The sequence below is a fragment of the Grammomys surdaster genome, unplaced genomic scaffold, assembly GCF_004785775.1.
Source record: "Grammomys surdaster isolate TR1022 unplaced genomic scaffold, NIH_TR_1.0 205, whole genome shotgun sequence".
Taxonomy (NCBI): domain Eukaryota; kingdom Metazoa; phylum Chordata; class Mammalia; order Rodentia; family Muridae; genus Grammomys; species Grammomys surdaster.
The window spans coordinates 219,195-291,283 of record NW_021604650.1 but is presented as its reverse complement, the minus strand read 5'-3'; the positions used below and the strand labels follow the sequence as shown (position 1 = coordinate 291,283).

Sequence of the window (72,089 nt, the reverse complement as noted above, 5' to 3'; positions counted from 1 at the left end):
GTTCATAACAGCCTTATTTACAATAGCTAGAAGCTGGAAAGAACCCAGATGTCCTTCAACTGAGAAATGGATACAAAAAATGTGGTACATTTACACAATGGAGTATTATTCAGCTATTAAAAACAATGAATTTGAGAAATTCTTAGGTAAATGGATGGAACTAGAAAATATCATCCAGAGTGAGGTAAGCCAATCACAAAAGAACACACATGGTATTCATTCATTGATTATTGGATATTAGCCCAGAATCTTGAAATACCCAAGATTCAACTCACAGACCACATGAAGCTCAGGAAGAAGGAGGACCAAGTGGGGGTGCTTCAGTCCTTCTTAGAAGGAGTAACAACATACTCAAGGGAGCACATATGGAGACAAAGTGAGGGACAGAAACCGAAGGAGGGGCTGTCTGGAGACCATTCCACCTGGGTATCTATACCATGTGCAGTCCCTGTTCTTAAAAAGCTGAGTCATAATTCATTTTCAAACTCAACCACATTTTCTGTATCCATTTTTCTGTTGTGAGACATCTGGGCTGTTTCCAGCTTCTAGCTATCACAAATAAGGCCAGTATAAACATAGTAGAACATGTGCCCCTGTGGCCTGGTGGGGCATCTTTTGGGTATATTCCCAAGAGTGATATTGCTGGGTCTTCAGATAGATTTATTTCCAGTTTTTTGAGGAACTTCCAGATTGATTTCCAGAGTAGTTGTACCAGTTTGCAATCCCACCAGCTATGGAGGAATGTTCCTCTTTCACCACATCCTTGCCAACAAGTGCTGTCACCTGAGGCTTTGATCTTAGTCGTTCTGATTGGTGTAAGGTGGGATTTCAGGGTCATTTTGATTTGCATTTCTCTGATCACTAAGGACTTTGAACATTTCTTTCAGTGTTTCTCAGCCATTTGAGATTCCTCTGTTGTGAAATCTCTGGTTAGGTCTATACCTCATTTTTTTGATTGGCTTCTTTGTTTTTTGGTGGTTAACATCTTGAATTCTTTACATATTTTAGATATTGGCCCTCTATCAGATATGGGGTTAGTGAAGATTCTTTCCAATCTGTAGGTTGCTGATTTGTCTTATTGGCTATGCCTTTTGCCTTACAAAAGCTTTCCAGTTTCATGAAGTTCCATTTATCAATCTTGCTCTTAGAATGTGAGCCATTAGAATTCTGTTTAGGAAATTTCCCCCTGTGCCAATGAGTTCAAGGTTTTTTCCCACTTTCTCTTCTATTATATTTGGTGTATTATATTATATTCAGGTTTTATGTTGAGGTTCTTGATCCACTTGGACTTGAGCTTTGTGCAAGGTGACAAATATGAATCTATTTTCATTTCTCTACAAATCGATAGCCAGTTAGTCTAGCAATGTTCATTGAAGATGCTTTCTATTTTTCCATTGTATAAGTTTGGCTTTGTCAGAGATTAAGTTCCCAGAAGCATGTGGTTTTATTTCTTAGTCTTCAACTTTATTCCATTGATCTATGTGTCTGTCTCTGTACCAATACCATGCACTTTTTATCACTATTGCTCTGTAGTAAAACTTGAGGTTAGGGATGGTGATTCACCCAGCCATTCTTTTATTGTTAAGTATTGTTTTCACTCTTCTGGTTTGTTTGGGCTTTTCAGACGAATTTGGGAATTGCTCTTTCCATGTCTTTGAAGAATTGTGGTAGGGTTTTGATGGGAATTGCAATGAATCTGTAGATTGCCTTTGTAGGATGGCCATTTTTACTATGTTAATCCTGCCAATCCATGAGCATGGGAGATCACTCCATTTTCTGAAAACTTCTTCAATTTCTTTCTTGAGAGACTTGAAGTTGTTGTTGTACAGATCTTTTGCTTGTTTAGTTAGAGTTACCCCAAGATATTTTATATTTGTGGCTATTGTGAAGAGAGTTGTTTACTTAATTTCTTTCTCAGCCTGTTTATCATTTGTATAAGGGAAGCCTACTGATTTCTTTGAGTTAATTTTATATCTGGCCACTTTGCTGAGGTTGTTTATCAGCTGTAGCAGTTCTCTGGTAGAGTTTTTGGGGTCACTTATGTATACCATCATATTATCTGCAAATAGTGATATCTTTATTTCTTTGTCAATTTGCATTCCCTTGATCTCTTTTTGTTGTGTGATTGTTCTAGCTAGCACTTTGAGTACTATATTGAATATATATGGGGAGAGTGGGCCTTGTCCCCGATGTTAGTGAGATTCCTTCAAGTAAATCTCTATTTAATTTGATATAGACAGTTGATTTGCTGTATATTGCTTTTATTATGTTTAGGTATGAGCCTTGAATTCCTGATCTCTCCAATACTTTTAACATGAAGGGGTGTTATATTTTGTCAAATGCATTTTCTGCCTCGAAGGAGATGATCATGTGATTTTTTTTGAGTTCGTTTATATAGTGGATTATGCAATTGAATTTTCATATATTGAACCAACCTTCCATTTCTGAGATGAGACCAATTTGATTGTGGTGAATGATGGTTGTGATGTGTTCTTGAATTTGGTTTAAAAGACTTATTGAGTATTTTTGCATTGATATTTGTAAGTGAGATTGGTCTGAGGTTCTTTTTTTTTTTTTGGTTGGGTCCCTGTGTGGTTTAGGTATCAGATTAATTGTGGCTTCATAGAATGAATTAGGTAGTATTCTTTCTGTTTCTATTTCTTGGAATAGTGTGAGGAATATTGGTATCAGGTGTTCTTTGAAGGTCTGGTAGAATTCTTCTCTAAATCCATCCGACACTTGGCCTTTTTGGTTGGCAGGTTTTTTAATGACTTCTTCTATTTTGTTATGTGATATGAACCTGTTTAGATAGTTTATTTGCTCTTTATTTAAATTTGGTTTTTGGTATCTGTCTAGAAAGCCATTCATTTCATCTAGATTTTCCAGTTTTGTTGAGTACAGGCTTTTATAGTTGGATCTGATAATTTTTTGAATTTCCTCTGTTTCCGTTGTTATATTTCTTCTCTTTTCTGATTTTGTTAATTTTTATACTGTCTCTTGCCCTTTAGTTAGTTTGTCTAGGGGTTTATCTATCTTGCTGATTCACTCAAAGAACCAGCTTTTTGTTTTGTTTGACTATTTCCTTCTGTCTACTCCTCTTGGGTGTGTTTGCTTCTTTTTGTTTTAGAGCTCTCAGGTGTGCTGTTAAGTTGCTAGTATAAGACCTCTCCAGTGTGCTTAGAACTATGAATTTTCCTCTTAGCACTGTTTTCATTGTGTCCCATAAGTTTGGGTACAATATTTTGACATTTTCATTACACTGAGGGAAGTCTTTAATTTCTTTCTGTTCTTCCCTGACAAAGTTATCATTGAGTAGAGAGTTGTTCAGTTTCCATGTATTTGTGAGCTTTCTGTTGTTTTTGCTGTTATTGACGACCAGCCTTATGCCATGGTGATATGATAGAATGCATGGAATTATTTCAATCTTCTTGTATCAGTTGATGGTTGTATTGTGACCAATTATATGATTAATTTTGGAGAAAGTATCATGAGGCGCTGAGAAGAAGGTGTATTCTGTTTTAGGGTGAAATGTTCTGTAGGTATCTGTTGAATTCATTTGGTTCATAACCTCTATTAGTTTCAATGTGTCTCTGTTTAGTTTCTGTTTCAGTGACCTGTCCTTTGGTGAGAGTAGGGTGTTGAAGTTTCCCACTATTATTGTCTGGGTTCAATGTTTGTTTTGAGTTTTAGTAAAGTTTCTTTTATGAATGTGGGTGCCCTTACATTTGGGGCATAGATGCTCAAAATTGAGACTTTCTTTTGGTCGATTTTCCCTTTGATGAGTATGAAGTTTCCTTCCTCATCATGCTTGATAACTTTTGATTGAAAGTCTATTTTATTGAATATGAGGATGGCAACTCAAGCCTGTTTCCTGGGAAGAACTTTTGCCTTCCTTTTACTCAAGATAGTGTTTGTCTTTGTCATTGAGATGTGTTTCTCGTATGCAGCAAAATGCTGAATCTTGTTTGCTTATCCAGTCTATTAGCTTATGTCTTCTCATGGGTGAGTTGAGTCCATTAATATTGAGAGATATTAAAGAAAGGTGACTTTTGTTTCCTGATATGTTTGTTTTTGTAAGTTTCTTTATGTGTTTGTGGTCCTCTCCTTTTGGCATTGTTGGGAGATGCTTGATATCTTGTCTTTCCTTTGGTTTAGGTACCTTCCTTGTGTTGGAGTTTTCCTTCTAGGATCCTCTGAAGGGCTGGATTGGTAGATAGATACTGTTTGAATTTGTTTTTGTCCTGAATATTTTGTTTTCTCCATCTATGTTGACTGAGACTTTTGCTGGACTGCCATTTGTGTTTTGTTTGAGTGTGCATGACCTTTGACCAGGCTCTTCTGGCTTTAATAATCTCTGTTGAAAAGTCTGGTGTAATTCTGATAGGTCCTTTGTAGCTTTTAATATTCTTTCTTTGTTATGTGGTTTTGTGTTTTAATTATTATGTGACCAGAGGATTTTCTATTGTGGTCATATTTATTTGGTGTTCTATAGGCTTCTTGTACCTTTATGATCATCTCTTTCTTTTAGGTTGGGAAAGTTTTCTTCTATGATTTTGTTGAAGACATTTTTAGGTCCATTGAGCTGGGAATCTTCGTTCTCCTCTATTCCAGTTATTCTTAGATTTGGTCATTTCATTGTGTCTTGAGTTTCCTGGATGCTTTGGGTTAGGAATATTTTATGTTTTGAAATTTTTTCAACAGTTTTGTCTCTTCTAAAGTATCTTCTATACCTGAGAATTTCTCTTCTATCTCTTGCCTTCTGTTGGTGATACTTACATCTGTAATTCCTGAACTGTTTCCTAGGTTTTCTATTTTCAGATTTGCCTCCGTTTGTGTTTTCTTTATTGTTTCTTCTTCCCACTTTTATGTCTTGGACTGTTTTATCCAATTCCTTCATCTGTTTGTGTTTTCTTGTATTTATTTAAGGGATTTGTTTCCTCTTTAAGGGCTTCTACTTGTTTACCTGTGTTTTCTGGTTTTCTTTCAGTGAGTTATTTATATCCTCCTTAAAGGACTCTATTACCTTCATGAGATAAGATTTTAGGTCAGCTTCCTGATTTTCAGGTGTGTTGGTGTGTTCAGGGCTTCCTGTGGTGAAAGAACTGGGCTCTGATGATGCCCACATATATTGGCTTGTGTTTCTTATGGCCTTGTGGTTGTATCTCACCATCTGGTTGTCCCTAGTGTTTGCTGGTCTGGGTGACTCTGTCTTTAGTCTGTCTCTTTTGTATCTGGATTGCTTTAGGTCTCCTGTTAGACCTGTGGCCCTGGGTGTAGCAGACCACCTGTCGGGGCTTCCAACTGGGAGCTCTTCAGTGGAACAGAGAAGCTGATGATCTGTTGTCCTGGCTACAGGCCTTTGGACTGTTGGGTCTTCAGAAGAGCATCCTGTGTGAAGATTTTCTCCAGAGAAGTGTGTCTACTGACTGTGGTTTCTGTTTCCCTGTGTGCAGCATAATCCAAGGGAGGCTTTCAGTCTGTTGGGTCAGTTGCCTTGCATGCTATAGAGCCCCTAGAGGTCTTCACTCTGGTGTGTACCACCATGCTTGGACCTAAGCTTTTGTTTAATTCCTTTTCAAAAGATGGAAACTTAGGTGGTGGGATTTTGTTCAGAGGTCACTCATTCCTTAATTACATTTCATATCTCTAACAAAGTTGTCTCATTTAACACAGAATTTAGCTTCATTCCACTTCCTGGTGTCACTTTAATACTTGAACCAAAAGTTTTGTATTTTTCCTTTCTAAGCTTGTTATGTTTGATCAAAACATTCTTTGTAAAGGTGAACCACTGGTCAGAGTCTATGCTAGTCTGTTTTGAGGTTTCCTTTGTCAATGCAATTAATCTGATTTCTTCTCTTTAGCCTCTTCTTCATTTAGACTCTTCAAATAAGGAGAAAAGCAGTCACATTCTTCACCAAAATATCGAAAGAACAGTCTCTAGGAAACATTCTAAAATTCTTCTCTTCTGAAACATCTTGTACCAACTCTCCACAGTTCAAATTGCCCTCAGCACAACTGTTTTCCAAATTTCTGCTAGGATGACCCATTAAACCACACTTATTGATTCAACTTCTCTAATCCAAAGTCCCAAAGTCCATATTTCTCTGAATAAAAATGTGCCTATCACAGCAATACTCCACAGTCCCAAAGTTCATATTTCTCCAAACAAAAACATGATCACGCCTATAAAAGCAATGTTCCACTCCTTATGCCAAGTTCTTAGTTAAGATTTTAATTGCTGTGAAGAGACACTATGGCCAAGGCAACTGTTATAAAGATAAAAATTAATTTGGGCTGTCTTACAGTTTCAGTGGTTGAGTCTATTATCATCATGGTAGGAAGTTTGGCATCATGCAGGCAGACTTGATGCTGGAGGAGCTAAGATTTCTACATCTTGATCAAACTGGAATGAGACTACTGTGTTTCACACTAAGAATAACTTGAGCATATATATTATGTTTCAAAGCCTACATATACAGAGACACATTTTCTCCAACAAGGCCATACCTACTCTAAGAAAGCCACACCTCCTAATTGTGTCACTCACTATGGTCGAAGCATATATACATGAAATGGTATCAAATGCATACATTTTGGAGGTCAAATCTATTCAATTTACCACAGGCTGTTTTCTGGATTAGGTGTTATTTTTCACTGTTTTTGCAATAATTTCATGGGAATTCTGCTTTGTTTTAGGCACTTATTTATTTTCAATTTGATTTTTCTCATACAATATATCCTAAATATACTGTTCCCTACCCCTTTCTCCCACTTCTCTTATCCCCTAGATCCAAGATTAGACAAACTTTAATGTCAAGCCTGGACAATATAACCCAGTAGGAGGAAAGATCATTTGGAGTCCAACAAAACCCCTAAGCTAAACAACCACAGTTTAGGGCCTAGCATAGATCCATGCAGGCTCTGTGGTTGCTACTTCAGTCTCTGTGAGTCCCCATGAGCCCTGATAAGGTCATTCTGTGAGCTGTGTTTTTCTGGTATTCTTGACCCCTTTGGTTTCCACAATCCTTTCTCATTCTATTATGTGAAGTTCTAAGGCTTCTGTCTAATGTTTGGGTGTGGGTCCCTTTATCTGCTTCCATCTGCTGCTGGAGGAAGCCTTTCTGGTAACAGTTAGACTCTGCACCCATCTTTGAGTGAAAAATATCATTAGGAATCATTTCTTGACTATTTTCTTTGTTTGTTTGGTCATGTTTGGTTCTAACCCAAGTCTCTGAGCCATCCAGCTTCTAGATCCTGCTCATTTATTTTTGAGTATATGACATTTTATGGGGTTAGTCAAATGTGGCTCTGTCTGGAGGTGGTGATTTAGTGTTGGGGTAACAGATCTCAGATTGTTCACTTTTTTATGTTCTTTTTGTGCCTGCACTGTTGTATTTTGTGGAATTCCATCCATAACTCTGAGGACTAATATGTTTTATGTATCCACACTAAGGGTTCTTTGTTTCCTTTATTATTTATTTATATTTTTAAAATTATTTGTTTACATCCCAAATGTTGCCCCTCTCCTAGTCCTTCTTTCCAGAGTTCTTCACCCTATCCCCTTTGTTTCTAAGAGGTTGTCTCCCCTCCAGTAATCCCCCTTCCCTGGGGCATCAAGTCTCTATAAGATTAGGTGAATCCACTCACACTGAAAACAGAGGCAGTCCTCTGCTACATATGTGTTGGGGGCCTCAGACCAGCCCATTTATGCTCTTTGGTTGGTAGCTTAGTTTCTGGGAACTCCCAGGGATCTAGGTTAGTTGATACTGTTGGTCTTCCTATTGGGTTGCTGTCCCCTTCAGCTCCTTCAATCCTTCCTTTAACTCTTCCAAAGGAGATCCTAGCATCAGTCCAATGGTTGGCTGTAAGTATCTGCATCTGTATCAGCCAGCTGCTAGTAGTGTCTCTCAGAGGGCAGTCATGCTAGGCTCCTGTCTGCAAGAACAACATGGCACTAGCAATAGTGTCAGGGAGTCCCCAGAGACTAAGCCACCAACCAAAAAGCATACATGTGCTGATCTGTAATGCCTGGCACATATGCAACATAGGACTACCTTGTCTGGCCTCAGTGGGAAAGGATGCACCTAACCCTATAGAAACTCTCAAGGTAATATTAGCGGACTGTCCAATGCTATCTTTTTTTCTAGAATGCTTAAATATATTGGTAAGTGCATAATTAGGTATTAACACAAGAAGTTAAGACAGCTACTTTTGTTAATCATTTAGCAAAAAAAAAAAACCTAATGTGTTGAGTATACAAGAGGATTTATATAGGTGTTTGGAACAATGGATTGATGCTCTATATCCTATTCAAATTATTGGAAGGAGGTTCAGGGTTTAAGAGTTAGGAGCCATCTTGAGTGTCATACCAAATACCCTTGGAGTCATGTTACTTCTAAAATTTACAATGATAGTCATTATAATTAGAAAACAGTTTAAAGACACCTGTAAGGTATTTGGCATAATTCTAACAGTTCTCTGGATACTTTAACTTTGCATAGTGAGATTATGAATTTAAGGAACGCTGTTCTACTGAGCTTTGATGCTACAGATAATGCTGATAAAATTATTCATGGCTTGAGGTCAGTATTTCCATTTTGGTCAAACCTCAAGAATGGTATATACAGCTTGACCATGCCAGCCCTTTTTGTCCTGGGAATACTTTTATTCTTGCCCATCATGTTAAAGCTTGTCTCTAACTACATCAACAGGTTGGCAGTCAAAGTACATGACTTGAAACTGAAAATGGACCCCCAGATAGAATTATTAATTTAACAGGCTGGCAAGCTGAGGATGGGTAAGATTCTGCACAGAGCCTTGCCAACCTAAGACAGAAGTGCATTGCTTTTGATAATGCATATTCCGTGATGGGTAAGGAAGGCATTCTTGTCTGAACAACCTAAGACAGGCTCAATTTGCTTTATGCAATAAAAATGAAGGAGATGTGGAGAGCTTTTTGGGTTGCCTGGCAGGAATCTGACATGGGCCAAGGACAAGGAAATGGGCTGCTTAGAAGGAATATGACATTGGCCAAGGACAAGGAAATGGACTGCAGGCAGGAATCTGACATTAGGCTAGAACAAAGAAGTAATTTCAGGCAAGAACCTAAATCTTAAGCTAGAACAAAGAAATAATTACAGACAGGAATCTAAATCATAAGCTAGAACAAAGAAACAGGCTTCAGGCATGAAAATGACTTTGGGCAGGGAAGTTTGCAAAGATATTTTGGTCATCTTGATAATCCCTTAGAAATTGTGATCATGGGAGTGATCATGGGACTCTGTTTATTGGTCTCCTTGTTCCCTTTGACTATCTGGGTTTATTGTCTTGCTTGTTCCTTGACTATTCGCATCTATTGCTTTGCTAGTCCCTCAACCTAGAACTGACCTTAATCCTTGCATGTAATTTAAACAGCATAAAAGCAAAAACGCAGGAGGAGGGATGGGATAGGGGTTTAGTGGGGAGTGAATGGGGAAAAAGGATAACATCTGAAATGTAAATAAATAAAATATCAAATAAAAATATATAAAAATCCCTCACTCTCTAGGTCTCTGCTTGCTAAACTGAATTACTGAGGCCATCCAAGCCTTTCGGCTGGCCTGCAGAACAGCTATAGCCCACCCATCTCTCCTTAGCCCTGTGAAATGAAAACACTAGAGACTTATATTATACCAGCCAGATTTATAATGGCAAAACTCCAACCCCAAAATGCTCATGCAAAGAACATAAAACTTATTTGATATAAATACAAGTGGCACACCTAGATTGGGCAAATATATCTTATGCTACTCTATTGCCCATCTATGAAATCCTTAGCTACTTCTATCTCCTTCATGCCATGTGAGGCTGCTTGGTGTTCAACCTCTTCTTTTTCCTCCATCTTCTTCTCCCTCTATCCTCCATCTCCACTTATCCTTTCTTCTTCTCCTCCTTCTCTGAATCTTTCAGCTCTGCCTTTTCCTTCTACTACCCAATCACAGGCTCTAGCCTTATCTGACCAATTAATATTTCAACTGACATCACCTGACTACATGCTATCCTCCTAGTCGGGGCACCCCTTTTGAGGGAGCAGAATATACAAACAGCAATCTACAACATAGAATGATTATCAAATTCCTCATTACATGCATCAGGGTCATTTTCTAAAGGAGGCTCTAGTAAAGGATTTGAGAAAATTGTCACCGGGATCATTATTGACAGCGCTAGTTTTTACTTTTCATTTTGCCTGAACAGGTAGAATCTTCTTCTTCTTCTCCTCCTCCTCCTCCTCCTCCTCCTCCTCCTCCTCCTCCTTCTTCTTCTTCTTTTTTGCCTGTCAACAGTCTTAAGGTTTGTCTTCATGCAAGGAATTAGGCATGTCTTTCTAACGATTAATATCCAACTTATTGCCTTAAGAATTTTAATGACAGTCTAAATTAATGCCCAAGTTACCCAAAATTGAGTGTGTACCTATCCCCCTTGTTTATATTGCTTTTAATATTCTTTTAGAATCTCTCCAATACTATTGGAATAAAAGTTCCAAAGTTCCTTTTCTGGGAACCAGGGATTATAATCATGAACAACTTGAAAGTAATCTAATACATGTGATTTTAATAGTGATGCTCCACTTTTCTTTGAGAAAAATACACAAACTCAATATAAGGAAAAGCTTCCCTGTTCTCTGTCCCATAATTCTCATTTATCTCTGAAGTAAGGATCTCTACTCTCCTATCTCATAGTCACTTCATATTCCTGATTAATGATGCCAAATGTTTACCTTTCTAGAGGCAGTGTGACCACTGGAGAATGGAGCAGATAAATGAGGCTGACTAAAGTTTCATGCAATAGCTAAGCGTATTTAGAGTATCAATTTACATTGTAAGGGTTAAGAGGAGTTGCAGGAGTAAAATGTACAATAACAATGGCAAACCACATGTGACAGATGAGCTACACAGAAGAGAAAGATCGTACTTGGCAGGACCATATTTTTCCATAAATGCATGTTAATAAATGATAATAGCAAGTTGTAATGTATAAAGTGAAGCAAATCACTCCTAATCACTATACCTGTGAGAGGCATGAAACCATTCCATGAACTATTATGTGTTTTTGAAGAAATTGAAATTAAAAGAGCTTTGTCTTGGTGTCTTGGAGTTTTCTTATAGGCACACACAAATCTCACATGAATTAATTCTTGGGTGTTGTTCTGACAACCTGGTAAAGAGAACTTAGGTGCATCTTTTGTGTGGAGATTTGATAGGAGGTCCATATAAAACCATCATTTAGAAACACAAATGTGTCTCAGAATAATTAAGAGAATATTTTTAGGTTGTGCTGTAGTATTTTTCATCAAAAAGTTCTCCAGAGTTTTCTGATAATCATACTTTTAAGAAATAAATAATTTTTCTACCCTTTGTATTTATCATTTATATAGGCACACTTAAACCAACAACCCCCATCACCAAAAGTCATAGTTTAAGACTTAGTCCTCAGGTCATAAACAGACACTGTGGCTACTGTCTTATCATATTTTTCTCTAAGGTTACTCAAGGTGAATAAATAGATACCATATAGTAATGCAAGTTTCTTCAGAGTCTCATGATAAACCAAGTCCCCTGCCAGTATTTCATCATCTTGAAGATAAACATAATCTTGGCCAAGTCTTTACACTACTGTATTTCCTGTTGACAGTTTAAGTCCTACCACATACAAGTACGTAAGTCAAAGGTTCTAGGCTACTATAGAATTGTAAACCCTCAGAAACTATTTTTGATGAGTGACTTCTGTAATAAAGTTTGCTACGTTTCAAGTAATTTTTATGGTACCAGTGAATAAGTATAATATAGACATTGTTCACTGTAGTTAGATGTCATTATACTAAATTCATATAAATGTGACAGTTGCTTTTAAACTGGTCAGTGAGAAGAAGGTTGATGAGGTTTTCCAAAAGGCTAAATGAGTGAGAGAAGCCTTGATGAAATTGTTAAAGAAACTATAGTCATTTCAGAAAAGACTAAATGGAGCAAAGAAATGGTACATGTCCATCTAATGTATACTTTTGTGACCTAGGTTTTACAGTTTTCTCTCACCCTTTGAGTATTCTGCTACCAGATGAGGACCAAGTATTCAAAACATAAGCTGGTAGGATACCTAGGATCAAAGTTTATCAAACTGATTGCTGTGTTACTAGCACCATGATCTAATACACAGGACTATGTTGTGTGCTTTTCTCTGCTGGCATAGTAGTGTGAAAATTTAGTTATTTTGAGTAAGATAAGTGGAGTTTACATGTAGAAAAAAATCTATCTAAGTATTAGTGGCCAGAGGGGATTCTGTGCTGAATAGAAAATATTTCCATTAATGATTTGTTATTCCTTGCACTTAGACACAGACTAATTTCCACATATTTTTGGGTAGACACAATGTCTAATTTTGGTTTCTGACAGTAGGCATGTCTGATAGGGTTACTATTGCTGTGATGAACCACCATGAGCAAAGAAACTTGGGGATGACAGAGTTTATTTGGCTTACATATTCTGAATTACAGTCAATTGAGGGAACCAAAGATGAGAACTCAAAACTAGATGTAAATCTGGATGCAGAAGCTGATGCAGAGGCCATGAGTGAGTACTGCTTACTGGCTTGATCCCTGAGGCTTGCTTAGCCTGCTTTCTATTAGAACCCAGGACCATCAGCCCAGTTGTATTCTCATTCACAATGGGTTAAGCCATTCCCCTATGAATCGCTATTAACAAAATGTCATACAGATTTGCCAGCCTGTATCCTGATATTATGGTCTTATGGTGGCATTTCACAATTGAGATTTCCTCCTTTCTGATGACTTTCACTAATGTTAAGTTGACATAAAACTAGCCAGGGTACTAGACCACTTGAAAATCCTTTTTGCTCTTAGTCACACTTTCTGTTTGGAATCACATAACTCTACCTCTGCCCCAGGTGATGCTGCCATTAGATGAACATGTGTGTTTCATTGGTACTTAACTCTACTAACTCTTTCCTGTTCCCAAGTGATGAACAATCAATCTTGAGAGTCTTCAAGTACTGACAGGAATCATCTTCACTTGGACTTGAGAGTTTCAGAAAGCCTACTGATGGAAGGGTAACAGAATTTATTAAACGTGGCATTTGACTTCAAAATTACACAAAAAAGAAGTGAGAAGAATTATGCAAAAAAGTATTACACACTATAGACAGTGTATTTAGAAACTTACTGCATGTTTCTTTAGGTGATCATATAACAGTAAAGGTTTTACTTTATACAGTAAATTAGAATTGCAAAAGGTGCTTTTGTTCACATATGATTAAGCTAATGACACTTTCTGAAAGTAAAATATATGTTGTGGTTGAGGTATTTATTAAGAAGTTATTGTCTGTGTTATACTTAGTATTGCTTAGACGAAACACAATGGCCAAAAGCAATGTCACATTTCCATGTAAAAGTTCATCTTCAAAGGATGTGAGAGCAGGAACTCAAGCAGGCCAAGAACCTGGAGACAGGTGTTGGTGATTAATTCATGTAGAGGTACTGCTTATTGGCTTGCTCACCCATAGCTTGTTCAATCTGCTCCCACCCTTTTCTTTATGTTTTTTGATTCCTTGTGAATTTCAGATCATGCACCCCAATTTCACTCATTTCCATCATCTGTTCATATTTTCTCTCAGCACTAGCAACCTGCTCCTTGGAAGAATGCAAAACAAACAAAAAACAAAAACAGAGCAGTCAATCTTACCATGGAAGCAGTTGTGTGTTACAGTATTACAGAGTAGACCCTTTTGCCCAAATAGCTTTACTTGCAAATGTTCATTGCAATGATTCTTTGCAAGAGTCTGGTTTGAGGCCTCTGGTTTATGGTATGCTATCAATACTGGATCCTCACCAAGTCTCCTCTCAGATTTTTTTGTTGCCTTGTGTCAAGGAGATTCTGCAGCTTTGGATCTGCAGGACTACCCTCTTCATGTACTCCAGCAGTTTATAGGTGGCATGGATGTTGAAGTGGGTAAATTCAGAGCTCTGTATCTGGACCTGGGTGGTAGCTGAGTTGGTCAGCCTGATAGCTCTCCTGTGGCCATGCCATCAGGACCAGCTCTACTATACTGCACAGGGGAGGTATGGAGCTTGCTCTTTGGAGTGCTGCAGCTAACAAAAGGGCAAGGCTAGTTAATATCTTTCCTGCCCAAGGGCCAGTTCACCTGCCAGCCACAAGTGGCATGTAATGAGTCAGTGGGGAAGCATCTCTTCAGTGTTGTCACTGCTGCACATTTGAAGTCGAGAGGAACCAGCTCTCCCATGCTCACATCCTATCGGTGGCTTACTTGTACCCCTGCCACCAGGGCCAGCTTTGTTGTGCTAGCCAGTAAGAAACTTGCACACCCATGTTTCTTTCAGCACTATGTACAATTGCCACTGTGTAACAGCCTTAGTACCCATCCACAGTTGAATGTGCAAAGAAGATGTGGTGACTTATTCAAAAAGTTTTTAATTCAGGTGTAAAGTCAACTGAAATTTTGCCACTTTCAAAGAAATAAAGATAGAACTGGTGATTGTGATGTTGATTTGTTTTTCTGTTGTTGCAGGGTATTTAGGAAAAGTCTTTAGAGTTGGATTTTTGAGCAATGCTAGAATTGGGAAGGCTGTGGAGACTCTCAGAGATGGATTTTATAAAGTCTTCTTTTTTTTAAAAAAATTTATTTATTTATTTATTTACAGCCCAAACAGTGCTCCCTTTCCTGGTCTCTCCCTGAGTCCCTCCTCCACCCCTCCCCTTCTTCACTGAGAGGGCAGGATACCACTTTGGGTATTCTCCAATCCTGATACATCAATTCTCAGCCAAATTAGGTTCATCTTCTGCTACTGAGAGATAGAAAGATCTCTCATCCTCATGGATTGGTAGGATTAACAGTTAAAATGGCCATATTACCAAAAGCAATCTACAGATTCAATGCAATCCCCTTGTCTTAGTCAGAATTTCTATTCTTGAACAAAACATCATGACTAAAAAACAAATTGGGGAGGAAAGAGTTTATTCAGCTTACACTTCCACATTGCTGTTCATCACCAAATGAAGTTAGGACAGGAACTCACACAGGGTAGGAACTTGGAGGAAGGAGTTGATTCTGAAGCCATGGAGGAATGCTGCTTACTGGCTTGCTTAGCTTGCTTTTTTGTAGAACCCAGGACTACCAGCCCAGGCATGGCACCATCTACAATTGCCATACAGCTGGATCTCATAGAGGCATTTCCTCAATGATAACTCCTTTCTTTCTGATAACTACAGCTTGCATCAAGTTGACAAACAAAACAAGCCAGTGCTGGACTAACTGGATGTCTATGTGTAAAAGAATGAAAATAGATACATATTAATCATCCGGCACAAAACTCAAGTCCAAGTGAATCAAGGACCTCCATATAAAACCAGATATACTAAATGTCATAGAAGAAAAAGTGGGAAATACCCTTGAATGCATTAGTACTACATTGGTATAGCATTAGTACAGAAGACACTTTCCTGAAGAGAACACCAATAAATGAGACCTCACAAAAATGAAAAGCTTCTGTAAGGTAATAGATTCTATCAATAGGACAAATCTTTTTGATAAACAACTTCAGCAAAGTGGCTGAATATAAAATTAACAAAGCCAAATCAGTAGCCTTAATATACTCAAAGAATAAACTGGCTGAGAAAAAATTAGGTAAACAACACATTTCACAATAGTCACAAACAATATAAAATATCTTGGTGTGACTCTGACCAAACAAGTGAAAGATCTGTACAACAAGAACTTCAAGTCTCTGAAGAAAGACATCAAAGAAGATCTCAGAAGTAGGAAAGATCCCCCATGCTACTGGACTGGAAGGATAAATATAGTAAAAATGGCCATCTTGCCAAAAGCAATCTACAGATTCAATGCAATCCTCATCAAAACTCCAACTCAATTCTTCATAGAGATAGAAAGAGTAATTCTCAAATTCATTTGGAATAACAAAAAACCAAGGATAGTGAAAACTGTTCTCAACAATAAAAGAACTTCTGGGGGAATCACATCCCTGACCTCAAACTGTACTACAGAGAAATATTGATTAAAATGGCATGGTATTGGTACAGTGTAAGGCAGGTAGATCAGTGGAATAGAATTGAAGACCCAGAAATGAACCCACACACCTATGGCCACTTGATCTTTGACAAAGGAGCTAAAATCATCCAGTGGAAAAGAGACAGCATTTTCAACAAATGGTGCTGGTTCAACTGAAGGTCAACATGTAGAAGAATGCAAATTGATCCATTCTTGTTTCCTTATACAATGCTCAAGTCCAAGTGGATCAAGGATCTCCACATAAAACCAGGTACACTGAAACTAATAGAAGAGAAAGTGGGGAAGAGCCTCGAACACATGGGCACAGGGGAAAAATTCTTAAACAGACCACCAATGTCTTATGCTCTAAGATAAAAAATTAATAAATAGGACCTCATAAAATTGCAAGGCTTGAGTAAGGCAAAAGACACTGTCAATAGGACAAAATGGCAACCAACAGATTGGGAAAAGATCTTTACCAGTCCTACATATGATAGAGGGCTAATGTCCAATATATACAAAAAACGCTGACAAGGATGTGGAGAAAGAGGAACACTCCTCATCCATTGTTGGTGGGATTGCAACCTGGTACAACCACTCTGGAAATCATTCTGGTGTTCCCTCAGAAAATTAGACATAGTACTACCAGAAGACACAGCTATACCATTTTTTGGCATATATCCAGAAGATGCTTCAACATGTAATAAGGACATATGCTCCACTATGTTCATAGCAGCCTTATTTATAATAGCCAGAAGCTGGAAACAACCCAGATATCACTCAACAGAGGAATGGATACACGGAATGTGGTACATTTACACAATGCAGTACTCCTCGTCTATTAAAAACAATGACTTCATGAAATTCGCAGGCAAATCAATGGAATTTGAAAATATCCTGAATGAGGTAACTCACAAAAGAACACACATGGTATGTACTCACTGATATGTGGATATTAGCCCCAAAATTTGTAATATCCAAGATTCAATTCACAGACTATATGAAACCCAAAAAGAAGGAAGACCAAAGTGTGGATGCTTCAGTGCTTCTTAGAAGGGAGAACAAATTGGCTTTTTCCTAAACCAAGGCCGCCCTTGATATGGCCATTAACATTGGGGAGCCTTCCTTTATGACAATATTACACCCCAAACTGACAAATGGTTGGAAACTTGAACATGTACAAGAGACTAGGATGGCTGTGAGTTAGCCCAATGACGGGATTATTTTAGGTCCACTTCCCAGGGGCCCACCCAATGCAGCCGAAAAGGAGTGCGTGGTGCTGGGAGTGGGTGCAGCCTACATGGCCTAAGACAGGGCTCTCACCCTCCTTTCACCCACCTCGGGGTCCCTTGACGTTGCCCATCGTCGACAGCCTAAAGCCTTCGACCATCAATGTGACTCGTCTCACATCAGTGTTTTGGGGTTGTGAACTTGTCTAAGACCCCCCATAATTAGACATCCAAATTCAAAATTCACATAGTTGGGATTGATCACAAGACGCCTTCTCTAACTAAACAGAGAAGGGGAAGATGCCAGAAGCCAGGACCCTCGTCCTTACCCTCACCCCCTACCTTTCCCCACCTGCACAATGTCCCCCGAAGCTTGGCAACTGCAAGATCCTGCTTAGCAACTGCAGATAGACTCAAAGCAGAGTACCATATCTTCTGAAGAATAGCAGGGAGACCATAACTCAAGCAGTGTACCATATCTTCTGAAGAACAGCAGGTAGATCATAATTCAAGGCAGTGTACCGTATAGACCATGACATGTTTCAAGGCACAGGCCAAGAAGATTCTGTACTTTTCCACCACCTGGCCCCTCTTACCCCCTCCCCTTGTAAAACATGCTATAAAAAAGCATTTCATGGTCAAAAAAAAAAAAGAAATAATAAAAAAAAAGAAGGGAGAACAAAATGCTCATAGGAGGAAATATGGAGACAAAGTGTGGAGCAGAGACTGAAGGGAAAATAAAAAGATAACAACATTTCTGCCAATTCACATCATCTTCAAAACATTCATTTCATTCTGTCTTTGTATTTTCTTTATTTTGGGACAGGAATACTGTTGTTCATTATGTTCCTTTATTTTCATATTCATATTACACAGAATACAGTAAAATTCCTCCATATAGCTGAGAGAAAATACTTTAATATAGACACTACAAAAAACACCTTACAATGTGCATGCCTGTGAGTTATTCTTTGCAGTAGTAACCAGAAAAGTGTTCCTTTTAGTATTCCCATGTACAGTTAGCTTTAAATATCTTAAAAGAAAATTATGTTTTATAAGAAGACAACAAGGACTTTTCTCCCAATACACATCATCTTAAAGACCCATTCAATAAGTTCTGTTTTTGGAATTGCTTCATTCTGGTACATCAATACTGTTTCTTATTACTTTTCTGTATTGTCATATACACATTAGACAGAACAAAGAAAAATTTCTCCTTATAGCTGAAAGAAAAGTACTTTAAGTTACACACTACACAAAACACAGTACAATGTGCACGCCTGTTTGTTATTCACTGTGCTAGTAACCAGATGATTGCTTCTTTTAGTATTCCCATTTACTGTTAGATTAAAACACTTAGATAGAAAATGTGTGTTTTTATGAAGAAAATAGGAAAGTTTCTCCCAATAAACATGTTCAAAATGTAAAAAAATATGTTCATAATAGCAAATATCTGGATGAGTTAGTAAAATATAAAACACCAAAGTAAAAATAAAAAAGACACTAAAAAATAAGATATAATATAAATGACCTGTCCCTGTGTGAAAAACTTTCTATGACAAAATCTATTGCTTTGAACTTATAATGACTGTTGTGGAATGAAAGATAGATAATACAATTGTTTTGAATATATTTGTCTTTTTATTTTTTACTTATTCAGTTTAGATCCAAATCACAGCCTCCCTCTTGGTCACCTCCATACAATCCTCACATTTCCCTTCCCTTTCTAGTTTAGTGAGTGGGGACTCCTTGGGTATCTCCCCTATGCTGGCACTTCAAGACTCTGGGAGGCTAGGTGTTTCTTCCCCCACTGAGGCCAGACAAGGAAGCCCAGCAAGAAGATCAAATCCCACATACAGTCAACAGCTTTTGGAATAGTTCTCTTTCTAGTTGTTCAGGACCCACACAAAGACCAAGCTGCATATCTCCTACATATGAACAGGGAGGCCTAGGTTTCACCTGTGTTTCTTCTTTGGTTGGAGGTTCAGTCTTTTAGAGTCCCAGGAGTGCAGGTAAGTTGATGTTGATGTCCTTCCTGTGGACTTCTCATCCCATTCAGGATCCACAATCTGTCTCCTATTCTTCCACAAGAGTCCAAAAGCTCCATCTACTGTTTTACTGGGGGTGTCTGTATCTGTCTGAGTCAGCTGCAGGGTGGAACCTCACAAAGGACAACTTGTTCCAGTCTCCAAGCATAACACAGTATCACTAATAGTTTTAGGGATTGGTGCTTGCTCATGGGCTGGGTCTCATGTTGGTCCAGTTATTGTTGGCCATTCATCCAGTCTCTGTTCCCTTCCCCTTGTCTACATTTCTTGTAGACAGGATAAATTTGGGGTTGAAAGTTTTGTTAGTGAGTTGGTATCTCTCACTCTGCTTGGATTCCTCTCTGGCTTCAAGAGCTAGCCTCTTCAGGTTCCATATCCCCAATGTAGTGAGTCCCAGCTAAGGTGGCACCCTCATTGATTCTTGAGTGCCTTCCTATGCCAGTTCTCTGTCTCCTCCTGGAGATTCCCCCACTTCCTCATCCCCTTCAGTTACAGAGTTCAATACATTTTCATGACCGTTTAGCTATCTCTCCTGTCCTTCCCAACACCTGATGCTGAATCCACCATTACCCTCCCTTACCATACCCTCTAAGTTCCCTTTCTCCATCTGCTTCTTATGACTATGTTATTCCACATTCTAAGTGAGATTCAAGCTTCCTCAGCTGAGTCTTCCTTCTTGTTTAGCTTCTTCATGTCTGTACAGTGTAACATGGTACCTGTATTTTATGGCTAATATCCATTTATAAGTGAGTACATACCATGCATATATTTGCAGACTAGGTTACCTCACTCAAGATGATATTCTCAAGTTTAATCCATTTGACTCAAAAATTTATGTCATCTTTGTTTTTAATAGCTGAATAATATTCCATTGTGTAGATGTACCATTTTTTTATCCATTCTTCAGTTGAGGGACATCTAGGTTGTTTCCAGTTTTTGGCTCTTATGAATCAAGCTGCTATGAATATAGTTGAGCAAGTGTCTTTGTGGGATATTGGAGCATCTTTTTATTATATGCCCATGAGTGGTATACCTGGGACATAAATAACTCCCTCAAAGAAATACAGGAGAACACAGGTAAACAGGTAGAAGCCCTTAAAGAGAAAACACAAAAATCCCTTAAATAATTACAAGATAACACAACCAAACAGGTGAAGGAATTGAACAAAACCATCCAGGACATAAAAATAGAAGTAGAAATTGATCCATTCTTATCTCCCTGTGCAAAGTTCAAGTCCAAGTGGATCAAGGACCTCCATATAAAACCAGATACACTGAATCTAGCAGAAGAGAAAGTGTGGAAGAGCCTTGAATATATGGGCACAGGGAAAAATTTACTAAACATAAAACCAATGGCTTGTGTTCTAATATCAAGAATTGACAAATGGGACCTCATAAAAAGCTTTGGTAAGGCAAAGCACACTGTTAATAGAACAAAATGGCAACCAACATATTGGGAAAAGATCTTTACCAATACTACATATGATACAGAACTAATACCCAATATATACAAAGAACTCAAGAAGTTAGACTCCAGAAAACCAAATGACCCTATTTAAAAATGGCCAACAGAGCTAAACAGAATTCTCAACTGAGGAAACTCAAATGCCCTAGAAGCACCTAAAGAGATGTTCAACACCCTTAGTCATCAGGAAATTGCAAATCAAAATGACTGAGATTCCACCTCATACCAGTCAGAATGGCAAAGATCAAAGACTCAGGTGACAGCAGATGCTGGTGAAGATGTGGAGAAAGAGGAACATTCCTCTAGTGCTGGTGAGATTGCAACATGGTACAACCACACTGGAGGAAATCATTCTGGTGGTTCCTTAGAAAATTAGACATAGTATTACCTGAGGACTCAGCCATACCACTCCTTGGCATATACCCAGAAGATGCTCCAACATGTAATAAGGACAAATGCTTCACTATGTTCATGGCGGCCATATTTTTAATAGCCAAAAGCTGGAAACAACCCAGATGTCACTCAACAGAGGAATGGATACAGAAAATGTGGTATATTTACATAATGGAATACTACTCGGGTATTAAAAACAATGTCTTCATGAAATTCTCAGGCAAATGGATGAAACTAGAAAATATCATCTTGAGTGAGATAACTCACTTACAAAAGAACACATATGGTATGTACTCACTGATAAGTGGTTATTAAGGAAAGAGCATGGAATACTTATGATACAAATTATGGAACACATGAAGCTCCAGAGGTAGGAAGACCAAAGAGTGGATGCTTCAGTTCTACTTAGAGGGAGAAATAAAATAATCAAGGGAAGTAGAGGGTGGGAGGTATTTGGGAGGAAGAGAAGAGGGGGAGGGTAAAGGAGGGTAAGAATCAAGTATGGAAGGAGATGGAAGAGATGTACAGAGGGTCAGGAAATTGAACAGAGGTGTGTAGCAATGGGGGATGGGGAACTGTGAAGGTTGTACCAAGAAAGTCCCAGATGCCAGGAAAGCAAGAGCCTCCCAGGACCCCATAAGGATGACATTACCAGAAACACCCCACAAAGGGGAGGGAGAACATGTTGAGACCATATCCAGAGGATAGGCATGGCCCCCTTGTTGAAAAATGGGGCCACCCACTCATCTCCAAAATTTTAACCCAGAATTGCTTCTGTCTAAAGCAAACACAGGGACAAAGAGTGGAGCAGAGACTAAAGGAAAGGCCATCAAAAGACTGCCCCACCTGGGGATTTATCCAACATGCAGACACCAAACCTAGACAATATTGTGGATGCCAAGAAGTGCTTGCTGACAGGAGCCTGATACAGTTGTCTCCTGAGAGACTCTGCCAGATCCTGAGCAATACAGATGAGGATGCTTACAGCCAACCATTGGACTGAGCACAGGGACCACAGTAAAGCAGTTAGAGGAAGGACTGATGGAGGTGAAGAGGACTTTTCTGGTATCAGTGGGAGGGGAGGCCCTTGGTTCTGTGAAGGCTTGATTCCCCAGTGTAGAGGAATTCTAGGGTGGTGAGATGGGAGTAGGTGGGTGGGGGAGCATCCTCATAGAAGCAGAGTAAGGGGTAATGAAATAGGAGGTCCGCAGAGGAGAAACCAGGAAAGGGGATAACACTTGAAATGTAAATAAAATATTCAATTAAAAAATTAAAAAAATAAAATTCTATAAAGTTCAATTAGCAAATTATCTATTTTCTGTATGTGACCTCATTTATTCTCTGGACCTACCCTAAAATGAATGTTTTCCATGACCATAAATATGTTCCAAGCCTATTTCTCTTTCTTTTTTTTTTCCCAAAAAACCAAGGTTTATTTAAAGAACAGAACAAAACAAAATACTACCAGGATTTTAAAACCAGGAAATGAGGACCAGGAGACAAAGGCTGCTTTGACAATTAGCCTGATTTTATACATTAAAAACAAAAACAAACCCTGAAAGGAAACAGGGGAGCAAACAGAAAAACAGAACCGAGGCTGTGCAGCACTGTGGTCTCTTACGCGCCTCATGGCTACCAGAGCACACGAGTTCCACACAGACACTATGCATACTTACAATCAGTTTATTTACAAAAGCATCTTTTCAATAAAGATGACTGGCCCAGAAATCAAGCAAGGAGGCAGCATCCCAAACGCACACCCAAGCCTTGATCTGGAGGCTCTTGTACAAGAAGCAGGCTGGTCATGGTCTGCCCAGAATTCCTTAATAATGATGGCTTGTCTCCAAAATGTCCCTTATTGCTGTGGAATGTTCCATTTATACTACACAGTCCAGAACCAACAGTAATCAAGAAGGAAGTGTCAGGTTTGTGGGAATATATCTGTCCCACACTATCTATGTGCAATGCAATGCAGTGATTAAAGTGTATAAGGGGGAAAAAGCAGAACAAAATCTGGGGTCTTACTGACTCACAAGGTCTCACGCACTGGCAGAGTGCCTGAATCATTCAACTGCTCATTCCCTGCCTGAGATGGCAGTCTGTCTTCCCCCCTCATCTTTCAATGTTTCTTCTTCGTTATTAGCCGACTGCTCAGCTTCCAACTGTTCAGAGCATTGTTTTACACAGTCCAAATTAGCTTGATCATTTTTGGAGGTGCTTTTCTGAGAAACATCTTCCTCATTTTTGTTCCTATCCTGCATATGGTTGAGGCCAGCAGCTCTGCCCTGAGGGTTCTCACACATCTCACAGTAAGGAAGGCCTGGGTCATTGAGGAATGTGCAGAAGCCACACTGCCACCCCTTCTCAGGAAGGGCTGCGGAGGCCAATGGGGACTTAATGTCATGGACACCTTCCATGGATGTGGCTTTGGCTCGCAAGGATGGTCTTTCCTCCAGTGCACTGCTATGGTCCTGGGTGCTCAGGGACTTCAACCTTTTAGCTTCAGGTTCAAACCCATTTTTGTCAGCAGTGTCATCACTTGTAGCCATTTTTCTAGGATCTGAGGCCACTGTTGTCTTCTCCTTGAATGCTTCTGACTCATCACAGGATGTTTCCAACTGTCTCTTTTTCGGTTTTGGTAAGAAGAATGATCGAATATCATGCTGTTTTTCTTTTTCAAAGTGAGTAAACACAGTGTCGTTGAGCTCTTCAAAACTGTCACTTGGGGTCCATGCTTCAGCAAACTGCAGAAAACCCCACTTTTCCTTGTCATCTTCTGTAGCCTGGAGTTTCTCCTTCCTGCCATTCAGTGTGCTCCCTGTGACCTGAGCCTTTCGATTCAGCATCGCCCACATTAGGCTGTCCAGAGTACCGTTTGCAATAAGGTAGTGAATATTCACAGAGCTGCACTGTCCAATTCGGTGAGCACGGTCTTCAGCCTGCTTGATATGCCCAAGGTCCCAGTACAACTCAGCAAAGACAACGTGACTTGCAGCGGTAAACATTAAACCCTGGCCAGCAGCCTGAATGCTCAGGATAGCCACATGGGTATCGAGGTCCTTCTGAAATTGATTAACCAGACGAATTCTATCTATCCTGATGTAACGAGCCTTGCTTTCGATGACTGCTTCTGTGCAAGCTTGAAGCATACTTAAATGATGAGCAAAAACCAGAAATTTAAGGGAGTCATTCTGAAGCAACATCTTAATATAGTCCTTCACTGCACCTGCCTTGGCAATTGTAGTCTGTTTAAACATGCGTGTTATCAACCCCATAACCGTCTCCATGGCACCTGAATTTGGAGCTCTCATTAATTTCTGCCATTCTTCAAAGCTGGCATTCAGTTCCTTGACAGCTGCTGGTGGAAGGTCAAAAGGAATGCGCTGTCTGACTTTCGGAGGCAGCTGGCTTAAAACTTCACTCTTTAGTCTTCTGATCATTATGTCATTTAGTAGCTGGTGAAGTTCACTAAGGTTTGATGCCCCTCTACAATCCCACTGACGCCTTTTACCAAAGTTTCTGACAGGTGCATTGCAGTATCTTTTAGCATACTTGATCCAAGTTCCAAATTTTTGTGGGAAAAGAGCCTCAATCTGCATGAAAAGCTCCTCAGGTCTTCCCAGAGCTGGGGTTCCTGTAAGAAGAATGGCTCTCCTGGCCTTCTGCACCATGGGCAGGAGAATCTTGCTGCGGGCAGCAATTCATTCGTCCACTATCACAACTCTGAAGTTCTAGCTGTTCAGTGCATCCAGCAAAGTCTCTGCATCTGTGGTTAAGAGACCACAGCCCAGAATTGTCCCTCTGCTGGTCGGTATTCTCCCCGTGTCAGCTTTGTTCATGATGACATTGATCTCCTCTGGCTCCAGCTCTGGGATCCACTTTTCTAGCTCTTCTATTCAAAGGTATCTGACAGATGAAGGGACAACTATCAGCAGGGGCCACTCCTCTTTGTAGAAGTAAGCAATTGCAATCGAATCGCCTGGATTGTCTTTCCTAGACCCATTTCATCAGCCACCATACACCTGCCATCTCTTCTGAGGGCAAAAACTATGCCATCTTTTTGGAATGGAAGCAGTTTGGTTCTAAGCTTGTCCGGTAAAAAGTCCAGCTGTGTATATGATTCGTTTGTTAAACAAGAAATCTGAGGTGTGGGAGCCTTCTTTTTGTTAGCAGCTGTAGGCATGGTGATCCTTTCTGTGCACTATTCAACCCTTTAAGTCTGGTATATTCACCACTAGTTTAAGTGTTCAATAAATATTTACGAGAAAAGTTGTAAGACAAAGTCGCCATGAAAATGATGGAAGAGACTTTGAGAGGCATCAGTCTTGGGGTGATCAATCTGACATGACTCGTTTGGTAACTTTACTAGGTTGTGAATCTTTTTGATGATGTCTTTTCATCATTGGAGTACTGCAGGTGTCACTTGGTCGCCACTTAATATGATGAATGGGTTACTCAACGGAAGAATGGCAACAGGACCATTCCATTATTCTAACGGTCCTGAGTTTTCTTCCATCAAAAGCAACTTCTGGAGATCTGTAGCCCAGGCTGTGAACTCGTTGCGACCTTTCAGCTTCCGGCTGTTACAGGCATCAACCACCACGCCCGACTCTTACCCACTCTTTTCTTATAGCACAATTAAAATACTATCAATTTTCTATCTCTTGTCCTACACAGACTGCCAAAACTGCAGCACTTGCTTCGTAATCTTCAACTCCCGCCAACCTTTTTGCAAGCGTCTTCAGCTAAGCGGAAGTGACACTAAACGGATGCCCTAGAAAGTGGGAGAGTTCGAATACCAGCACTCTAAAACACTGTAGTGTCTTGAGAAAACTCCCAACCCTTTTACATTCTCGTTCCTTCGGTGAGGCGAAAAGATCTGACTAGAACTTTGAGATTTCATTCTCAACTCCAAATTATTTAAAACTTTCTTCTTTCTCATCTGGACAAGGAGGGTGCACTATATCCTTATTTCTCTTTCTAGTGCAATCTATGTGCTTCAGACACATTAAGGTTTGCAGAACATTTTTTGCAGCTTTCTTATTCTGCAAGAGGCTTAAAATTAATTAAATCAATTCAGGATTTCTAAAAATCATTATCTGTAATTATGGAATCATCAATTTGTTTAACCAGCATTATTACATAAAGTACATCTTCATACTGATTCTGAAAAAATCCTGCCCAACAGTGTGGGTGACTGCCCAAGAAAATATAGGCAGAGAGGTTTTTACCATGCCATGCCCAATAGATGAGAAATATAGCATGGAAAAGCATATCAGGTAGAATTAATCCTTGTAGGAAATCTCTGTGGTCCTTGCCTTTTCAGAGCATACCCATTGCAGCCAGTCAAAATGTGGGTCATCTCCAGAAAGCTCACTTGCTTGCCACAGCCTTTCATGCATGGTTCCTGCCACTACACCCTCTTGGAAGTGGGGCAGGCATAGACTTGGGGGAAGGGTGCAGGCATTTTCCAGTATGAATTCCATATGTGTATGTGTGTTTATGTATGCATGTATATATAACTAAAAAGCTCATCATCCTGCCTTCCCTTTTCTGACAAACTCAGTTCCCTAACTTTCTTCTTGGAATCTGTCTATCTGTCTTTTGTACCCTTGGCTGTAACAGGCATGATTGCCAGCTACTTTTTCTCACTCTATTTATTTCACAGGAAAAGCAATGGAATGGAGTAGAAGCAAATGATCCTAGCATAAATCCTGAATGAGATTTTTCTGTTATCTTGATGTTTGACCAGTGACCAATTCCTGGAGTTCCTTAAAACTGAGTCACTTTAATAATAACATCTTTCTCTTTTCCTTGTCTTGAACTTTTCCACCTAGAACATATAAAACAAATGCAACAAACATTTTTTAAAAATAGAAAGGACAGAGGGAATAAAGGCATTTTTAAAGAGCAAACTCATCATTCACTCACCAGAGTTTGAAACATTCACAATCCTATCAAAGTATTCACATAAATCTGGGGAAATAAAAAACAACTCCTTCCAAGTAACATTTGTAAATCAGCAATTGCACTTACTACCTTAGTAGTCATAGCCCTCTTCAAGGAGGTTTGAAGGAAAAATAGTGCAGGAAATACACCAAAATGTAAAAACCCTCTTCACTCTTTTCTGTTTCATGATCTCATTATTGGACATGTCCTTCTTTCTGTCCAGAACTTTTCATACTTAGTGAAGTTGAGATAGTCTGAATCTCCTAGCAAAAATGAGAGTCCTTCCCTCAGATTCCCTGTCATCTGTGGCAGGTTCTCTAGTTGTGTATGGAATTTCATCTAAGTTATTCAGTGATCATGGTGGACAGTCAATCCTCCAGAATATTAGTTTCAGATAGCTCATCAGCACTCAGTGGGTTGACAGGTGAGTCTGAAGGATGAAATACCATTTGCATTCTTGTGAGATATAAAGAAGAGTATCAATTTTAAGAGAAAGCTCATTGTATAGAGTGCTTGCTGCACCAGAAGGAAGTCCTGATTCAAATCCTAGGAACTCGTATAAAAAGCTAGGCAAAGGCACACATGCTTCTATCCCCTGTCTGTGGGAAGAAGAGTCTCAGTGCTTCTTTTTGTTCTCCATACCAAATCAGACTCATCAATAATATCCCCAAAATGAAAAATGGAGAGTATGAGAGTCAAATATCATATTATCTTCTTTGGACATGCTCTACATACATACATGTGCCACACATGGGCCAAGTTAACTTATACACTTCATGTGTTTTTTCATGAAGGTAAAATAGGCAGTAAACATGATTTTGTCTACTTATCAATAAATCTTTGTTTATCTTAGTAGAGATTGTCTTTTATGTCTAGAGAGACCCAAGGTCATTTGAATTTACTTTATGAGGGGATACATTGTGTTTCTATTCCAAACACAATGATCACATGGAGAAAAGCCTAATGTCTGACAGCTTGGAAAGAGATAATCTGAGTGCTATTTCACTTTCTACATCACAGGACTTGATGCAGAATCCCTTTAAGGGGACAATAGAGATTTTACTCACCCATTTTCCACATCTTGGATGGAGTCAGGCAGAGGCTGATTCTTGGTTTCAGGAAGGAGAAAGGGAAGAAGGCCACCAAGGATGGAGAGGACTCCATAGATGATCCAGGGTAAGGAGGCAGAGTACACCATGAAGATCATAATAAGGGGAGCCAGGGATGCCCCCAAACCACCAAAAATTCCAATGACTCCTAATGCTGTTGCCCTAAGAATACAAACTAGAATTCAGAAAAGAATCTAGCAAATGTGAACTCATGGCATTGCTACTCAGCATCTTGTGTTAATCATGTTCGACATCCTTATCCATCAGGGAAATACAGACTAAATCTACTTTTTGGTTCCATCTCACACCTGTCAGCATGGATTAGATAAAATCACAAGTCATAGTTCATGCTGGTGAGGATGTAGAGCAAGAGGAACACTCCATGCTAGTGGAAGTGCAAACTTATAGAGCCACTATATAAATCAATATGGCAGTTTGTCAGAAAATTTGGTATAGATCTACCTCAAGACTCTGCTATAACACTCCTGGGCATATATACAAAGGATGATCTTGCTCCTAACAGAAAGACACTTGCTCAAGTGTGTTTATAGTGACTTTCACAAAGTCACTATGAATAACCTAGATGTCTCTCAATTGAAGCATGGATAAAGAAAATCTAGTACATTTACACAATGGAGCATTATTCAATTATTAAAAACAACATCGTGAAATTGCCAGGCAAATAGATGGAATTAGAAAAAAAAGTCATCCTGAGTCAGGTAACTCAGATCCAAAAAGACAAACATCATATGTATACACTTATAAGGAGACATTAGCTCTTAATAAAAAATAAGAATCCTACAATCCACAGACCCAGAGAGGGTAAGTAGCAAGGAGGGATCCAGGGGAAATGCATGGATCTTCCTGGGAAGGGGAAATAGAATAGATTTTACAGGTTGACTGTGGCTGTGTGGGAATGGGAAAAGAAGGAATCAGATTCTGTTGGAGGGAAAATGGAGGGAGAGAATGCTGGGAGAGATGATTGAAATTTGGAGGCATTTTTAGGGCCACAGAAAAGATTAGTACAATAGACTCTCCCAAGCATCTTCAGTAGTGACCCTCACTAAGACTCCTAGTAATTGGGGATATGGAGACTGAACTGGGCATCTTCTATAACCAAGCAGGTTTTCCAGCAGTAGGCCTGCAACACCAACTCAGCTACAAAAACTTTGACCTTCAATGTGTCCTTCCTCCAAGTTGTACTGGGGTCCTGGTGGTGCAGAACTTGTGGGCCTGGCAACCAATGACTGGTCCAATTTGAAGTCCTTACCCTGAGAGGGAGCTCTTACCTCACACTGTCTAGATGGCCTGAAACCAGCGGCTAGACATGCCAGAAACCCAGTATAGAGTCAAATACAAGTGGGAAAAATTTCATGGAATGATTATTAATGATATTCTACTATCTATACACATAGATTTCTGCCTAGCCCAATTGACACCACATTAGCACAATAAAGCAGTTGATAGAAGCAGATACGGAGACCCACACTCATACTCTAAAACTTGGTAGAGCCAGCAGAACCTCATAGAAATAAGGGTTGGCTGGAGGAATGCAAGAAACAGAAGAATCAGGACAGCACAGGAACACAGTCCACAGAGTCAAGTAAGCAAGGTTATTAGGGGAATCACAAGGATGAAATGACAGTCACAGCTTCTGTATGGGTCTGAGCTAGGTCCCATTTGTACATGTTATAATTTTGTAGTTGAGTGTTGTTGTTGGACTCCTTAATTATGGAAGTGGGTGTGCTCTTTGGATTATTTCTCTTCTACTGACTTGTCTTGTCCAGGCTTGGTATGAGGATTGTGCCTAGTCTTATTATAACTTTTTGTGCAACGTTTGTTTGATATCCTTGGGAAGTTTGCACATTTTATGAAGGGAAACAGAGGAAGAGTGAATCTGGAGGAGAAATGATATTGTGAGAGAGGACTGAGAAGAGTAGAGGGATGGGAAACTGTGTTTGAGATATAATATATGAAATAATAAAAGAAAAATGAAGATTATTTGATGTTGCAAGTGTAAAATTGAATATGAAGTTCCATAGCTTCAGAATGGTTATTCTAACTATATAGAGGTTCATTGAGATGTATAGACTTTGGGTCTGGATAATTTTGTGAGTAATGTTTATTTTAATTGCAAGGATTATTTTTGTCATAAAATTTCTAATGTTGAAAAATTTAAAAAGTGTGGTATACACTGTCTGGAAATGTCAAGGAAAACTACTAGCAGGAAGAAATGGCTATTAGAATAGGTAATAGTGCCAAAAGGTGGATTAACAAAAAATTTTTTGAAAGTGTAGTAACTAAAGTTATTATACAAACTTTAAGATCTCTGCAGGGACATGCACACACACAGAGAGACACACAGACACACACACACACACACACACACACACAAATAAATTTGTGAGGGTAGAAAAGCAAGCAGATTGGAGAGCAGCAGGAATGGGTCATGAATAAGATATTGAGGGTGAATACATTATGGAATTAATAAAACAAGTTATAAAAACCCAATTAAAAATGGAAAGAACAGAAGTTCTTTCTTCTTAAGTTTTTCATAGCACTTAAGTTTTGGGTGATTCCAAATATTCATATAAAATATTTATTTGCTGTATACAACTGGTTCACAGCTTGACACAATGTATCTCAAAAAAAAATGCAAACTTCTGTTAAAGTTTGGCTATATTTGTTATTATTACAATTGATTGCTGTTGATCAGTACCCGGGTGTTCAAATTAAGTCATGTACCTTATCACCGTGGGGATCAGCTCGCTTGTATGTAGAACATTACTGTTAAAAATTGTAGAAGAATTTGCTCCTGCCAGTGTTGTCAAAACCACAAGGAGAGTCTGCATTTCTGTGGAAAGGAATGTCAGGGACAATGGTTATTCTGAGGTGTAGGAATTTATTTTCTGCTTACTAAGTGGGGAATATAGAGTTGAGAAACTGCACAGAGGTAAATATTCTTGGTGGCTAATAATTTAAGAAAGGTTACCTATCTATATGTACTGGTTTATAGAAGATCAACACTTGTGAGCCACTGCATTCATACGCTGAGGATTTCTGACATCACTTTCAAAGTAGAGAGCTTGGTGAGTCTAAGAGTCACTCATTGACTTTCATCTTTTCTACCCAGTATTTCATTGTCATTTACACAGAATGTAGGGCTATCATGGAGGAAATTACTGAGGACTCTGTACTCATTGGAATATTTTGCAGGGATGTGACATGGATAAGAATGGGGAAAGGTGACCAGGACCAGAATATATTCTATGTATGCATGCCTGAAATTGTCAAAAAAGAGTAAATTGCATGAAGACATAATAAAAATAAAAAATAGAAGTTGTATTTTTCTTGATACTTGCATTTTGAGTCGGTAAAATATTAATATGCGATATTTATGCATGTTCTTTGTGCAATATGACACAAGAGTGTCATGAAAAGACAGATATGGGCAAGCAGAGGTTGGCTTAATTTGAAATAATGTCTTAAGGCTCAAGAGTAAGGACTTTGAGGACCTCATTGGCCTTTTAATAGAAACATTTTCTACTCAGTGACAAAAGACTAATGAATGCTTCAAGCACTGGAAGATGCTTAGGGAAAAGGCAGAAAATGAGTATTTGATGACATCCTCCTGGGTTTCAACAAAGGTTGGGGTCTTGTACACATGCACTTAACTCCACAAGGTTAAATAATGGAGGTCCTGCTACCTAGACCATCTTTACTTCCTTGCACTTGGTTTGTACTTCAATACAAGTGGTCCTCATTGTCTTGATACAATGCTCCAGGCTACGGTTGTTCTTGAGGTGAGCCGAGAGTCACAAATACATTTATACAAATACTAGACTTTCACAAATTTAAACCAAACTTATTGACTTTTAGCTTTTCTTTCAGCATGTGAGTTGAAGAATGTTCCCTAAATGTTTGGTTACAAAAACTCTCTGGATGTATTTTGTTCCTCAAAATTAGAACCTGACAAATACTGAGGAAAGGGACTGGGTATTTCTTTCTTTTTATGTTAAGCTTTTTTTTCTCACCTTGAGGCACAGACACTATGCTCAGAATGAAGATTCCAAATAGGAAAGAGGAAAATAGTTGACTTTTTCTATGGCCAATGTGATTCAGTAAAAACATTGCAAGAACAGTGACTGGGATGGACACTACAGAAGTGAGACTTTGTATTAGGAAGACATTGCTTTGCAGGTGTTGGAGGTGGAGGTTGAAGCCAGTAATAGGTATTAATTGTACAAATCTATAAGAAAAAAGATGTGAGTCAAATCATATTGCTTAAAATTCATCTTTAAAGTAAAAAAATATGATTATTCCAAGAAGACAGTTTTAGTTGTGAAACTGTACAAGTCTATCTGTATTTTGGAGTATTTACCTGAGTGAAATCAATAATATCATTGTATCCTGAGTGTGCAATTACTTTTGGATTTTAAAGGACAGGTAGAGGATTTATGGAATGCATGATAGATTCCATCATTTTTTTTAGAGGTTTTAATCTCTAACTTGATCGTAGTCAATGTTATAACATTGTTTTTTAATTTAAAAAATATCTTGGTAATTATTTAGAGTCCCATACAAAATGTTTTGATGACAGTTTCCCTAATTTTTTTCTCATAACTTTAGTTTTACAATCTTACCACCCCTAGCTTCATGGCCACTTTTAAATTTAAAATAGAGTTTTTCATTCAATATATACTAATTAAAATTTCCTCTCTTTCAACTTCTCCCAGTTCTTCCCCATATTCCTTTTCATGTGGATCCCCAACCTTTCTGTCTTTTATTAGAAGACAAACAGGCATGTAAGAAATAATAATGAAATAAAGTAGTATTAAACAAAAGCTAGCCATAATCTGACAAAACAAACCGAAGAAAATAAAGCCAATTAGGAAAGTAAAAGAAACACATATACATTCAGAGACACACATGTTCACAGACACAGGCATCCCATCAAAACATACCACTGGAAACCAAAATATATGCAAATAACCTACTTGTAAGAGTGAAAAAAGTTGCTCTGACACAATATGATACAATATGAAAAAGAAAACAAAACCAAAGATGCCATTGAGTTATTTTCATGTTGGCCATCTAATGTTGAGAATGAGGTCTACCCTTAGACATGGTTTGTTTCTTTAGTGAGTTTTCCTTGGAGAAAATTAATTTTTTATTTGGAACTGAACTGTGTCCTCTCATGACCATAAATAACTGGGCCTTCCCCCATTTGAGGGGTATATTACAACTTTACATGTGTATATGCTCATTAAGATGTATACACTTGTGTAATTTTTTTCCTTTCAAATGCAAACAGACAAGTAGGGAATTCCCTGTGAAGCCTACCTCAAAAGGCACAGGAGAAACATGCGCTTTCGCAAGTTGGGTGTATGGAACAAGTCACGTAGAGAAGGTTTTGTTTGTGCTATTGCCAGCTCTTCCTTCATAGTGGCTCTTATGACCTTTAGAAATAGCATAAAGAAACTATTTAGTTTTCACAAAACAGTACGAATTTTGATGCATACCAAACAGTAACAGAATACTATTTATAACTATCACTACTTATTACTTTTCTCTAGTGAAAAATAGAGATATCAAGGAACATGGTGAAGAACAGAGGGTGATGAGTGCCTATGCTGAACTAGGTTTTGTTTCTGTATTCTAAGACCCAAGCCCAGAGCTGGCCCTTCTACTTTTAGGGTGGATGTTCCATCAGTTAATGTAATCATAATCCCACAGAGAGATGTCCAGAGGCTAAACTAAACTAAGTAACCCCTCACAAATGTTCCTAGAAGTTGTCTTGTAGCTGATTCTTGATCCTGTTGAATTGACAATTAATGTTAACCATCATAGATCTACTTCTTGTCAACTTATCACTCAAATATGTGACCTTTGAGCCATAACCTTCCACCACTTATATGATATGTAATATCATTTGACAATCCAAAGTGTAATCTAAGACTTACTAGAAATTCAGGGGCATCCTTCTTTGTTTTCAGGGCCCTGTCAAATACTCCATTAGTTTGAAAATCAATAAAATATGCCCACTATGCCTTTCTTTTCATAACTCAAGCTTTAATATAATAGAACTAGATGGTATACTTCTAGTATTCAAAGGTAGAGAAAAATGTTTCCGTTTTGAAAGGTAAGAGTGTAATATCCAATAAATTACTGGATCTATATAATAATGAAACACATCAACGAAAACATTAACTACTGGTGGCAATGTTTGGCATCCAGGTCTTATATGTAATCTTCTGAACACCAAAAGAACTAAGTAGTCTTTCAATATTTTTGCTCATGATCATAGATTAATGCTCATGCCAGCCTCAATAAAAAATAGATTTTGTATTTGGTGGGTGGCAGTCACTGAAGACACAATTGGTCATAGTAATGAGAACAAGTAATTATCCAGTGATCATCTCTTACTGAGCAATCTTTATCATCCTTTTCAAGGGTACAGAAAAAAAATAATGGTAAAGGGGAATTGCAGAATGTAAGATCCAGATAAAGTGTTGAAAAAAAAAAGCATGAATATGTCTAACAGACATGCCATGGACATTGTACTCTTGAGTTTTCAGCAGCTGTTGAAGACCTGCCTAAGAGTATGCCAGTCAATATACAATTTTGAAAGTAGATGGTATATCGACAGAAGAACCTATGATCTTTATTCTGTGTTTGACAAACTGTACAGGTGGCCATTGTTCGTTGTCAAGGTCTACAAAGCTATACTTCCACCTGGCATTATATAGGTAGTTAATTTTTGCTGAGGGAGAGATGAACGGTTTCTTCAGTAGTATACCTATGTGTAAGTTGTCCATGTTCTTGTAAATAAATCCTTTATATATTTCTGTAAGTGATCTTAATTAAACATATTAGGTCACAAAAAGAAGATACAAAATGAGAGACTAGAGGACTAGAAAGTAGAAAGACTATGAGACTCAACAGGCGTGGTAATGTAATGAAAGGGTATATGTGAAGCAACACATTTTATGTATGTATACCTCATCTATAAGAAAATGTTTAAATGTGAAAGATACCATAAAAGAAGGGATTTTACAAAGTCCTCTTGGAGTGAAAGAACTGTGATATTTTGGATACTAACTCATAAGCATGTCAAGATTGTGTAACTTTCTTTTGTGTCACAAACAGCTCTCATTATGCTCACCTCCATTTTTAGAATATCTGCAGAATTTTTTATTCCATTCTTGCATGCAACTTTTCTAAGTTCCCGTAAGCCCTTCTGGGGTTTGTTGGTCACAATCAGCCACCGAGCTGACTCTGATACCCACCTCCTCAAGAATATGTGGACATAAATTCTCAAGAAGTAATTTTCTACACCAAATTTATTCTTGCACTGTTTTATTTTTAATCTAATCCCTACCAGTAATCCAGTTAAAACAGAAAATTTTAATCTTTTGTCAAGAGATACATTGCCTCTTGAAAAAAGAAAATGATTCAGCAATGCAATGTATATGGATCTCTGGAATGCAGACCTGTAACCACATTGGTCCATTGGTCTGTCACCCTAATATATATATATATATTTCTTGGACACTTCTGCAGACAATTGCCAAGTTTCTTGTTATATTGTAAAGAAATTTCACTTATCATGTATCCTTCCCTAAATTAATAATCCATGAATAAATTTTGTTCACTGATTATATTATACAGAGGAAAAAAGATACCATAGACATGTTTTTGAGACATGACATGAGTGATAAACATAATAATTTATAGAGACTGTGACAAATGCATTCTTATGTTTTGATTCCATGGATGTGGTCACCCCACAATTTCAAAATATAGAGGAGAAAAAGAAAGCTCATACCTTGTGGGTATAAGAAGGAAAAATATTGGCACAGATATTGCCAGCTGGAGGTGGTGCCAGTTTCAAAATGCAAATGCCAGACCTGACAGTATAAGGCCTCCAAATTGTTGAGAACATAATAATAGTGTGGTCACCAAGGCTTTAGATTCAGGGCTTGTCCATTCTAACACTGAAAGAAAAACAACAAATCTTGACTTTCAACAAAATTGGGAAGGACATCTGCATCAAGTGAAAGTTTGGACAATGTCTATCAAAAGCTTTGACTTACTGAGCAAACAACTGTTTGAGTTTATGGGTAAGATACAAAGCCCTGTTAGGAATCGAAGTAAGCAGTAGATGAGGAAGCTGGGAGCCAAAGCTGTACAGGTCGCAGTGATGGCCATTTGCAGTAAAGCACATCTGAAAAGTAACTTCCTCCCAAACCTGAGGAAAAGATAAGGATTCTATTAGGGAAACAATGTAGTTGTTAAAAATAACAAAGAGGCAACAATTTGTCTCAACCCCATGTTTAACTCTTCTCATCTTTCTAAACCATGTTTTGCCATCTTGTCTTTAGCACCATTTTTGAAATCCTCCATGTCTAGTAAGATGTTAGTTCTATACCAAAACAGTACATGGACTTTAAAACCCTAACAGAAGAGTCTGTGTCTAGAGATTATTAATTTCAAATGCACACTTAGAGAAACACAATTTTCAATGACTACATTTTAAAAATTATTAATTAGTTAATTAATTAACTTTACATTCTGATTTCAGCTTCCCCATCTCCTCTCCTCCAAGTCCCTCCCTCTCTGCTTCTCTTTCCCCAACCCTCCTGTCCTCCCTTTCTCCTCAGAAAAGAGGAGTTCTTCAAGTTGCTATAAGACTAGGTGCATCTCATATTGTAGCTAGGCAAGGCAGCCCAGTTAGGGGAAAGTGACCAAAGGCAGGCAACAAAGTGAGAGACAGCCCCTGCTCCTGCTGTTAGAAGTCCCACATGAAGACCAAGCTGCACAACTGGTACATATGTGCACAGGCCCTCCATCCATCCCATGCATATGGTCTGTTTGGTGGTTCAGTTTCTGTGAGCCTCTATGAGCAAAGGTTAGTTGATTCTGTGGATTTTCTTGTGGTTTTCTTGAACTCTTTGGCTCTTTCAGTTCTTTGTCTGTCTCTTCCACAGGATTCCCCAAGCTCCACCTAATGTTTGGCTGTATGTCTGCATCTGTTCCCATCAGGTGCTGGGTAAGCCTCTCATAGGACAGTTATACCAGTCACCTGCCTGCAAGTTCAGTTGAATATCACTAATTGTGTAAGGGATGGGTTATCTCTCATAGCATGAGTCTCAAGCTTGGTCAGTCATTGATTAGCCTTTCCCTCAATTTCTGCTCCATCTTTACCCCTGCACCTCTTGTAGGAATGACAAATCATGGGTTGAAGGTTTTGTGGTTGGGTTGGTTCCCCATCCCTCCATTAGAAGTCTTCTCTGGTTACCAGAGATGGCCATTTCAGTTTTCATGTCCCTAATTGCTAGGAGTCTTAGCTAGGGTCACCCTCATAGATTATTGAGAGTTCCCATTGCTCTAGGTTTCTAGCTCATCCAAGAGGTGCCCTCTCACTGATTCCAGTTCTCTCTCCCTGTACTTTTTCTCTACCCTCCCCCACTAGTATTTACCTGTTCCCTTCAACACACCCCTCACCCAGTTACCTACCTAAATCCACCACTGATGTCTATTCTATTTCCCATACTCAGTGAAATTCAAGCATCTCTCCCATGGGCCCTCCTTGTTACTTTGATTCTTTGGGTTTGTGAATTGCAGCATGGTTATTTACAGTTAATATCTACTTATAAGTGAGTACATATAATGTTTGTCTCTCTGGGTCTGGATTACCTCAGTAAGGATTATCTTTTCTAGTTCCACCCACTTGTGTGCAAATTAAAAGATGTCATTGTTTTTGATAACTGAGTAATATTCCATTTTGTAAATTATCACCTTTTCCTTATTCATTCTTCAGATGAAGGACATCTAGGTTGTTCCCACTTTTGGACTGTTATGAAAAAGGTACTATAAACATAATTGAGCAAGTGTCCCTGTGGTTAAGTGGACCATATTTTGGGTATATGCCCCGTGGGTGTTATAGCTGGGTCTTGGTGTAGAAATAGTCCCAATTTTCTGAGAGAATGACAAACTGATTCCCAAAGTGATTGTACAAGTGTGTATTCACCAGCAATGATCCCTTGCTCCAAATCCTTGCCAGCATGCACTGTTCCTTGAGTTTTTGATGTTAGCCATTTTTCTGGGTGTAAGATGGGATTTCAGAGTTATTGTGACTTGCATTTCCCTGATGACTAAGGATGCTAAACATTTCTCTTAGTGATTCTCAGCCATTAAAGATTTCTCTGTTGAGAATTTTCTGTTTAGGCTGGTACCACATTTATTTTATTTTTAAAAATCTATTTATTTACTTATTTATTTTTAATATGGTATTTTTATTAGATATTTTATTTATTTATACTTCAGATGTCATCTCTTTTCCCAATTTCCCTTCTCTAGAACCCCCTATCTCATCCCCCTCCCTCCTTTCTGCTTTTATACCATTTTAATTACATGCAAGTATTAAGGTCAGTTCTAGGTTGAGGGACTAGCAGTACAATAGATGCAAATAGTCAAGGAACAAGCAAGATAATAAACACAAATAGTCAAAGAACAAGCAAGCAAGGCACTAAACACAATTTTGTGAATACTCCCATGATCACTGTTTCTAAGTGCTTATCAGAATGACTGAAATATCTGAGCCAATTTCCCTGTGCTAGTCCAAAGTCATTTTTATGTCTGAAGCCTATTTCCTTATTCTAGCCTAATATTTAGATTCCTGTCTGAAATTACTTCATTGTTCTAGCCTAATGTCAGATTCCTGCCTGAAGCCCACTTCCTTGTCCTTGGCTAATATCATATTCCTGCCAAGCAGCCCATTTCCTTATCCTTGGCCCATCTCAGCTTCTTGCCAAGCAGCCCCAAAGGCTCTCTAGCTCTCCCCCTTTTTCATTTCATTAACAAGACTGAGTCTGTCTTAGGTCATTCTGACAAGAATACCTTCCTTACACATCATGGAATATTCATTATGAAAAGCAATGCACTTCTGTCTTAGGTTGGTAAGACTCTGTGCAGAATCTTACCCAACCTTGGCTTGCTAGCCTGTTAAATTAATAACTCTATCTAGGGGTCCATTTTCAGCTTCAAGCCATGTACTTTGGCTGCCAACATGTTGATATTGTTAAAGACAAGCTTTAATATGATGGACAGGAATAAAATTATTTCCAGGACAAAAAGGGCTAGCATGATCAAGCTATATATGCTATTCTTGAAGCTTGACCAAAATAGAAATACTGACCTCAGGCCATGGGTAATTTAATCAGCAGTTTCTACCACATCAATGCTCAGCAGAGCAGCATTCTTGAAGTTCATAAACTCATTATGTAAAGTTAAAACATCAAGAGAGGTGTTAAAATTATGTCAAATATCCTACAAGTGTCTTTAAACTTTTTCCTAATTATAATGACTACCTCTGTAAATTTTGGACCTATCATGAATCCAATAGTATTTGGCATGTCACTTGAGATGTCTCCTCACCCTTAAATTCTGAATCTCCTTCCAATAATTTGAATAGGATAGAGAACATCAGCCTGTTCTTCCAAATGCCTATCTAAATCCTCTTGTATATTCAACACATTAGTAACATTTTTTGCTAAATGATTAACAAAAGTAGCTGTCTTAACTTCTTGTGTCAAAACAATTGCAGAAGCAGTGGTGTTAGCAACTGATGCAATTAAAGCTGTTATACCAGTAATAATCAAGCCCATTTAAAAAAATTGGATTATTTGTTTTATTGATGTTGAGTTTCTTCAGTTGTTTATATATTTTGAATATCAGTCATTTTTCAGAGTTAGGTTAGGGTTGGTGAAAATCCTTTCCCACTCTGTAGGCCGTGGTTTTGTCTTTTGATGAAGTCCTTTGCCTTACAGAAACTTTTCAGTTTCATGAAGTCCCATTTGTTAATTGTTTATCTTAGTGTTTACACTATTGGTATTCTCTTCAAGAAATTGTCTCCCAAGCCAATGCATTCATGACTATTCCCCACTTCCTCTTCTATCATTTTCAGTGTATCTGGTTTATGGTATGATCTTTGATCCACTCGGGCTTGAGTTTTGTTCAGGGTGATAGAAATGAATCTATTCTTACTCTTCTACATGTCAATATCCAGTTGTACCAGCACCATATGGTGAAGGTATTTTATTTTTTCTTTTGTATATTTCTGGCTTTGTTATTAAAAAATCAGGTATCCATAGGTATGTACACTTATGTCTATATGTTTTTAATTTGATGCTATGGATCAACCTGTCTGTTTTTATGTAATTAGCATGCTGTTTTTACTAGTAATGCTCTATAGTGCACCTTGCAATTGGGGATGGTGATACCTCCAGAGGTTCTTTCATTATAAAGAATTTCGTTTTTTTGCTATCCTGGGTGTTTGTTTTGTGTATGTAGTTGTATGTTGTTTTTTCAAGGTCTATAAAAAATTGTGGTGGAATTTTGATAGTAATTTCATTGAATATGTAGATGGATTAGTAAGATGGCTATTTTTACTATGCTAATCGCACCTATTCATAACTATGAGATATCTTTTCATCTTCTGATGTCTTCTTCACTTTTCTGGTTGGAGAAGGCATGGCCTTGTTGGAGAAGTGTATTTTTGATGGGCTTTGAGATTTTAGAAGTTCAAGCCAAACTCAGTGTCTCTGTCTTGTGGCTGTCTCTGGATCCAGATGTAGAATTCTTAGGTACATCTCCAGCAGCATGTCTGTATGCATGCCTCCATGCTTCCTGCCATGATAATGGACTTAACCTCTTAACTGTAAGCTTGATACAATTAAATGTTTTCCTTTAAAAGAGTTGCCTTCATCATGATATATTTTCTTATCAATAGAAAGCCTACGACAGAAGTTTGTAACATGAATTGGGCATTGCTGTGATAGGCCTAATCATGGTTCTTATTGCTAGAAGATACATATTGGGACTTAGATTAGAAAAGCACTGGGATGCTCTAGGTGTGGAAGCTTAATGGCTCATACTAGGAGAAGCATGGAAGACAGAGTTGTTGATTGTGATTTGAACTGTTGGAGGCCATCTCAAGAGGTTTCAGGAAAGAAGACTATTAGTAAATGACCTAGTGATAACTCTAGTGATATTTTGGTGACAAATGTGGCTGATTTCTGCCCTTGCCCAAAAAATATACCTGAGACTATACTGAACAGGTATGGATTAATAATTATGGCAGAGGAGATTTCCAGATAACCTCGTATTGATCATTTTGCTTGGTTATTATAGGCCCATCTTATGCAAATCTATAATGCAAAGGGACACTCTGGCAAGGAAAACCAACAAATGTACAGTTTGAGGAAGAAAGGAACACCAGGAAAGAGCTCAAAAAAGCCTGGCCTTAAATGGAATAAAGGCTATGGTGGCTTTAAGAAAGACACTACCCAGATAAGCTTCAAACTTATGAAAAGGAATTAATGAAAAGGCTAGGCCTGGTGTGTGGCAAACTCCATTTATCTCAGCACTTGAGAAGGAGAGGCAGACAGATATTTGAGTTTGAGGACAGCCTCATCTACAGAGCAAGTTTCAAGACATCCAAGCTTAGGCATTGAAGGAAACTACTGAAAAAGAAAAGTTTATGAAAATGTATTTAAACAACGGGGCATGTTCTAGCCTCAGCAAGCAGCACAACTTGGTAGATTTGGCCATGTGGTTCTGGCTTTTGCATCAAAAAATATAAGAAAGAGTTATGGAATTTCCCTCCACAACTAAGTAAAGTTGCTGAGTCCATGCATATGTTCGGGTATCCCTTAATGGAGGCCTAGAGAAGCCATTGTATAAAGCTGTGGAGGTGAAGCCTAGATTTCCTTAGATACCTCAAGATGATGGAGATGCCAGAATTATAGGATATCTGGTAAAAAGAGCAGCTAGTAGAGTGAACAAGGCCACAAAAAAGAAGTATGTTGCAGTCAACAAAACTAAAAGGTGTTGGAGATCTGAAGAGCTTTCATATCAGACATGGAGTTATAGAATTTGAAGTTTGCTCAGCTAGTTTTTGACCATGTTTTAGTGCAGTAAAATAATTTACCCCATAAGCTCCTTTCCTCAATTTTGAAATGGTAATATATATTACCATTGTAGTTTAGAAGTGTGTGATTTGCTTTTTCCATTTGATTTTACATGGGATTACAGTTAAGGTATTAGATGATTCTCAGAAGAGACTTTGAACTTTGGACCTTTAAACATTGCTGATACTGTGATAGAGTATGAGGACTTTTTGAGTTGAACTAAGTGCAATTTGTATTATGATATTACTACAAGCCTATGGGAGACAGAGAATGAAATGTGTTGGTTTGAATAAAAATAGCCTCCATTGACCTATAGGAAGTGGTGCTATTATATTTGTGTTAGTTGAAATACATATTATTGGAGGAAGTATGTCACTAGGTGGTTGGCTTTGAGGTTTCAGTAGCTCAAGCCAGGCCTAGGAGATTTCTCTTGCTCCTGCCTGTGGATCCAGACATAGAAATCTCAGTTATCTCACAAGCATCATGTCTGCCTGCATGCTACCATGCCTTCTGCCATGGTGATAATGGTAGAAACTTCTGAGCTGTAAGCCAGCCCCAATTAAATGCTTTCCTTTATAAGAGTTGCCAAGGTTGTGGTGTCTCTGCATAGCAATAAACACCTTACCTATGACACATAACTTGTAGCTGCTGAAAACATTGATATGTAGAGAAAACTATAAAGAATAGACACTCACTTATCTGATAAGTGTCCACCTAAGAAAGTTCCTGTCAACATGCCAAACAAGAATATAAATTTAGCCACCAATTCAGTTCCTGAGATCCACACACCAGGTCCCACTGGAAGAAAAGAAAATCATCATGGCAGTCTGTCAATCAAATTTGTTCAATTTATTTAACATAAGCTTCCAGTTTCACTGTGCCAGCCCCCATCTTTGTCTCCAGCTTTCCTTTTCATCATTACCTGACTTTTTCCATTCAGTCACATCTTAAACAAACCTGTTTCCAAGAATCTTCTTATAATGCTGTAGGTTATATTTGTAACCTATGGCAAGAGATGCTCAGATGTCTCCACAACTGCATGATTTGATATTATTATTATTATTATTATTATTATTATTATCATTATCAATTGGATTGTTTACATCAGTGCACAGTTTCTTCAAAGTCTCACCACAGAGTAGATTCCAGATAAAGCCTGATTACTGTTTTTATTTTATTTACTTACTTGATACTTTTGGCAATACTGAGAATAGGACTTAGATCCTATGCACAAGTGGAGTGTACTAGCAATTACTCACATTCTGGTCTATAAAGAATATAAATTATTGAGAGTTTGTTTGTATTTTTGTGCAATGCCCAGTACTAAATCTTGGGCCTCACAAGAGCTGCAGCTACACTCTGTCATGAACCTACATTACTATGGTATGTATAACCATCTAGATATTTTAAATTTGCCATCAAAGCTGAATGATGCTGACCTGTCACAACACTTGAATACTTTACCTAAACTAACTTGACACACAAGAATTTCTTTTTCCTATTTATTCTTAGAAATTTTGTACATATCAACACTGCACTATGATAATATCCAACCTTTTTGTGTTCCACAACTTCCTCTAAGATGCCTGGGAACACCTCTCTCCAAACCTCATGTTCTTTTTCTTTTTGTCATATTTTACTGTTTGGTAAATGTTACCTATATGTGCATTGGGACATCAACTCCCAATAGATCCTCAGCTAGATAGGGCCTCCTAAGCTCTGTTCCATACTATGCTGGAGTTTTGATTGGCTTGATCTTGTGCTAGTCCTGAATAAATAATCACTGTTTCTGTGAGTAAACCCATAAGGAGGTTTCACCCTCTTTAAAATTCTTTGTTTTATTATTAAAAGAAATATAAACTAAACTATAATCATACTACTTCCTTTCTGTATGATTTGAGTAGGTTTTGTCTCCATAGACTCATGTGTTCAAAAGCCTTGTCCATAGGGAGTAGCACCATTAGGAGATGTGACAGTGTTTGTGTAGATTTGGCCTTGTAAGAGAAAGTGTTGCACTTTCTCTTGTACAGGGCTTGAGATATCCTATGCTCAAGCTATGCCCAATGTGGAGTACAGTCACCTTCTGCTGCCTGCAGATCAAAATCTAGAACTCTGAGCTCCTTCTCCAGCACCATTCCTACCTGCATGCCATCGTATTTCCCACCATGATGATAATGAATGGAACCTCTGAATTTTAAGTCAACTACACTTAAATGTTTTCCTGTTAGAATTTCTATGGTCATGATGTCTTCATCACAATAGAAGCCTAACTAAGGTAGAAGTCGGTCCCAGGGATTGGATTGCTTCTTTGAGAGGACTGACCATGATTTTCTTTGGAGGAACGTGCATTTTGGGACTTTGGATTATGGCACAGCCATATCTAATGGGAACAGTGATAGTCACAAAGCCAACACAGATGCTTGACATAGATCCAGCAAAACTGAGCCAAGTGATGCAATCAGTATTATACAGTCTTCCACTTTCTGTCATGATTGCCACTTGTTGCTTGGAGGTTTTAAAATTTTATTTATTTATTTATTTATTTATTTATTTATTTATTTATTTATTTATATTACATACCAACATCTACCAGCCTCTCTTCCAAGACCTCCCTCGGATAGCACCTCCACACATTCCTCCCTACCTTTCTCCTTTGAGAAGGTGGGTTGTACAACTTGGGATATTGAGATGATAAAAAATTTCTTATGAATCATTTGCATCTTCTCCCAGGAAAAATGCCTTTAAGCTTTCCCAAGAAAAGTACTGAGCATATTACCCCTCATTCTTTTATGGAGTTACTTTCATCTGGCCTACTTGGTGGTCTTCTTTACACCCTGAAGGTTGTGACTCAAAATAAAGATGCCAGAGATCTTATGAAGATCAGACTCCAAGATATTCTTGGAAAATATATATCCTGTACTTACTCAGAAACAAGGTAATCAGAACAAAGTAAACTTAAAAAGGAAAACAAGATTTGTTAGGCAAGAGAAGTTGAAAGTAAAAAAAAAGGAAAACAAGATTTGTTAGGCAAGAGGAGTTGGCAGCTGACTATATTAAAAAAAAAGCCTTTTCTTACTACACACTCTCCATTAAGAGTTAATAATACAATGCTCAAGGCATGAAAAATTTCCCATGCTGGCTTGGAGATTTTTTTACTGTCTAGTGTCCTTGAAATCACAAGATTTTTAAATCTTGGGTTATGGGATTGATGAGGGCAAATGATTGCAAAAGACAATTGTGTTCTGTTCTGTCATCATGTTTTCAATGATGACTATACTTATGAGCAAGAGGATGTTAAAATGCCTATCTGGGACAAAAATGATATGATCTATGTTTTGGAACAACATGAGTATATCCCTGTCTACTGAGTTCTAACAAAGAAGAACTCTGACTGTTAGTTAGTCTGGATGCAAAATTTTCCCAAAGCCTGACTCACTCCTCCTTTGCCAACCCCTTATATCCTCTATGGGAAATGGCCATTGTTAGGGCTGGCCCCCAGCAGGATTAGAAAAGCAAAAGAATACTTAAACAGTGCTTAGTTGAAGAAAATGATGCTGAAAGTGACTTGAACTGTGGGGATGTGACTCAGGTGGCTTTGTTAATATGTAGCCTAGAGACAGTTCTTGTAATAGTTTAATGAAGAATAAAGTTGCGTTTTGATCTTGTCAAAAGAGTCTTCTGAAGACTAAAGTGAAGAGATTTTGATTAATTCCATTGGCAAAGAAAAGCTCCAGTCTAGTATAGACTTTGTTGTGAAATTACTAGTGTTCAAATTTATGAAGAGCTTTTTGATGAAAAGAAGCAAGCTGATATGGGAAAAATGCAAAATGTATGGTTCAAGGAGAAAAGATGGATCAGGAAGTGAAATGGAACTAAATCCTGTGTTTAAGGAGAGAAACAGATTGAAGATATTAAGTGAAATAAAGGGCTTAATGACCTCAGGGCAAGATCCCACCCAGCTAAGCTTCCATCTTGTGAAAGAGAATTAAAGAACAGTTTAGGTCCAGACATTGTAGTACACTACTTAATCCCAGCACTCAGGAGACAGAGCCATGTAAATCTCTGAATTTATGGTCAACAATTTACAAGACAGATAATCTTAGGCAGTGAAGAAAATTATAGAAAACAGAAAGCTGGTGAATATGTGATTGAATGAGGGAACCATGTTATAGGTCTGGGAATCAGAAGAACTTGACAGGTTCAGCCATACAGTTATGGCTTTAGAGTCAAGGGTAGAAGAAAGGGTTATGGAAATTTCCCTCCTGAAACAAAGAAAGCTGCTGAGGTCAAATGTGTGACAGGGTGTTTCCATATGGAGGCCCAGAGTAGCCACTGTGTGTAGCTGTGAAAGGCTGTTATGTGAAACTGTCAAGGTAAAGCCCGGACGGCCTTGGAAAAACTAAGAGGTTAGAGATGCCAGAGTCATGGGATACTTGCTGAGGAAAGCTGCTAACATGGAGTGGAAACATCTTTGTATTCAACAAAGATGAAAAAATTTGGAGATCTGAAGAACATTTTTGTCATCAGATATAGGGTTTGGAGTTTGTCCAACTGGATTTTGGTCTTGCTTGGTCCAATATTTCCTCACTATGATTCTCTCTCTTGTTTTAAAAAAGTAATCTATATTCTCTGCCATTATATGTTAGAAATATGTGATCTGCCTTTTTAATTTTAATTTTATAGGGGATTACAATTAAGAAATTCGATGAGTCTCAGAAGAGATTTTGAATTTTGTACTTTTAAATGGTGTTAAGATTGTGAGGGTCTTTTCAAGTTGAAATGAATGTATTTTACATTATGTTATGGCTACAAGCCTATGAGGACAGGGAGAAGAATGTGGTAATTTTAATAGGTATGGTCCCCAAAGGCTCATGTGTTTGAATGCCCATACAGAGTAGCACCATAAGTAAGTGTGACTTTGTTGAAGAAGGTATAGCCTTGTTGGATAAAGAGTGTCATTGTGGGGTAGGCTTCGAAGAATTCTATGTTTAATCTATGCCAAGTGTGTTACACAGTGTCCTTCTACTGCCTGTGGATGAAGATATAGAATGCTCATCTCCTTCTCTAGAACCACGCTCTCCTGAATGCCTCAATGTTTTCTACCATGATGATAATGGACTAAACCTCTGAATTGTAATCCAGCCCCAATTAAATATTTTCCTTTATAATGGTTGCCATGGTCATGGTGTCTCTTCAAAACAACAACAACAACAAAAAACCCCTAACAAACATACCTTCTTTCCTTTTGTTCCTCCAATCTCTTATTCTAGCACTTCCCTGAAAGATTTATATTAAGTCTCATGGAAATTTACTGTCAAGTAAGCTAACTTGGAATTTTAAAAAGGAATTTGAAGGCAGATACAAAACCTAAGTGGATAATGCTGCTCCCAGAAGACCTTGGATATTAAGCAGAAATCCTAGTGCCAGGCACATACAATAACCTTGTATGAATTATTTGTTCAGAGAAGCCCCATAGATCTTTAAAACATAGGCTATTGCGATTGTTTGTAGTTACCTACTGTAACTAAATGTTAAGACCCTACTGCTGAAGATACCATATAATTTTTTTTTTTTTTTGCAGGACACAGAGAACAACAATGCTAAAACAGTCTATAAATGTTCTCCTGGTTGTGTACTTTTCATAGTGGCAGATGTTACTATATAGATTGTGGGTTAAGAAGAGATATCAGTGACCTTACTAAACATTTACCCCTCATACTACAACCTGCAAGAGAACTTGGCCGTTGATGCATTAATGACATAACTGTTAAAGGAAGGCAAATCATTTATGATTGGATCTGAAGCCTACTTCAGAGGAATAAAGTCATGCCTAATATTGTAAAGCCACTTAGAAGGCTTTAGCTTAGAAGAAGGTAGGCCTTGGGGGGTGAAATATACTTTTGGTATTTTGCTAAATGGTCCTGTTATAAAATTTCATTCTATGAACTGTGTTTTAATCTGAGGTCATCTCTTGAATGAAATCATTAGAAAAGTAAATCTTTATTTACATATAAAGTCACTAGAATCATTGAATATGACTCTTTTACTTAATAAAGCAATGACTATTTTCAAAGCATATATACTATTTTTAATATTGCTGAACTATCGTAATTAATTCCCTGAGGGTTATTATGATTCAAGCCACTTACCTCAGTCATAGTGGTGGAGAGAAAATTCCTTTGATCATACACCCAGCCATCCATACAGGGTTCTGTATCTGGTTTTGTCATATTGGAGAAAGATTCATTAAAATATAGAAGATGCCACTGTGGTTGAACAAAGCGACGACACTTCTCTGGCCTCAGGTTGGAGTCCAGTGGAATGGAGATCCTCAAGAGGTCATCTTGGCTTAGGATTCTACTCTTATTGTTAGAGTCAGTGTCATTGTCAAGAATGTGAACCCAACAGCGATGACCGAGGTTAGCTGCAGTGAAGTTTTCCAATATTGTATGAGGTGTCACAATGATATTGCAGATAAGAAAAAAAAGCCATCTGAAAGATTTGGAATCTTCCATGGCTTCCAACTAGATTCAGAAGATCCTGAAAAGCCATTGAGGCTGAATGACTGTCTTTAATGGGAAGTAAAAATTGTTATATGTAGGTAAGTATAAACTTTTAAACAAAGTTCTGTTTCAGATTAACACACTAAGTATAATTGATCTTGAGCTTTTAAAAAATGTGCCCTTCCTTACTTCACAACAAAGTCATAGAACTGCAATCTGTAGTGTTCTTGGCGCTAGGAAGGAACCTCTTTCCTACATAATGTCAACAACAAAAAATCCGAAAAAATGAACAGAAACTCCCAACTCTGCTTTTTAAAGAATCCAATCTGTAAACATTTGCTTCCCGAGAAACTTTGTGAACTGTCCCCCAGGGTCAGTTCTGGAAAATGATCTGTAAATTCCCCGAAAATTAACCAGAGTGAGTCTATTCCATGGCATGCAGTCTTTTGTAGAAGGTATAACTTATCAGAAACTACAATGAAGTAGTTTTCCTTTTCTATTGCTTAAAAGTATTTTGCCCAATCTTGAATTTGTTTAACAGTTACTGAAAAAAATCTGGAAATTAATAAAAGTGAACTATGGTCCAATTCTCCATCTCGACTACCTGACCTGATTTTGATCAGTTCATTTCTACTGTAAACAAACTATTTAAAGTTGTAGGAGGCCAGATAAAGATGGACTTAAAGGCATACCAATTCAAATTTTACACAGAAGTTTGATGATTCAGATAGCAAGTGTGAGGGTTTTTTGTGGTCTAATGCAGAATATTATCTCACTGAAAAAATACAGTAAGTGAAAATAAGTGTTTTAGATTTTACAGTTCAGTGAGTAATACAGAGGCACACAAATGGCTATATTCTGCTATTTTAAATTCATCTCTATGTGTGTGATATACATATACATATACATATACATATACATATACATATACATATACATATACATATACACATGGGAATGAAATTTCATGGTAAGAATCTGTTACTACAAAGGCCAAGTAAGTGATTAGAATGTCAACAATGTGGAGAGGATGGAAAGTTAAAGGTGCACAGCGAAGTCACTTTGGGTCATCCCTATCATCTGTAATAACCATTTACTGCCCTCACTATGTGTGATCAAACAGCTTTATCACTATTAGCCAAAGCCTTTGGAATGTATAAACAGACTCCTATTTTCTAAAAACTAAAAGTCTGAGAGTGCCATCAGGTAGCATCTGAGGCCCATAGCTGACATTTCTCTACTTTTCTGTGACCTGCCTATCTGATGTAAAATTTCCTGATTTATTTATTTATTTTTTGCATTGAGATGAAGATTTGCTTACTTATTTTTTTAAAATTTTTTATTGGATATTTTATTTATTTATGATACAGATATCATCCCCTTTCCCCATTTCCCCTCCCTAGAACTCCCATCCCATCTCTCTCCTCCTTTATGCTTTTATACCATTTTGATTATATGCATGTATTAAATTAACAGGCTGGCAAGCCAAGGATGGGTGAGATTCTGCACAGAGCCTTACCAACCTAAGACAGAAGTGCATTGCTTTGGATAATGGATATTCCATGATGGGTAAGGAAGGCATTCTTGTCAGAATGACCTAAGACAGGCTCAGTCTTGTTAATGAAATAAAAAAGGGCCCATTCTGCCCCCTGGATGGTCCTTTTGGCTGGGGCAGACATCTAGCTGGTCTGCTCCTGTGGAGACACCATATCCTGAGCCATCCTAGAGGAGCCACTGCACTCAGAGCAGTGGATAAGAAGCCCTCCCACTCTCTACACCCCAGAGTTACAACTGGGAGCCAGGGGCACTAAGGACCCATTAGCCACCCAAACCCTGCCCCTCCAGAATACCACTTTCCTTCTCCCCCCCACCTGGTCATTTTGGCTGGGACAGACACCTAGCTGGTCTGCTCCTGTGGAGATACTGTATACTGAGCCATCCTAGAGGAGCCACTGCACTCAGAGCAGCAGACACCTAGCCAGTCTGCTCTTGTGGAGACACCGTATCCTCAGCCATTCTAGAGGAACCACTACACTCAGAGCAGCAAGACTTTAGGATTCCAGAGGTGGCCTGAGTCCCAGGAGTTCTTCTACCCAGGAACTTAGGATCACAAGATCACAGAGATATCTGGACTCTGAGGAGTTCTGACACAAACAAGATAACTGGAAAGACAAATTCCAGTCAGACACAGTGAGTGCAGGTAACACTAGAGTTCACCAGATGACAAAAGGCAAGTGCAAGAACATAAGCAACAGAAACCAAAGTTACTTGACATTATCAGGGCCCAGTTCTCCCACCATAGCAAACCCTGGACACCCCATCACAGCAGAAAAGAAGGATTCAGATTTAAAATCACTTCTCATGATGATGTTAGAAGATTTTAAGAAGGACACAAATAACTTCCTTAAAGAAGTACAGGAGAACACAGGTAAACAGGAAGAAGCCCTTAAAGAGGAAACACAAAAATCTCTTAAAGAACTGCAAGAAAACACAATGAAGTAATTAAACAAAACCATCCAGGATCTAAAAATGGAAATAGAAACAATAAAGAAATCTCAAAGGGAGACTACCCTGGAGATAGAAAACTTAGGAAAGAGATCAGGAGTCATAGACACAAGCATCACCAACAGAATTCAAGAGATAGAAGAGAGAATCTCATGTGTAGAAGATACCATAGAAAATATTGACACAACTGTCAAAGAAAATGCAAAATGCAAGAAGTTCCTAACCCAAAACATCCAGAAAATCCAGGACACAACGAGAAGACCAAACCTAATGATATTAGGTATAGATGAGAGTGAAGATTCCCAACTTAAAGGGCCAATAAATATCTTCAACAAAATTATAGAGGAAAATGTCCCTAACCTAAAGAACGAGATGCCCATAAACATACAAGAGCCTACAGAGTGCCAAATAGACTGGACCAGAAAAGAAATACCTCCTGTCACATAATAATCAAAACACCAAATGCACAACACAAAGAAAGAATTTTAAAAGCAGTAATGGAAAAAGGCCAAGTAACATATAAAGGCAGACATATAAGAATTACACCAGAATTCTCACCAGAGACTATAAAAGCCAGAAAATCCTGGACTGACATCAGACAGACCCTAAGAGAACACAAATGCCAGCCCAGGCTACTATACCCAGCAAAACTCTCAATCACCATAGATGAAGAAACCAAGATATTCCATAACAAAACCAAATTTAAACAGTATCTTTCCACATATCTATCCCTACAAACGATAACTGATGGAAAACACCAACACAAGGAAGGAAACTACAATCTAGAAAAAGCAAGGAAGTAATCTTCCAACAACCCAAAAAGAAGATAGCTACACAAACATAATTCTACCTCTAATAGTAAAAATAACAGAAAGCCACAATCATTTTTCCTTAATATCTCTTAACATCAATGGACTCAATTCTCCAATAAAAAGACGCAGACTATAAGACTGGATACACAAACAGGACCCAGAATTTTGCTGCATACAGGAAACACACCTCAGTGAGAAAGACAGACACTACCTCAGAGTAAAAGAATGGAAAACAATTTTCCAAGCAAATGGTCCCAAGAAACAAGCTGAGTAGCCATTCTAATATCAAATAAAAGTGACCTTCAATCAAAAGTAATCAAAAAAGATAAGGAAGGACACCTCATACTCATCAAAGGAAAAATCTACCAAGATGAACTCTCAATTCTGAATATCTATGCTCCAAATGCAAGGGCACCCACATACATAAAAGAAACTTTACTGAAGCTCAAAACATACATTGCACCTCACACAATAATAGTGGAGGATTTCAACACCCCACTCTAAGCAATGGACAGATCATGGAAAGAGAAACTAAACAGAGACACATTGAAATTAACAGAAGTTATGAACCAAATGGATTTAACAGATATCTATAGAACATTTCATCCTAAAACAAAAGAATATTCCTTTTTCTCAGCACTTCATGGTACCTTCTCCAAAATAGACCATATAATTGGTCACAAAACAGGCCTCTACAGATACAAAAAGATTGAAATAATCCCTTGCATCCTATCTCATTACCACTGACTAAGGCTGGTCTTTAATAATGACAAAAACAATGGAAAACCCACATGCATGTGGAAACTGAACAACGCTCCACCTAATGATGATTTGGTCAAGGAAGAAATAAAGAAAGAAATTAAAAATGTTTTAGAATTTAATGAAAATGAGGACATATCATACCAAAACTTGTGGGACTCCATAAAGGCAGTGCTAAGAGGAAAACTCATAGCTCTAAGTGCTTACAAAAAGAAACTGGAGAGAGCATACACTAACAACTTGACAGCACACCTAAAAGCTCTAGAACAAAAAGAAGCAAATACACCCAAGAGGAGTAGACAGCAGGAAATAATCAAACTTGTAATGGCCTGTTCGGGTCAGTTAATGGGTCTCCAGCCCAGGAGTGAGGATGCATGCTTCAAATTCCTGTGGTGTCCTTCACTGTATCCCACTTACTGGAGCTCCAATGTTGAGGCGTCACTCTGCCCAGGGCCCGTTCTGTCCCACGTTTGAGGGCCACTCTGTCCCAGCCCATGGGTCAGGGTCTAGCAAGAGAGCGAGTAGGGATGGAGGGGCAAGAGACGAGAAGAGTGGATACAAGACAGAGGGTCTGATCAAGTCTCTTTCATTGAAAGGAAATCCCAGGCATTTATATGCTTTACCACGTGCCTTGCCCTCGTGGACAAGCAGGGGAACACAGCTGGAGGCACTTTGACACATGCCTTGTAGTCATGGATACCATGTGGACATTGCAGCTGGGGGCACAAAGCAGCAAAACAAGATATGTGAGAAAGACAAGATGTTTATCAGAGTGTGCTCAGCTGTTGTGGGCTGTTGAAAACAAGTCTCTTGTCAGGGTATATGGCTCTAGATGCCTGCAAATATGATAACCGCTTTCTGCTAGTGGTCGGCTCCCAACACAAACTCAGGGCTGAAATCAACCAAATAGAAACAAAAAGAACTATACAAAACATCAACAAAACCAGGAGCTGGTTCTTTGAGAAAATCAACAAGATAGATAAGCCCTTAGCCAGACTAATCAGAGGGCACAGAGACAGTATCCAAATTAAATGAAATCAGAACTGAAAAGGGAGACAACAACAGAAACTGAGGAAATTAAAAAAAAACCCATCAGATCCTACTACAAAGGCCTATACTCAAAAAAATTGGAAAATCTGGATGAAATTGACAATTTCCTAGACAGATACCAGGTACCAAAGTTAAATTAGGAGCAAATGAACCATCTAAACAGTCCCATAGACCCTAAGGAAATAGCAGCAGTCATTAAAAGTCTTCCCACCAAAAAAGGCCCAGTACCAGATGGTTTTAGTGCAGAATTCTATCAGACCTTCAAGGAAGACGTAATACCAATTCTCTTCAAACTATTCCACAAAATAGAAACAGAAAGAACACTACCCAATTCATCCTATGAAGCCACAATTACACTCATACCCAAACCCCACAAAGACCCGACAAAGAAAGAGAACTTCAGACCAATCTCCCTTATGAATATCAGTGCAAAAATACTCAATAAAATTCTAGCAAATCGAGTCCAAGAACACATCAAAACAATCATCCATCATGATCAAGTAGGCTTTATCCCAGGAATGCAGGGGTGGTTCAATATTTGGAAATCCATCAATCTAATCCACTATAAAAACAAACTCAAAGAAGAAAACCACATGATCATATCACTAGATGCTGAGAAAGCATTTGACAAAATTCAACATCCCTTCATGATAAAAGTCTTGGAAAGATCAGGAATTCAAGGTCCATACCTAAACATAGTAAAAGCAATATACAACAAACCAGTAGCCAACATCAAACTAAATGGAGAGAAACTTGAAGCAATCCCACTAAAATCAGGGACTAAACAAGGCTGCCCACTCTCCCTCTACCTACTCAATATAGTACTGGAAGTCCCTGCCAGAGCAATTAGACAACAAAAAGAAATCAAAGGGATACAAATTGGAAAGGAAGAAGTCAAATTTCACTATTTGCAGATCATATGATAGTATACTTAAGTGACCCCAAAACTTCCACCAGAGAACTCCTAAACCTGATAAACAACTTTAGCAAAGTGGCTGGATATAAAATTAACTCAAACAAATCAGTAGCCTTCCTCTACTCAAAAGATGAACTGGCTGAGAAAGAAATTATGGTGATGACACCCTTCTCAATAGTCACAAATAATATAAAATACCTTGGTGTGAATCTAACCAAGCAAGTAAAAGACCTGTATGACAAGAAGTTCAAGCCCCTGAAGAAAGAAATTGAAAAAGATCTCAGAAGATTCAAAGATCTCCCCATGCTCATGGATTGGCAGGATTAATATAGTTAAAATGGCCATCTTGCTGAAAGCAACCTACAGATTTAATGCAATTCCCATCAAAATATCCCACTCAATTCTTCACAGAGATAGAAAGAGCAATCTTAAAATTCATTTGTAATAACAAAAAACCCAGGATAGCAAAAAACTACTCTCAACAATAAAAGAACTTCTCGAGGGATCACCATCCCTGATTTAAAGCTGTACTACAAAACAATAGTGATAAAAACTGCATGATATTGGAATAGAGACAGGCAGGAGGATCAATGGAATAGAATAGAAGACCCAGAAATGATCTCCCATACCTATGGTCACGGGATCTTTGACAAAGGAGCTAAAACCATCTAGTGGAAAAAAGATAGCATTTTCAACAAATGGTTCTGGTCCAACTGGAGGTCAGCATGTAGAAGAATGCAAATTGTTCATTCTTATCTCCTTGTACAAAGCTCAATTCCAAGTGGATCAAGGACCTCCACATAAAACCAGTTACACTGAAACTAATAGAAGAGAAATTGGGGAAAAGCCTGGAACACATGGGCACAGGAGAAAAGTTCCTGAATAGAACACCAATGGCTTATGCTCTAAGATCGAGAATTCACAAATGGGACCTCATAAAACTGCAAAGCTTCTGTAAAGCAAAGGACACAGTGAATAGGACAAAGCAGCAACCAACAGACTGGAAAAAGATCTTCACCAACCCTACATCTGATAGAGGGCTAATATCCAAGGCATACAAAGAACTGAAGAAATTAGACTCTAGACAATCAAATAACCCTATTAAAAATGGGGCATGGAGCTGAACAAAGAATTCTCAACTGAGGAAGCTCGAATGGTTGAGATTCACCTAAAGAAGTGTTCAGCATCCTTAGTCATCAGGGAAATGCAAATGAAAACAACACTAAGATTCCACCTCACACCAGTCAGAATGGCTAAGATCAAAAACACAGGTGACAGCAGATTTTGGTGAGGATGAGGAGAAAGAAGAACACTCCTCTATTGTTGGAGGGATTGTAAGCTGGTACAACCACTATGGAAAGCAGTCTGGTGGTATCTCAGAAAATTAAACATTGTGTTACCTGGGGACCCAGCTATACCACTCCTGGGCATATACCCAAAAGATGTTTCAACATACTACAGGGACATATGCTCCACTATGTTCATAGCAGCCTTATTTATAATAGCCAGAAGTTGGAAAGAACCCAGATGTCCTTCAACAGAAGAATGGATGCAGAAAATGTGGTACATTTACACAGTGGAGTACTACTCAGCTATTAAATACAATGAGTTCATGAAATTCTTAGGTAAATGGATGGAGCTAGAAAATATCATCCTGAGTGAAGTGACCCAATCTCAAAAGAACACACATGGTATGTACTCACTGATAAGTGGATATTAGCCCAAAAGCTCACAATGCCTAAGACACAACGCATAGACCACATGAAACTCAAGAAGAAGAAGGAAGACCAAAGTGTGGGTGCTTTGATCCTTTTTAGAAGGACTATCAAAAGATTCAACCAGAGCTCCCTAGATCTAAACCTCCAGCCCAAGAGCACAATGGGAGGGACTCGTGTCTCCACCTGTATAGGTAATTGAGGGTGGCCTGGTCAGACATCAGTGGAAGTGGAGGGTCATGGTCCCCGAAAGTTTGGATTCCCTAGATTTTGGGAATTCAAGAGCAGGGAGATGGGACTGGGAGGATGTTCGGAGCACATCTTCATAAAAATAGGAGGAGGGGGTATGGGATAAAGGGTTTTGGGGGAGAATGGGAGAGGAGATAACATTGAAAGGTAAATACATAAAATATCCAATTAAAAAAACAGATAACAGGTCTGGGAAAAACAACAAAAAAAAGATAGTTTACTTATTTCAAATTATTTTCAAAAGTTTCTAGGAGATGCTAATTGGCCAAGATCTTATTTTAAGCTCTCCACAAAAGAATTTAAGTCTGCTTAATATTCTCAAGAGAGATGTAAATCCTAATTTCCCTCAACAATTAATTGACAAAAGAGGAGTAATTTCACAAAAAGTAGAAGAAGCTATTATTAATCGATAAATAGTCTGATTAGATGTTGACTGTTCTTTGAGTTTGTTTTTATAGTGGATTAGATTGATGGATTTCCAAATATTGAACCATCCCTGCATTCCTGGGATAAAGCCTACTTGATCATGATGGATGATTGTTTTGATGTGTTCTTGGACTCGATTTGCTAGAATTTTATTGAGTATTTTTGCACTGATATTCATAAGGGAGATTGGTCTGAAGTTCTCTTTCTTTGTCGGGTCTTTGTGGGGTTTGGGTATGAGTGTAATTGTGGCTTCATAGGATGAATTGGGTAGTGTTCTTTCTGTTTCTATTTTGTGGAATAGTTTGAAGAGAATTGGTATTACGTCTTCCTTGAAGGTCTGATAGAATTCTGCATTAAAACCACCTTGTCCTGGATTTTTTTTTGGTGGGGAGACTTTTAATGATTACTTCTATTTCGTTCGGTGTTAAGGGACAGTTTAGATGGTTTATCTGCTCCTGAATTAGCAATGGTAACTGGTATTTGTCTAGGAAATTGTTGATTTCATCCAGATTTTCCAATTTTGTTGAGTATAGGCTTTTGTAGTAGGATCTGATGATTTTTTGAATTTCCTCAGTTTCTGTTTGTTATGTCACCCTTTTTAGTTCTTATTTTATTAATTTGGATACTCTCTCTCTGCCCTCTGATTAGTCTGGCTAAGGGTTTACCTATCATGTTGATTTTTTCAAAGAACCAGTTCCTGGTTTTATTGATTTTTTGTATAGTTCTTTTTGTTTCTATTTGGTTGATTTCAGCCCTGAGTTTGATTATTTCCTGCTGTCTACTGCTCTTGGGTGTATTAGCTTCGCTTCGTTCTAGGGCTTTCAGGTGTGTTGTCAAGCTGCTAGTGTATGTCCTCTCAAGTTTCTTTTTGTAGGCACTTAGAACTATGAGTTTTCCTCTTAGCACTGCTTTCATTGTATCCCATAGATTTTGGTATGATGTGTCATCATTTTCATTAAAGTCTAAAAAGTCTTTAATTTTTTTTCTTTATTTCTTCCCTGAACAGATTATCAAATAGTAGGGTGTTGTTCAGTTTCCATGTGAATGTGAGCTTTCCATTGTCTTTGTCGTTATTGAAGACCAGCCTTAGACCACGGTGATCTGATAGGATGCATAGGATTATTTCATTTTTTTGTATTTGTTGAGGCCTGTTTTGTGACCAATTATATGGTCTATTTTGGAGAAGGTACCATGAAGTGTTGACAAAAAGGTATGTTCTTTTGCTTTAGGGTGAAATGTTCTATAGATATCTGTTAAGTCCATTTGGTTCATAACTTCTGTTAGTTTCACTGTATCTCTATTTAGTTTCTCTTTCCATGATCTGTCCATTGCTGAGAGTGGGGTGTTGAAGTCTCCCACTATTATTTTGTGAGGTCCATTGTGTGGTTTGAGTTTTAGTAAGGTTTCTTTTATGAAAGTAGGTGCTCTTGCATTTGGCACATAGATATTCAGAATTGAGAGTTCATGTTGGTTGACTTTCCCTTTGACTTGTATGAAGTGTCCTTCCTTATCTTTTTTGATAGCTTTAAGTTGAAAGTCAATTTTATTCCATATTAGAATGGCTACTCTAGCTTGTTTGTTAGTGCCATTTGCTTGGAAAATTGTTTTCCAACCTTTTACTCTAAGGTAGTGTCTGTCTTTGTCACTGAGGTGGGTTTCCTGTATGCAGCAAAAAGCTGGGTCCTGTATGTGTATCCAGTCTTATAGTCTGCATCTTTTTATTGGAGAATTGAGTTCATTGATGTTAAGAGATAATAAGGAGAGGGGATTGTTATGTCCTGTCATTTTTGCTAATAGTGGAGACATTGTTTGTGTGGTTTTTTTCTTTAGGGTTTGTTGGAAGAGGATTGTTTCCTTGCTCTTTCTAAGGTATAATTACCCTCCTTTTATTGGAGCTTTCCTGCTATTATCCTTTGTAGTGCTGGTTTTGTGGAAAGATATTGTGTAAATTTGGTTTTGTCATGGAATATCTTGGTTTCTCCATCTATGGTAATTGAGAGTTTTTCTGGGTATAGTAGCCTGGGCTGGCATTTATGTTGTCTGGGTATAGTAGCCTGGCATTTATGTTTTCTGGGTATAGTAGCCTGGGCTGGCATTTATGTTGTCTGTATGACAATCTGTCCAGGATCTTCTGGCTTTTATAGTATCTAATGAGAAGACAGGTGTAATTCTGATAGGTCTGCGTTTATATGTTACTCACCCTTTTTCCCTTACTGCTTTTAAAATTCTTTCTTTGTTTTGTGAATTTTGTGTTTTGATTATTATGTGACAGGAGGTATTTCTTTTCTGATCTAGTCTATTTGGCATTCTGTATGCTTCTTGTGTGATTATGGGCATCTCATTCCTTAAGATAGGGAAGTTTTCTTCTATAATTTTGTTGAAGATACTTATTGGCCCTTTAAGTTGGGAATCTTCACTCTCTTCTATACTTATTATCCTTAGGTTTGGTCTTCCCATTGTGTCCTGGATTTCCTGGATGTTTTGTGTTAAGAACTTTTTGCATTTTGCATTTTCTTTGACAGTTGTGTCAATATTTTCTATATCTTCCGCACCTGAGATTCTCTCTTTTATCTCCTGTATTCTGTTGGTGATTCTTGAGTCCATGACTCCTGATTTCTTTCCTAGGTTTTCTATCTCCAGAGTAGTCTCCCGTTGTGATTTCTTTATTGTTTCTACTTCCATTTTTATGTCCTGGATGGTTTTGTTCAATTTCTTCACCTGCTTGGTTGTGTTCTCTTGTAATTCTTTAAGGGATTTTTCTGTTTCCTCTTTTATGGCTTCTACATGTTTACCTGTGTTCTCCAATTCTTTGAGAGTGTTATTTATGACTTTCTTAAAGTCATCTATTATCATCATTAGAAGTGATTTTAGATCTGGCTCTTGCTTTCCTGGTGATATGGGGGAGTTCAAGACTTTCTAACATGGGAGAACTAGGTTCTGATGATTCTAAGTACCTTGGGTTGCTGATACTTATGTTCTTGTGCTTGCCTTTCACCATCTGGATCTCCTTGGTGCTATCTGCACTGTCTCTGACTGGAGCCTGTCTTTCTTATTATTTTGGTTGTGTCAGAACTGTTTGGGATGGGTTTTGCTGCTGGGGTTAGAGCTGAGGCCCAAGATCTGTTCAGTGCTCAAATGTAGACCAGAAGGAACCAGTGCTCCGGGACAGGAGTGAATTCTTGTGTCCCCATGGGTCCTGGTTACTCCCTGTTTGGGACAAGCCTTGCTGCCTCCTTGCCTAAGATATTGCTCTACTGCTTTTGTTAGAGCTCCTAGGAGCCCCACTTCCTCTGGGTTCTGTGAGATTGGGTGCAGAGCTGACTCCCGGGATCTGCTGAGCCCTCAGACCAGACTGGAAGGATCCAGTGCTCTGGGCCAGGAGTGAATTCCTGGGTCCCAGTGGATCCCAGTTACTCCCTGTTTGGGGTGGGTGTTGCCGTCTCCTCACCTGAGATACTGCCTGGGTTAGAGCTCCTGGGAGGCCCTCTTCCTCTGGGTTTTGTGAGATTGGAGTATAGAGCTGCTGTCTGGGATCTGCTCTGTGCTCGGGCCCAGACCAGAAGTCCTCACAGTTGAACTCTTTAAGTGGGGCTTAAGAGAATCATTATTAGTAGAAGCATGCAAGCCTGTTGTGCTGAGGGTGATTTGAACTGTGGGGGCACAGCACAAGAGGTTTCAAAGGAGAAAATAGTTTATGTGACCTAGAGACAGACACTTGTGATATTTTGGCAAATAATGTGGCTACTTTCTGGTCTTTCCTGAAAAGTTTGCCTGAGGTTAAATTGAAGTTTTAGATTAAAGATGTTAGCAACGGAAATTTCAGAAACATCCTAGTATTGACTCTGTGGTATGGTTATTATTCTTATGAAGATCTATAATGAAAAGTAGCAAACTGAGCAAGTAAAAGTCCAAAATCTACAAATTGAGAAGAAAAAGGGCACCAGGAAGTTGAACTGAGCTAAATAATGTGTTCAAGAAGATAAACAGATTAAGGAAAAGCCTGATGTTAGATGAAGTAAAAGGCACAGTATCCTTTGGGCCATATCCCACCTAGCTAGGTTTTCAACTTGTAAAAAAAACCTAAAGAAATAAGGGACGAGTGTGATGGTGCCCACATTTAATTCTAGCACTCCAAAGGCAGAGGAAAGTAGATCTCTAAATTCAAGCCCAGTCAGTTTTCACAGAAAGTTACAAGACAGCCAAGATTTGACAGTGAAAGAACCCCTAAGAACCAGAAAGCTGGTGAGCATGTATTTGAATGAGAGGGTCATGTTCCAGCAGCTTTGCCATGTGGTTCTGGCCTCAGAGACAGAAATAGAAGAAAGGGTTTTGTAAAAGTAACTTTTATTCATCTGATGTGTTTGTATTTCAAAAACTTATTGCCTCAATATGCTAACCTAGGCTAAGTTCTGAAAGCTTCTGGCTTTTGTACAATCTAAGTCTGTATAATGTTTGTAGCATTTGAGACTTGCTGCTGAATAAGCTCACCCTTTCTCTTTCTTTCTGATTTCTGTCTGGCTTATTGACTCTGCTGTTCTGACTCAAAACTCCTCTCCATACTAACTGATTCAATCCAGCTTCTCTCCAAGCCTCTGATTTTTTGCTCTGTTTGGCCTCAAACTATTTGTTCTAACCTCTGACTCCTTCTCATTCTCTGGCTCATTCTATCTTCATCTGTGTCTAGCTTCTTCTCTCTTCAACTTGTTTCTATTAAACTCTCCCAGCAAAATTGCTTCTTTCCTGTCTCTTCTCTTTTTCTGTGTTCTCTTAAATATTTTCTCTTACCTTTCTCTTCTCTTGAGAGTTGGGTATATTCTATTCTGTCAAATCATTCTCTGATTCACTAATTTGTCTGTCATTCAATTAAACATCATTTTCAAACATGGGTGCTTCCTTCTACAAACTAACTTAACCTTCATTGTTTGTATTTACTCTGGGCATGTACATATTCCAGCCAGAGGGGTAAAATGTGTGTGGTAAGGGCTGAGCCTCACCACAACTAGATTATGTTATTAAGTAACATAATATCTGGGGTTCACAGTGTGATCAAATATCCTGCAACAGAGGTTATGGAATCTTTCTCCATGGCTAAGAAAAGTTGCTGAAGCCAGACATGTGTCAGGGTGTTTCTGCATGGAGGCCTAGAGAAGTCATTGTGTGAAGCTCTGATGGTGAAGCCTAGATTGTCTTGGAGACCACAAAATGTTGGAGATGCCAGTGCTGTGAGATGTCTGCTGAGGAAAGATGCTAATGGGGTGTGAAACAAGCCTAAGAGACAAAAATGTGTTATAGTCAACAAGTCCAAACAGAATTGGAGATTTGAAAAACATTTTGTCATGAGACATGGAGATGCAGAGTTTGGAGTTTGCCCATCTGGTTTGCAGTCTTGCTTTGGTCCAGTATTTCCTCAGTATACTTCTTTTCTTCCAATTTGAAATTTTAATGTATACCCTGGGCCATTATATGTTGGAAGTAGTTGATTTGCTTTTTGCTTTTGGATTTTAAGGGATTATGGTTAACAAATTACATGAGTTTCTGAAGAAACTTTGAACTTTAGACTTTAAATAGTGTTGATTGTATGATAGACTATGGGGGGGGGTCTGAAGTTAGACTAAATACATATATCATTATGTTATGACTACAAACTTATGGGAGCCAGGGAGTGGAATGTGGTAGTTTGAATAAAATGCCTCCAATGGTCCATATGGAGTGACACTATTTGGAGGTAGGTCTTGATGGAGTAGGAGTGGCATTGTTGGAGTAAGTATGTCACTTGCTTTTCCTACTGCCTTCAGATAAAGATGTAGAATTCTCAGTTCCTTTTCTATCACCATATCTGCCTGCATGCTACCATGCATTCCAGTATGACAATAATGGCCTAAACCTCTGAAACTCTAAGCTTGCCCCAATTATATGTTTTCTTTTAAAGAGTTTCTGTGGTCATTTTGTCACTTCACAGAAATCTAATTCTAATTAAGACAGTTATCATGGATTCTCCAATGAGTTTTGGAAGAAAGCATCTGAATTATATCAAAACTGTCAAAATCTTCTCTAAGGCTTCCTGTGTTAAGATCCCCTTTATTGAGTAATCCATTCTTCTCTACAATGACCACTTTTATTTCTATTGAAGCCAAGATGTGGTCTCACAAAAGGGACCTATCATGACTACCCTCCAAAAGACCCAACAAGCAGCTGAAAGAGTCAGATGCAGATATTTGCACCCAGTCAATGGACAGAAGCTGCTGACCCCTGTGGTTGAATTAGGGAAAAGCTGAAAGAAGCTGAAGAGGAGGGTGGCTCTGAAGGAGGACCAGCAGTCTCAATTAACCTGGACCCTCAAACACTCTCAAATACTCAACCACAAACCAGGCAGCATACATCAGTTGATATGAGGCCTCCAACACATATACAGCAGAGGACTGCTGGGTCTGGGTTCAATACAGAAGATGCACCTAACCCTCAAGAGACTGTATGCCCGAGGGAGTTGAGAGGTCTGGTGTGATGTGGGTGTGGGTGGGGGATGGGGACACCCTCATGGAGATGGGGTAGGAGATATGGGATGTGGAACTGTCAGAGTATGGACCTGGAGGGGATAATATCTGGACTGTAAAAAACTATTAAAAAATATTTAAAAAAGAAGAGAAATTTCAAGATTGTGCATCATTATGAATACATTGTGGCAAGATATATACAATGAGAGATGCTTATGCTCAATCAGATTTATTTGTTTAATATGATCCAATAAGCAAGTCCAGAGCTAATGTCACCATTCCACTAGAATGGATCTTTCCATCTCAGTTAATCTGCTCAAGATAATCTTGCACAGGTATTCGCAGAAGCTAAACTAAATTAAATAGTACCTCACAGGTGTATCTACAGGCCCATACAGAAGTAATTCTTGTTACTTGTCATTTTGAGAAACAAAATTAACCACCAGAGTGCTACCTATTTTTAACGTGACAACCAAATCTACCATCTTTAAGCTACAGCCTTACTCCTTTCCTACTCCTTCTTGGACACCTAATAATGAAAAGAATGCATACAGTCCTACTAAAATATCTGCACAGTCTAATATTTCCAACACCACTAAAAAGTCCAAAAATCTATGGTTGTCAGGAACTAAATCCATAAAATCTTACCAATGTGACACATAAACATAAACTGGTCAAAGACAACGAGAGACATGTTAACCATAGATTGTTAGTATAGATACAATGCCTCAACCTTACTCAAAGAACTATAGGAAAGGAAGGAATAGTGAAAGCAAGAGAAATAGTTCTCCCCAGGGAAGTCACACCAATTGGTTATTGAAAATCAAATCATCAGCAATGAAAGCACACATGTAAGTAACATTATACTCACTTTGAGTAATGTTGTAGTTATGTATTTAGGAATATAAATCTATAAAGAAGAAAGCATTATTTTTTGTATCTATGTAAAGTGTATAGTCATAGGCAGAAATGTCATTTCAGGAAGAACTTAAGGAGGCTGTCATGTCCAGCATGGTAATGAGACGTGTGACACCACAGTTCCTGCCGTTGGAGCATTGCCAGGTCATTGAACCCATGATCCCCACATGTGCTGATGGTTGCTGTTGCCCCAAAGTTGATCTTCTGTCTTTACTATAATACTTTCAATCTTTCTGGGAAATATACTTCCCTCATTACTCAGAGGTAATCACACCATAGTAAATGAAATAGATGCAGTTTTCAGGATTGAGGAGTAGAGGTGGTCATGAGGCTGTGAAGGACTAGGAACAGGCATTCCATTTGGCCTTTAAGGTCATGGGAAAGTATTCTAGTCATTATAACCACAAGGGACATAAAAGCCTATATGGACCTTTTTGGAAGCTGTTCATTGACAGACATGGCCTTGATTTTGGAATCACGAAGAAGCACATGTACCCTCTGGTTCAATGTCTGCTGTATTAATTAGCCAGGATGAAGTTGGAGACATCAAAGATAGAGTGTTAGAGTGATCTCAGGAGGAAAGGGTATGGATAGAAAAAGTAGGAATTTATATATAATTTAGGAATATGTAGTATTAGTAAGAGAGTTCATGAGGCTACGGAGTTTCTAGGATAAGGATAGGAAGATTAGAGAATTAAAGATGATGTAGAAGCATATAAAAAGTTAGTACTCTGTTTTTCTAGCTGATTGAAGAATTAGAGATAATACCTGGAAAGACTTTAGAGAGAGCTGTTTTACTGTTTTACCTACATAAATTAAAAGCTTTGTAAGCACACATTTTAATTTTATTAGCTTGTCATTTTTCTGTTTTTACATGGAAGCGGTTACTAAAGATTGCAGTCTGCTGTACCAGAAAACTAGAAGAGCTTTGGCCAGCTTCCCAGAAAGAACAGGCTGTGCAAACCTATAAAGCTTTGCTGTAGCTTTGCTATGTAGGCCTCTGACACCCAAAGCCATGGGATTTTGATGGGGTTTAAAGTACTAGATGGGAATTTCCTTCTATGAAACTAGACTCAAATTCAGTTATAAAGTGGTTGATTTCTTCCATAATAATGGAAATGTGCTTTTGCTTTGTGCTTGGTTCTGCTCTAAGAAAACAGGGTCTGGGATTTTTGACTTGGAATTCATAGAGTATGTAAATCTATGAATTCTTGATAATTTTTAACAATGACTAAAGCCCTGATGCTGTATCTTTAGTAAATAAAAGACTTTGTTCAGGCTCTTTCTGGTTACTAAGCTTAAGCTGAAGTTGAAGAATAAAGAATATTGAGAATCATTGGGGAACAGAGAGTATCTGAAGTAGCTAGCAGCTTACATCTAATATTGACTCCTAGTAATTATTGAATCTGTGCTGTTCCCATTTCTATCTTCCCCAGGACCCCCTAACATTGAGGCTGGACCTTGGCAAAAGGCAGCTAGTTTCACTGCATATATATTAAAAAAATCAGAGAGTGTTGAATGTCATACTCAGGTGGCTGCTTCTTATTACATAGTCCAGGACACAAGTATAGGGAACAATGTTGTCCTTCTTTAAAGCAGTCATCTGTCATAAATTTTATTAATAAAGACAATACTTCAGTCATTCCTAGATTCTAACTTAACATAAATAATTTCTTGCAGTTGTATGGATACACACATTGTCTCACAGTGATTAAAGAAAATGTATACTTGACAATCAATATTAATGATCACACAAGTATAATTAATTTCAAACCAGAATGGATGTTAAGAACCAGCTAATGATAAACTTTGTTCCCATAAACTTTGTTTGGAAGACCTAGAAAAACCAAGCTAGAAGTGACCTGGAATCTTAATCTCAATTTATTAGTTTCATTGCACTGAGTATTTCTATGTAGAAATTTCTATTGTTAGAGAATAGTCATTACCATTTTATTCAATGAACTCACGCCACAAGATGAAAACAGGAAAGATACGCTCACTGGTTTAATAGTGACATCATTATTATGGAAGAAATCAACCACTTTATAACTGAATTTGAGTCTAGTTTCATAGAAGGAAATTCCCATCTAGTACTTTAAACCTTATCAAAATCCCATGGGTTTGGGTGTCAAGGGCCTACATAGCAAAGCTACAGTTATTATTTAGCTAAATGAAGATTATATGCCTATTGAATTTCCTTGTTATTGTGTTTGCTCATGTCCATAGATTAGTGCTGTTGTCTGTTTTGGTTAGAGAAACAAAGTTTCAGTGGGTAGAAAATAGTACTGAGTCATAACTGGTCACTTTACTGAAAAAATTGACTGTTAAATGCTAAACCCTAAATTGGATAACTCTATCATCCTTTCAAGGGTCAGGGACCATAGTGGAATAGGGTTCAGGGGCTGCTTTGCAAGAATCTGACATGGGCCAATGTGGGGTGGTGAGCTATGAGAGACAGTCTGGCACCTGGTCAAATGAGCTTTAAACCCTGGAGAACCCCCTGGGATGGAAGGCTTTCAGCTCTGGCTCTCTCAGCTTCAGCCTCCCACAGAGAGGCTTATGGCCATTGGTCATGTAGGAGTAGCGCCCCCACATGCAGATGAGGCATCCCCAAGCTCTCAGACCAAGCCAATAGGGATTACCTGCTGCCAGACCTTAACCCACCCAAAACTGTATATATTGGCCCAACTCAGAAGTAAGGAGCCAGCAGAGGCAGCAGCGGACTCTCCCTGTCTGCACTCCATCCCTCCGGACTGCTGTCGGGCAGAGACAGTGGCTGTTCGCACCCCATCCTCAGCCAAGCCAGCGATTCTAGTGGGACCCCTGTCTGGCGCCAGTCTTGCAGGCCAAGGACAAGGAAATGGGCTGCTTGGCAGTAATATGACATTGGTCAAGGAAAAGGAAGTAGGCTTCTGGCAGGAATCTGACATTAGGCTAGAACAAAGAAGTATTTTCAGGTAAAAATCTAAATCTTAGGCTAGAACAAAGAAATAATTTCAGGCAGGAATCTAAATATTAGGCTGAACAAAGAATTAATTTGCTCACAATACCCGTGGTATAACTCACAGACCACTTGAAGCTCCAGATAAAGAAAGACCAAAGTATGAGTGCTTCAGTCCTTAGAAGGAGTAAGAAAATACTCACAGGAGCAAATACAGAGGCAATGTGTGGAGCAGAAACTGTAGGAGAGACTGTTCAGAGACTGCCCCACCAAGGTATCCATCCCAGGTGCAATCACCAAATGCAAACATGGTTGTGGATGTCAGAAAGTGCATGCTGACAGGAGCCTGATATACTTGTCTCCTGAGAGGCTCTGCCAGTGCCTGAGGTGGATGCTTGCAGCTAACCATTGAACTGATCACAGGGTCCCCATTGGAGGAGTTAGAGAGAAAAGTGAAAGAGTTGAAGGAGCATGTAGCCCCATGGGGAAAGCAACAATACCAACCAACCAACCAGAACTCCGAAGGACTAAACAGCTAGCCTGGGAACACACATGGAGGGACCCATGGCTCTAGTTGTATTTGTAGTGGAGGATGGCCTTGTCAAGCGTCAGTGGGAGAGGAGGGCCTTGGTCCCTGGAAGGTCCCAGTGGTGGGGAATGTGAGGGTGGAAAGGTGGGAATGGGGGTGGGTGAGTGCACACCCTCATAGAAGTAGGAGGAGGGGGGATGGGGCAAGGGATTTGGCGGGCATGGGGAAAGGAGATAACTTCTGAAATGTAGCTAAATAAATTATCCAATAATAATCATAATCATAATCATAATCAACTTCTGAAATGTAGCTAAATAAATTATCCAATAATAATCATAATCATAATCATAATCATAATCATAATAATAGTAAACAGATAATGGAACTTGCTATCGAAATTGAGCGTTTGAGACTTTTTGGAAGCAATTTAATATTACAGATATTACTGGAATTTTTTATGATTGTCAAGGACAAGGGACTGTGGAAGGGGCCCATGGAACCTTAAAAGAATATCTTCCTAAAATAAAAAAAAGGCGGAAGTATATATCACTATACACCACAAATTTATGTAAATCATGTTATTTTAATTTTTTAAAAAAATTTTTGGATGCCAAGGAACTTCCTGCTGAGTGTCTATGGCACTCTACGACTAGGCATACTTATGCATAGGTGAAAGGGAAGGATCCACTTACTGGCATATGGCATGATCCCGATCAGGTATTTAATTTGGGGAAAAGGGCATGTTTGTGTTTTTTTCTGCAGGAAGCTGAAGGAGCATGGTGGCTGCCAGAGTGACAGGTGGGACATGCTGATGCTGGGACAAAGAATGATGCTGAGCTGTGAGCTTGCTGAGTGCCCTGACAGGGGTGACTGGGAAGTTGTATTGGACATATGTTCCCAACCTATCTTTGCTTACCTATACCCGAGATGGGACAAGCTGCCTTGTCTAAAGTTTTTAGACCTTGTGAAACACAGAATCAAAAAGAGAAGTTATAATGACTCTTGTATTTTTCTTTTTTTTCTTCTTCTTTTTAAATGTATTTTTTAAAATTGGATATTCTATTTATCTACATTTCAGATGTTATCCCCTTTTCCCATTTCTGCCCAACCCCCAGGATCTTGCTATCCTGTCCTCCATCCCAATGCTTCCATGAGGGTGTGCCCACACTCCTCCCTCCCCTCCCTCAAATTCCCCCACACTGGGGCATCATGCCTTCACAGGGCCAAGGACCTCCTCTCCCACCAGTGCCTGACAAGGGGATCCTCCACTGCATATACAGCTGGAGTCATGGGTCCCTCCATGCATGTTCCCAGGCTGGTGGTTTGGACCCTGGGAGCTCTGGTTAGTTGGTATTTTTGTTCTCCCCATGGGGCCCCAAGACCCTTCAACTCCTTCAGTCTTCTCGCTACCTCTTCCATTGGAAATTCTCATGACCAGTTCAATGGTTAGCTGTGAGCATCCACCTCTGTATATGTTACATTCCGGCAGAACCTCTCAGGAGATAGGTATATCAGGCTCTTGTCAGCATCCACTTCCTGACATCCACAACTATATCTGCTTTTATTGACTGTATATGGGATGGATCCCCAGGTAGGGTAGTCTCTAGCCAGCCCCTCCTCCAGTCTCTGCTTCACACTTTATCTCTGTATTTGTTCCCTTGAGTATTTTGTTACTCCTAAGGACTGAAGCACCCATACTTTGGTCTTCCTTCTTGTTGAGCTTCATGTGGTCTGTGAGTTGTATCTTGGATATTCTGTGCTTTTGGATTAATATCCACTTATCAGTGAGTGCATACCATGTGTGTTCTTTTGTGATTAGGTTATCTCACTCAGGATGATATTTCCTAGTTCTATCCATTTGCCTAAGAATTTATGAAGTCATTGTTTTTAATAGCTGAATAGTACTCCACTGTGTAAATGTACCACATTTTCTGTATCCATTCCTCTGTTGAAAGACATCTGGGTTCTTTCCAGCTTCTGTCTATTATAAATAATCCTTCTATGAACATAGTGGAACATGTTGTTCTTTGTTATATGTTGGAGCATCTTTTGGGTATACACCCAGGAGAGGTATAGCTGGGTCTTCAGGTAATACTATGTCCAGTTTTCTGAGGAACCTCCAGACTGATTTCCAGAGTGATTGTACCAGCTTGCAATCCTACAAACAACGGAGAACTGTTCCTCCTTCTCCATGTCCTCACCAGCATCTCCTATCCCCTGAGTTTTTGATTGTACCATTCTGGCTGGTGTGAGGTAGAATCTCAGGGTTGTTTTGATTTGCATTTTCTTGATAAGTAAGGATGTTGAACATTTCTTTAGGTGCTTTTTGATCATTCAGATTTCCTCAGATGAGAGTCTTTGGTTCTGTACCCCATTTTTAATAGGGTTATTTGATTATCTGGAGTCTAATTTTTTGAGTTCTTTGTATATATTGGATATGAGTCCTCTATCAGATGTAGGATTGGTAAAGATCTTTTCCCAATTTGTTGGTTGCTGTTTTGTCATATTGATAATGTCCTTTGCCTTACAGAAGCTTTGCAATTTTATGAGGTCCTTTTTTTATCAGTTCTTGATCTTAGGGGGGATAAGCTATTGGTGTTCTTTTGAGGAACTTTCCCCCGTGGCCATGTGTTAGAGGCTCTTCACCACTTTCTCTTCTATTAGTTTCAGTGTATTGTGTTTTCTGTGGAGGTCCTTGGTACACCGGGACTTGAGATTTGTACAAGTAGATGAAAATGGATTGATTTGCATTCTTCTACATGCTGACCTCCAGTTGAATCAGCACCATTTGTTGAAAACACTGTCTTTTTCCACTGAATGGTCTTAGCTCCTTTGTCAAAGATCAAGTAACCATAGGTGTGTGGGTTCATTTCTGGGTCTTCAATTCTATTCCATTGATCTTCCTGCCTATCTCTGTACCAATACCATGCAGTTTTTTATCACTACTGCTATGTAGTACCATTGGAGGTCAGGGATGGTGATTTTCCTAGAGATTCTTTTATTGTTAAGAATAGTTTTGGCTATCCTGGGTTATTTTGTTATTCCAAATGAATTTGAGAATTGCTCTTTCTAATTCTGTGAAGAACTGAGATGGAATTTTGAGGTATTTTATATTATTTTTGTCTATTGTGAAGGGTGTCATTTCCCTAATTTCTTTCTCAGCCTGTTTATCCATTGATTAGAGGAAGGCTACTGATTTTTCTTTTTGGAGTTAATTTTATATCTATCCACTTTGCTGAAGTTGTTTATCAGGTTTAGGTGTTCTCTGGGGGAAGTTTTGGCGTCACTTAAGTATACTGTCCTATCATCTGTAAATAGTGAAATTTTGACTTCTTCCTTTCCAATTTGTATCCCTTTGACCTCCTTTTGTTTTCTAATTGCTCTGGCTAAGACTTTGAGTATTATATTGAATAGGTAGGGAGAGAGTGGGCAGCCTTGTCTAGTCCCTGATTTTAGTGGGATTGCTTCAAGTTCCTCTCCCTTTAGTCTGATGTTGGCTGTTGGTTTGCTGTATATTGCTTTTACTATGTTTAGGTATGGGCCTTGAATTCCTAATTTTTTCAGGACTTTTACCCCGAAGGGGTGTTGCATTGTTTCAAATTCTTTCTCAGAATCTAGTGTGATGACCATGATTTTTTTTCTTTTGAGTTTGTTTATATAGTGGATTACATTGTTGGATTTCTGTATATCGAACCATCTCTGCATTCTTGGGATAAAGCATACTTGATCATGATGGATGATTGTTTTGATGGGTTCCTGGATTTGGTTTGTAAGAATTTTATTGAGTATTTTTGCATCTATATTCATAAGGGAAATTGGTCTGAAGTTCTCTTTCTTAGTTGGATCTTTGTCTGGTTTAAGTATGAACACAATTGTGGCTTCATAGAATGAATTTGGTAGTGTTCTTTCTGTTTCATTTTTTGTGGAATAGTTTGAAGAGAATTGGTATTAAGTCTTCTTGAAAGGTTTGATGGAATTCTGCAGTAAAACCTCCTGGTCCTGAGCTTTTTTTTTTTTTTTTTTTTGGTGGGGAGACTT

The 72,089-nt window shown here is 38.5% G+C and overlaps 2 pseudogenes; both read right to left on the bottom strand.

Moving 5' to 3' along the window:
- Positions 1 to 23,235: 23,235 nt before the first annotated feature.
- Positions 23,236 to 25,389, bottom strand: LOC114624180 (annotated as a pseudogene).
- A 1,589-nt stretch (positions 25,390 to 26,978) lies between these two features.
- Positions 26,979 to 48,789, bottom strand: LOC114624307 (annotated as a pseudogene).
- Positions 48,790 to 72,089: the final 23,300 nt, after the last annotated feature.